The sequence below is a fragment of the Ixodes scapularis genome, unplaced genomic scaffold, assembly GCF_016920785.2.
Source record: "Ixodes scapularis isolate PalLabHiFi unplaced genomic scaffold, ASM1692078v2 PGA_scaffold1__304_contigs__length_218370807, whole genome shotgun sequence".
NCBI classification, from domain to species: domain Eukaryota; kingdom Metazoa; phylum Arthropoda; class Arachnida; order Ixodida; family Ixodidae; genus Ixodes; species Ixodes scapularis.
This window is the reverse complement of record NW_024609846.1, coordinates 65,503,226-65,575,314: the sequence shown is the minus strand read 5'-3', so window position 1 is coordinate 65,575,314 and position 72,089 is coordinate 65,503,226. Positions and strand designations below refer to the sequence as shown.

Here is a 72,089-nt window from a genome sequence, read left to right as displayed (position 1 = left end):
TAAACACTGTGTTAGTGTATATTACCCCCCCCCCCCCCTCCAAACGCACACATACCCACACCAACAATTCCCAGGCCGAGTTGATCAGCTGAGTTCCGATGGGCTGAGTACACCAAACTTTGTTAGAAGCCCGCAAACCGTTAATGTTCGAAGTCATTCACATTTCTTTTTTTATAGCGAAGCTGTTTATGGCGAGCTTCTGAAGATTTTTGCGTGCGAGGGCAGAGCGTGTAGATTGAGAATTCGCGGCGTCATAGTCCCCCCACCAATCGTAGGGCCTCGTTCTCTTCTGACGTAATCATCACCTTAGCGACGTTATCAACAGTTTCACTTTGGACTTCCTATGAACAGGACGCGCATAGTTCGCTCTGAGGAAGAAGAACGTGTCCTCAAAGAGCGACAAAGAGAGCAAAAGCGTGTCTGGGTGCGAAAGCGACGAGAAGCCGCTGCCGCCAACCGCGCAGTTGCCGACGGGTCGGGGTCATCGAGTAACTGCTATCTCATCGACGAAGAACGACAGCGTGCCTGTCTAGAGCATGGGCGGCAGCAGAAGCGTGAGTGTGATCGACGTTGTCGAGCGAAAACGACTGATGAGGAGAGGGCCGCCGACGCCAAGCGTACCGTGAGTTGTCAATATAGTCATCACAATACAGCTTCGCTCTAGTTATCCTTCTTCACAGGGTGGAAGGGCACTAAGTTTTTTAAATCCCCTCTTCGAGGTGTTTTGGGAAGAGAACGCGCGTGCACTAGAAGCGCTGGCTGGCATGGGCCTCTCGCTCGAAAATCTGCCATGATCTCCCATCAGTTAAGGGAAAGTGGACATGTGTTTTTATAGCAGAATCTGTGGAACTTGGATTTGTTTTTTATTTGTATTCAACACAACGCCAAAGACGTGAATGTTTTTTGTTTTTTTTAATTTACAGGTTGTTCTTGAGACAGTTCGGTCGTAAAAAAATCGTAAAAGTAAGCGAGTGAACAAAATGCCATGCAGCTTTTCACAAAGGTATTTTAGGTGCTGCATTCATCATACTCAAAATATGTGAATGTAAATGTCTCAAAAAATGCAAATGAAATAAAATAAACACTTCTTTATTTGTCGGTGCGCGACAGGAAGATAAAAGTAAACCTTCGGGTTAACGCTGCTACTTACATATGGTACCACACGATACAAAAACTTGAAAGATTCTTAGAGATTAACACTCTAAAGCAGATTCAGAAGATCTGAGAGTGCGTGGTACCACCATACACGAGTAGCAGCGTCAACCCGACGGTTTATTTATGTTTTCTCCCGTGCACAGGGGAAAAACAGTTTTTTGTTTTTCTTGAACTTTCTCCCCAAAACCAACATTCATAAAATTCTAGTAAGATAAGTGCACCACCTACAGGCACCTTTGTGAAAAATTTCATGGCACTCGTTCACTGGCCTATTTGTGATTTTTTTACAACACTCTGTAGAGCAAAAAAAAAAAAAAAAAAAAAAAGCTCCGCTATGTCGCTGTTTTTTTTTTTTTTTTTTCATTTATTTTAAGGTTCAGGCCTCACGGTGGCCATGAAAAAATGACGATATAAGCAGGTGTTTAAATCGCAGTTCTCATGCTTGATTGCTTCCTAAAAATATTTAATACGTACGAATATATAGAGTGGGAAATAGTCTTCATCTTGGTATAAACAACATATATGACTATGCTAGATATTCTTCTCGCTAGGAGCATGTCAAAAGGTACGTTTTTGGCCGTACAGGATTTGGTAGTACAAATAGGCAAAGTTTGATGTTGGACTCAATTGGTCTAAATATTTAAGAGGTGTAGATAAAAAGTGCTTGCTTTACACATCGTGGTTTTTTTACATTTTGATCTTTTATTGAGAGCTATTTTTCTTGCAAAATAGGTTTCATATGGGCGTAAATTCACGATCAATTTCCACAACAAGTGGATCGGTTTTTACGTCTGAAACTTCTAACGGGTTTTAATGGGTATAATTTCAAAATATGTGCCAAATGTCATTAAAATTCATGATCAATGTCTTTTGTAAGGCTCGCGTGAATATGAATGAAAATGGCAAAAATAGTCCAACATTCTTTCGTAGAACAAATGCACCACCCCTAGTTTTCAACACGCGTTATCCAAACTTATGGCAGACAAACATAAATATTCTCTCTTTGCATATCATGGCTCTCTTTTTTTTTTCTTCAAATTTTTCGTTTAGTGTTTCTAAAAAAAAAGTTTGAACTGCATAGAAATTTACATTTTCTTTAAACACAAAATGTAATTTTAATATATATGTTTCAGGGCTTGAAAAATAATGTAGTCAGATAGTTTATTATTGCGTATACAAATTAGCAGCTTATGATTTTAGTAAACGTTGTTCTGTTTTATCTAAAGTCAGTAAAAAACATAATAGCATGCTATCTTCGAGTTTTTATAGCCGAGTCCGTCATATGTTGAGTTTTGATCAAAATTGAAGAACTACTTGTTCAGGAAAATTTCTAGGGTGGCGCTGCTTGTGCCCTTGACATATAGACGCGTTTAAAGATATGCGCATGGGCGCAGCCATGACTATGACTGACCTTCACTCATTCTTTCTTGTATTTGGTACGTTTCTCTTCATTCCTGTGATCGCGACTCAGGTTCTCGAGTTCTATACACAAGAGCGTCATGTCCAAAAAGTTGTCTTTGGAATAATTTGTTATGAGAGACATTAGAAAACCGTTACCGTGTTCCGTGTAACGCACTACCGAAGCTTTTGTTTTTAAGCGCGTGCCCGGGTAATACCGTGAGCGTAAGGTGCGCGCTTAAAAGCATGCTTCAAACGCTTCGGCAGTGCGGTGCGCGGAACACGGTAACGGTTTGCTAAAAGTCCCTATTATCAATTTTAACGGTCAGGCACCTCAGTGAGGTAACAGAAAGCCAGTTGTAGCAACTAAAATCTAACGCTCAAAAAAAAAAAAAAAAAGGGTTTAAAAAACTGTTCCCGGCCGTGAAGTGCGCTACCAAAAACATTGCACTGGGGGCTCAGCCGTCCCTAGGTCGTCTTTCTCTTGAATAAGTTTTTTTTTTTTCAGTTATTGAAATAAGAGTGATGTCAGGCGATGAACTTTGACGGTGTTAGTTTAATAACGCGACGACTCCAATCTTCCACTGTGCGTTTCACACCAAGCATGACTTGTCCTTTGGAACTAATGATAAGCAGCCAGGGCCATAACTCGTGACGTTTTCTCGCGCTTCTCTTTTGGTCTTGCAAGTGCCCGCAATGAGCGTTAGAAATAAAATTAGGCGACATGATGAGTGCCGCCCTGTCATGTTCTTCTATGGCCGGGTTAAAGAGCGGCTTACTTTGCGGCTTTCTCTCTCGCCTTAGAGCAGTGGAATTTTTTTTTTTTTTTAGCTGCATGGGGTCCCGATTTCCAACCAGACTATCTTGCCCAACACTGCCTGAGCAATCTTGAACAACTGTTCCCCACTTAACCGCTCATTCACACTGGAAGCGGATCCGCGTTCGCAAAGCGGTTGCGAACGCGGTTGTAAAAAGATCCAGTACAATTGCACGCGCACTCCATGACATCAAGTGCGCGTGGAATTGTACTGGAACTTTACACAACCGCGTTCGCAACCGCTTTCCGAACGAGGATCCCTTTCCAGTGTGAATGAGCGGTTACTGCGATTGAGAATGTGTGTCAATATGTTTATCTAGAATACCTGTAGCCAGGCGATCGAATTACGTTTCGGCTTACGATAATTAAAAGCTTGTCTTAATTATAAAAAAAAAACTAATTTTTTGAGGAGACTACTAAAAATTGGTGTTCCGCAGAAGTCTCTGCAGGCAGGTGGCCTCATGACCTGTTTGCCTAATTACCCCAGAAACTTCTCCAACTAAACCCCGGAGCAAAGAGGTCAACACGGTGAGGTGGACGTTCCTCTCAACAGGAATTACACCGCTGTAGGGAGGGTGTGGTTACAGCGACCACTCCGAGCGGCGGCCGCAGGGAACAACAACTTCCGATGCAAAGGCCGTAAGAGATCGCACCTGTTCACTGTAGCCCGGCCATGGTTCTTATAACTGCTAAACGAGGCAAGCGTTTTATCGTCAGAACACTTGGATTCAAACATAAGGGGAAGAATGTGGAGGGAAAAATTGCACTGCAGAACCGAGGAATCGTCGACTCGAACCGCACCGCCGCCCGTTTCGATCTGGAAGAGCATCGTACAGGCATGCTAAATTTCTCGCCCTCGTCGGAGACACCAGGCGCTCCTCAAGGTAGTTTAACTTTCCACTGCCTAAGAATCTAACAAGAAATTACGTACACTTACAACAAATTCGCACAAAGGTTTTCTACACAGAAAGGAGGAGAGGTCATCGCGTTTCGAGGTCACGTGCGCCGCCTCACGAATGCTCGCTGATCCCTTCATTACACCACTCCGCCGAGAGTTGGTGATTGTCCCACCCTTACGGCGAGAAAATAATACGGCATCGAACGACGAATTTGATGTTGTGTGTAAAAAGCACGGTGGATTGTTTGAAGTCATCGCCTTCTTGCACCGATGGCGCCAAGCTTGACAGTGGGATTCATTTTTCTTACATCGACAGAAATAGGAGCATCGTCGGACTGCCAACTTTGACGTTGTTGGTTTAAGAATGCGGCGACTTCAAAGTATCTACCATATTTTTCACACACACCATCAAACTAATCGTACTATCGTTCGACGCCATAGTTCTTTCTCACCGGAGCGATGGGGCAATCTGTAGGAAGGTAACAGCTTGCCCTCGGCTCCCTTCAGTGTATGCTAATTGCTAATTCCCTATAGGGAATTAGCATGCGTCCGTCTCCTGACCCACAAAACCTCAAAACACGGTGACGTATATTCTTCTACTTCGAGAAAATCTTGTGAGTACGCCACAAGAGCAATGTCAGGCAGTCAACTTTGACGCTGTTGGTGCGGGGATGCGACGATTTCAAGCTTCCCCACGCATTGGGCACACGCCGTCGAAGTTGTCGTTTGACACCGTCTTCTTTTCTCGCGGGAACGATGGTGAAGTCCTCGGCTCTCGGCGGAGTACGGGGATCAGCAAGCTTCCGTGATGTGGCGCATGTGACGTGGAAGCGCAAGAACGTTTGCCTCTCTCCGTGAAAAATATCTCTTTCGTGTGAACACACTGTTAGGAGTTTCACAATGAGAGATTCCTGGCGACGTGGGAAAGCCGGATCTTGCATGCATTGCTGCGCAAAACTAGCTTCAATCTTGCAAAGATTTAGCGTGATATTCCCCCAAACGTACCGTATTTTATTTCGGATATTGTTCAGAAAAAAGTTGGCTTTCATTTGGGGAAGTTAGGTAGATATCTCGCCAACGATCGGGGAGTCAAAGTTTCACCAGGCAATTCGACCAGTAGGCCAACGAATAGTAAAAAAAGTTAAAAAAAAAACAACAAACCATCCCGTGGCGGCGTTAAATAAGGGAACAGTGTACTTACCCAGGGTGTATGCAAGTTTACATTTACAAAAAGGTGAAACAAATATAAGATGTCTTAAACGAGTCATTCGGCTTAGCGTGCGCCTAGAAGGGGCAGTTAGAAAAGTGAGAAATTCCGAGCTAGGCTTCTCGGCGCATCGATAATTACTTGTTTGCCCGTATTTTCCTGGTATACCACATAAGACTTTCAGATTGTAATATTTATAAGCTTTGTATTGTCATAAGACAATTTAGTACATGAAATTTTTATCTCAATTCAAGCCCGGGTTCAAAGTCGGATTTTTACTTTTTACAAAAGAAAGCACAAAAAACAAAAACAAAAAACACTGGGGGAATTTTTGAAATGAACGACCGCGCAAACGGCAGGCTTGGCGGAATTTATTGATCATTGATCATTGTTATTGATCATTGAAGTGGACAAGGCGAAATCTGATGTTTCTTCCACCTGTCGAAGATCGCACGTTCGATCGCTTGCTATTTTTTTCCACCTCTCACACTACTGCACTTTCAAAATAGATTTTCTGGCGCTTAATACTTTAAAGAAATTTCTTCAAAAAAATTATGAAAAGGTAAAACTTTCTCATTTTAATGACTTGTGGCAAAGTTTGGCAAGCTGTTATATGTGAACTAGTAAGGTATTTTAAGAAACTTGATATCACCAAAAAGTTCGAACTTAGCTCGCTTAGTGCATATAAAGTCAATAATATGTCAAGAAAATAAATCACGTTATATGCATACCTGGGTGTCACAAAAAAAAATCCGCAAAAATAGTACTGGGTATTTGTTTACCCTAGAAATTTACTAAGCATTCTCGAACGGTCGTTATGCATCCAAATGTTGCGCTACCGGTCCCAACCAGAGACCAAGGTTTAATTACTAACAGTCACTTTACTCAACAGTTACCCGGGAGTTTCTTATATTTTTAATTGGACAATGGCAACCGACAGAGATCTAAAATACAGAGCTCTATGGCACCAGTTTCCAAAAAACGGGCAAAGGTAGACCTCATTTTTTCACTTAAAAAAATAAAAAAAGAACTTCATTTTTGAATAAAATAACGGCTAGTGCTTGAACTTTCATATATGGAGCTTTCACACATATGGAACTATCACATTGGGGCAGAAAGACAATGTTTGTCGATACTTCGTTTATTTTTGCTGTGGAGATAACTAAATATATTAAGGGACAGTATTGCATATTTGAATAAGCAAATATTTCGAAGAATTTGAAATCTATTTTTACAACCATTTTTATATACGCTTCTTTTTTTACTAGTAACACAGTATGATTGTGTTCTATCGAAAGATATAAGTACGAAATATAGTGTTTCCTTTGTATGACTGCAATTGGAAACTTGAAACTTATCATTAGTGCGTTGTGACAGCGTTCTCGCATAGGTGATATTCTGGAAAACATTTCGGCATAAATATGACTAATTATCTCAAATTAACACTTAACACGTATGCTTAAAAATACCTAAAATTGTGCGCAGTGCGAAGGGAAAGGTATTTTACTCCACAACAAAGCTTTCCGTTTCCCAGCGCGAATATAACAATATTCATTTTTCATTTCCGGTTATGTACAGAAAGTACAAGGTGTTATATATATATATATTTATGATAGATCACAGTCATATCTTGGTATTCATAAAAAAACGTAGCAAATGTATATTACAAAATTTAATTTTAACGTATAATTTTGAAATTATATGAATAAAATGAGCTACATCTGAGCATTCTGGTAATATCAAGGTCATTAAAATATCTTAAATTTGCCTGGCGTAAGAGCTTAGAAAACTATGCCGAAAATCATCAACGGAATATTGTCAGAGATTTTGTTTTATTTTCAATTAAAAAAATTATTTTTATTTCACTTTAGCACAATGAAATCTCATTTGAAATATTCAGAGAAAAGTCCTAGTGCAACTGCTTGAGACGTGACAAAATAGCGGGCGGTCAAACTTGCCATCCTAACGAGGGAAGAAACGGTAGTTCTGGCCTCGGCCGCCTTCCATAATAAATACAATTTAAAAAGAAACGCCATGCGTACCATTTGCGTTTTTTTTTTCATTTCAATAATGGTATTAGTCGGCACCTCAAGAAATACGGCTCTCTGAAGGCACAGCTCATTTCTAGTCACTTAGATTTAACAAATATGCAGCGCCTTCCTACGAAGCAGTATTTTAAAACAAAACATCAAAACTAAAAAAAAGAAACGAATGACGACATAGCAAAAGCATTTGTTTTTCCTCCAATATCGGGGTTTCGTCTTAAAATATGTTTAACCATCACCAGCTAGACTGAGCCCTCACCTTTTGTTAATTGAAGTATTCTGTATACCGTCAAGTCGCTTTTCAATTTTTATCCTACTGATCAGACAAATGAATCACCAAGCGTTGCTGCTTCTCTACCAGACATCGTCGTCAACCTGTGTCTTTAAAGAGGTGGCCTGCTAAACGTTTATGAAAAAAAAATGTATATATATATATTTCTTTAACTCCCCCCCCCCAAAAAAAAAAAAAAAGAAAAAAAAAGTGAACCCGCAAGATTTTTTTTTCACTATGTGTGATGACTTGCACAAAGGCATGAAGACATTAAGGCACCGCGGATCGGAAGCCCACATGAGAGACTACCCATCTTGGTATCCTTCGATAGATGAGCTGGCTGGGCTAGCGGAGCAAACTGAGCAGCGCTGGCACCTTGCGGTGCGGGCGACATCCCGTGGTGAACGTGCACAGGGTACTGGCCGGAACTTCGGTGCCACGAGCCATAATACCACCGTTTCTCGGCCACAGGGATCGGGTTCAAATTTTTCGCTTCATCAGGATGGCCGCCGTGGGGCCTCAGCTTTAAGGAATGCTTTTAGTGTAGTCGTCGTTCCTCCGGTGAATTCCGGGAGAGGAACACGAAGTGTCTCTAAGAAGGTTGCACTTTTCTAGCCTCGTTCGGTTGAAACCAAATATTTATTGTTATCAGCTACCTTAATAGACAGAAATTGAATCAACATTGAAGAACGCTGATCCGGTCATCAACTGGCGGGTGTCCCCGCACTGGGTCTTTCCCAGTGCAAGTGAATCGACCTAGCCATGTCCCTCAAGTCATCTTCACTGCATTCGAATCCCAAGGCCACCACCGAAAGGTACAGTCTGCCTTCCTCCGTATGCGGTGACTCAATATCCGCGTCAGAAGATGATAACAACAGCCTGACTGGAAATCCTGCTGTGGGACCCACTCTAGAGGATCAGGGTGCTACCACATCCCAGCGGCGGGTGATAATTCCCCCTAATGACATGGAAATGTCCGACATCGATGACGAAGGCTGGACCCCAGCTAAGACATCAAAAAAGCGGAAAAAACCTAGCTCGCATTCAAGCAACAGCACGGGCACAATCCGCACAGCACCCTAATGACAGAAGGTCTTACGGTTATCTTTGTACCAGCTGCCGAAGACACTCTAATTACGTCATTGAGCAGTCTAAAAGTATCCGATGCTCTGAACTTACTCTGCCCAGAGTGCATCATAGAAATAAGGTACAACAGACGCCTGAACCTCATAGCAGTCGATACAAGGAATGGACAGACGACGTGTGCCCTTCTAGACTGCAAGAAGCTATGTGGGATTCCAGTAAGAGCTTACGAACCGCTTCCTCGGCATTACGCTGTAGGCGTAATCACAGAAGTGGACACCGCGCTGTCCGAAGCAGATGTCTGGGAGTATTTAAGATCTCCGGAAAATAGGGTAGCAAGACTTCGTCGACTTGGACAGAGCTCAGCGATGAAGATCTCCTTCTGCGGTACAACACTAACAAATTTTGTCTACCTTGGCCTTGTGCGTCATCCCGTGACCCTGTTCAAAGAACGCCCTATACAGTGCCGCAAATGCTGTCGCTACGGTCATCGCTGGGCATCCTGCAAAAACGCTCCTGTCTGCAACCGTTGCAGTGGCACTCATCCAGATACAGAATCCTGTACTGCACAAGAGAAGTGTGTAAACTGCGGTGAAGCCCATTCTGCCAAATCTCCATCTTGCCCAAAATGGAGGAAAGAAAGGAAAACTCGCAACTATGCTAGACATCACGCGGTCGACTTTCGCACCGCCAAAGTCGCCTTACAAGAGGCGAACGCTCCGAACCCAACAAAGGGCAGCGATGAGTTTCCTCCACTTCCCCAGATGTCTGCGGCCGGGGAAACCGGGAAGCAGGGACAGAACCAAGACACATACGCTTCTATTTCAAAGGGACAGGGAAAAGGCAAACCAAGAGCAGGCATTACCAACAATGGGCAGAATTCAGACGAAAGACCACAAGAAACCACTACTGAGGCCACAGTGTCTAAAGGTGCCAACCACCAACGTTCTTCGGAGAGGTACCGTCCACCACCACCAAGAACAACACCACCAAGCCAGGGTTGCCAGGGATTCCTCTTCTTAAGCCAGGGATTCCTCTTCTTAAGGCAGCAACTAACATGGCTTGCACGCTGCTAGCAACAGTGAATTCGGAATGGTCACGTTGCATACTTACATTTTTTCAAATGATACTTCCACTTGTGAGATCACTGTGAAACCGGGAGGGAACCAGTGCAGCAAGCAACTTACGCGCGTTCGTCACCAAAAACATTCATTCATACCTGAGAGGAATATAAATAACTTTCAAACTCGTTTCCCTGAGCTCTTACAGCCAAGACGGACTGCAGTGATACAAAAATCTAACATTTTTCCTCTAGAGGTACAGATATTTTCTTCTTTTTTCTACTACAACAATGAAGCCCGGCCTAAAGTGCAATCTCGGGTATCAATCCTTCTAAGAAAAGGCTTTAACTACCAATCCACAGACATCCACGATTGGGGACACTCGTAGAAGACCTACAGCCCGCCCCCAGCCTCTCACCTGTTCCGCTCTCCAGTGGAACTGTAACGGCTTGAGAACGAGACTCCCAGAGCTACGCGACCACCTTTTACACTACGCCTACGATGCTGTGGCCCTCCAGGAGCCCAGAATGCCAGCCGGCAGCATACGCATTGCGGGTCACGTAGTTTACTGCAGCAGGCCTCTGGTGGCGGGCGTGACACCGCGAGCAGCCCTCCTAGTTCGACGAAACCTACGACAGATGGAGATAGACCTCAGCGATCTTTGCAGTGAAGGAGCAGATTTTGTGGCAGTAAAATTGGAATTCGGAGACCGTTACCTGACCATCGTCTCGGCATACGTGGCCCCTAATGTACCTTGGGACGTCCATGTACTCGCGGACATTCGCGCACGGGCCAAGGGAAAGGTTATAATTGCCGGCGACTTCAATGCCCATTCACAGTCCTGGGGGGACAGAAAGGACTCTCGGCGAGGTCGAGAGCTACAGGCAATGCTAGATAGGCTCGACCTCAGAAATATTACAAGTGGGAACCCGACATTTGTACGGCTTGGAGTGACGGGAAGCGTAATTGATCTGACTTTCACGACTTGGGCCCTACGTCTCAATGCAACTCCTCAGGCAGACAGCTGGGGAAGTGATCATCTACCCATTGTCATCGGAAGGCCGCCAAAAGCTCCTCTGAAGACTTGCCGCGTCGTCGACTGGGATCGCTTCCGTACCATGCTCGAAGAAGCGCTGAAAGAAGGACGATCCTTCACCCCGGAAACGCTCTCCCGCGTCCTCCAAAAGGTCACCCGCGAAGTCAGAGTACCAACAACACGTCCCGACCCCGACCTCAAATGGCTAGAACTGCGGGCAAAAAGACGTCGCGCCCAGCGACGGTCATGGGCCACTGGAGATCCGGCAGATGTACTGGCATACCGGCGACTGGATGCCAAGTTCAGGAGGCACGGTAAAAAAAGTGAAAGCCGCTTACAACTCCCAGTAACGCCGAATTAGAGCGCAGCTCTTGAGGAGGAGGAGGGAGGGGCACTGGGGGGTGAAACTAACCAGGGGGGGGGGGGGTCACGTGACCTTGGGGGTCAGGTGACCCCCAATGCCGATGATGTCATCACTGACGTCACTGATGACGTCATCAGTGACGATGACGATGCGGGTACCGATGACGTCATTAGTGACGTCACTGATGACTTCACCAGTGATGATGACGATGACGATGCGAATGTCGGTGACGTCATCAGTGACGTCGCTGATGACGTCATCAGTGATGATGACGATGACGATGCGGATGCCGGTGACATCAGTGACGTCACTGATGACGTCATCAGTGATGATGACGATGACGATGCGGATGTCGGTAACGTCATCAGTGATGATGACGATGACGATGCGGATGCCGGTGACGTCATCAGTGATGATGACGATGACAATGTGGATGCCGGTGACGTCATCAGTGATGATGACGATGACGATGTGGATGCCGGTGACGTCAGCAGTGATGATGACGATGACGATGTGGATGCCGGTGACGTCATCAGTGATGATAACGATGACGATGTGGATGCCGGTGACGTCATCAGTGATACTGACGTCATCAGTGATGACGATGACGATGTGGATGCCGGTGACGACTTCAGTGACGTCACTGATGACGTCATCAGTGATGATTACGTCATCCGTGATGATGACGATGACAATGTGGATGCCGGTGACGTCATCAGTGATGATGACGATGACGATGTGGATGCCGGTGACGTCATCAGTGATGATGACGTCAACAGTGATGATGACGATGTGGATGCCGGTGACGTCATCAGTGACGATGACGTCATCGGAGGGTCACGCGACCGGCGGGGGTCACGTGACCTCGGGGGGTCACGTGACCTCGAGGAGGGGGTCACGTGACCTCAGGGGAGTCACGTGACCCCCCGAAGTCACGTGACTCCCCTGAGGTCACGTGACCCCCTCCTCAAAGTCACGTGGGGGGTCACGTGACCTCGGGGGGTCACGTGCCCCCCATGAGGTCACGTGACCCCGGTGGGGGGCTCGCGCGGTGCATTATGGGACATTTCCCATGATGCACCGCGCGGTTACGCCGACGGCGACGGCGACGGCGACGGCGGCGCCGCTCAAGCCGGAAACGGGCCCCTAAGAGCTGCGCTCTAAAACTAGCACGCCGACAATGGCGCCTCAAATGCACCACCTCAGACAAACCAGCCGGAGGAAGCCGGGCCTGGCGGATGGCGAGAACACTAGCAGGTCGCCCAATCCCCCAAAACCCTGTCCTTGGAATGGCCGTGGCAATGAACCTTCAATCAACAGAGATGGCCGAACTAGTCGCGGATGCATTTACTGAGGTTCCACCACTGCCGGCTGCCAGCCCGCCCCCCCCCCCCCCCAGGGTTGGAGCAAGTTCCGTCACCCAACAGCGACCCCCATGCAGCAGCCAGACGAAGACTTCACCCTGCACGAACTGCAACACGTTCTCGATGCTCTCCCGAGACACCGTGCGGCCCCAGGCCCAGACGGAATCACCAACCAAGAATTGAGAAACGTTAACGAGTCGGCTGTCCCAGCGATGCTGACTCTAATCAATCATGTGTGGAGGACCTCTAAAATACCAGAAGCGTGGAGAGAAGCAACCACGGTACCACTACTGAAACCCGGAAAACCCCAAGACCAACTAAGCTCCTATAGGCCCATCTCATTGACATCATGCCTCGGCAAAGTGATGGAACGAATGGTGCTACGTCGCCTAGTCTACTACCTTGAGGCGGCCGGGGCTCTGCCAGACTGCTTCTCGGGGTTCCGCCACCACAGGAGCACCGCGGACGCAATTGGTGACATCACCAGCTCGCTGGAGGAGGCCAAAGCACAAGGTTGGTCGGCGATGGCCGTATTCCTAGACGTCCGCAAAGCCTTCGACGCCCTCCCGCAGCGAATCATCATGTCAGCCCTGCGTCGTTTCGGGGTATGTGGACGACCTCTTAACTATATTTGCGCATTCCTCACTGAACGCACCATGTGCGTAAAGGTCGGCGGAGCGCTGAGCAAGCCCCGACGAGTCGACCATGGCGTTCTCCAAGGGAGCGTAGTCAGTCCGCTCCTGTTTGCGCTGGCGATTGCACCACTCCCAGCCGCAGCAAGGGTAGGCGAGGAACCAGCACTCCCGATAAGCATGGCTGTCTATGCGGACGACGTGGCGCTCTGGTCCACGGCCCCAGGCTACCGTAGGCAACGGATGGCACGCGGCCTCCAGAGAGCACTTACAAACACTGTGTACCACTTGCATCCACTGGGTCTGACAACATCGGCAGAAAAGACTCTTGCTCTATGTTACGCACCAAGGAGACCCTCAAAGTTCCAACCGACCCTGTTCATTGGAGATGTCCCGGTGAGAGTGGAAAAGACAGTCACGTACCTAGGACTCACCTTGGACTGGAGGCTATCCTGGGGCCCAGCAACGCAGGTGGTGCTCCAGAGGATGCGAACGCACACAAATATCCTCCGCGTGCTTGGTGGAACTACCTGGGGCAAATCACAACAAATGCTACTACAGCTATACAAGGGTCTCATTCTGGCTCGCCCACTCTACGCCTTACCGCTCATTCGACTGAGCGGCAATCAGATCGAGAACCTAGAGAGAGCGCAACGCGTAGCTCTAAGAATTTGCATCGGAGGTCCCCGTTCGGCATAGTCACAACACACTCTTACCGAAGCAGGTATGAATACCGTTGACAACCTTCTGCAAGAACGAGCGCTCGGACATCTCATCCGAATGAGCAACTGCGACTCTACCATCACGCTCTTGATAGGCATCGCCGAACGTACAAATTCGGAACTGGGAGCGCAACTCTGCACTTTAGGCGACATCGCGGGTACACCAGGACCGCTAGCTCCACTTCCAGCTCTACACACAGATCCTCACCCTCTGAGGGTTAGTATCTGCATACCAGGGCTGCGGACCAAGAAGAGTGCAGCAGTGGTAACCGCTCCGCAGCTGACGGAAAGTCACTTGGATGCGGAGTACGATGGGCGGACACGCGTTTTTACCGACGGGTCGGTAGACCCATTTGGAGGCACAGCAACAGCAGCGGCCTTCTTTGAGGCTGCAGCCGTAGGTATACACGAGCGCCTGTCCCATCAGGCGTCCTCTACTACCGCAGAGCTGGCGGCCATACGACTTGCCCTCTGGGGAATTCGGACAGGCTGCGCACGGGGGCTCAGCTGGGTAGTCCTGAGCGACTCAAGAGCGGCTCTCGGGCTACTATCGGGGCTAGAAAGGGCTACGCCTCTGGCGCGGTCAGTCGCACAAGATGCAGCCGAGCTCCAGGAGAAAGGCCACGAGATTATCTTCCAGTGGACCCCCATCATTGTGGTATCAGGGGAAACGAAGTCGCCGATTCTCTAGCAGTGCAGGCTCACAAAAACCCCGGATGTCCGCTTTCTACAGTTCCCCGTTTCTCCGACGCCAAGCTTCTGGTGAGAAGAAGCATCACACGACAGAATCCGGACCCGAGAGTGGCGGACGGCACGTTCTCAGCCCGTCTCCCACGAGGGTTAGATCGTCACACTGCCGCGGTGCTCCACCGTCTGCGGACCGGAAGCGCTTTCACACCAGCGTGGATAGGCTGCTTCAGGCCTGATTTCAACTCCAATTGCCAAACCTGCCAGGAAACTGCCGACGCCGAGCACCTTCTCCTACACTGCACCGACTACAATGACGAGCGTACTGCCCTCCATAACGCCAATTCCCGCCTCGGACTTTCCAGTGCTAGCCTGGACGACCTTCTGCATCCGCGGGCAACGCGAGCTGTGATAGACATGGCACTAAAAAAACTAATAACTTACATGAAGGACACGGAACTCCTAGAAATTCTTTTGGAGACCACCTACAGTTCAACACACCAAAAGAAGGCATTACTCAATCTACCGTTCCAGCTCATGATTACGACATCTGCATTTCAGACACAGCTTGTTCTGCCAAGACAAGAAACGTCATTCCTTCAACCGAACGTTCGTGTCGACATTACCTTGAGGCACAGTTACCAGCCAACGCAGCTTTAAGATATTTAGCTATTCGCCCTAAGACGGCTCCACATCAAACTTCGACAGGCTTTGCGTGCTGAGGCTTGGGTCGTCCAATGACTCGACATGCCGTCGACGGCCAGGACATCCCCCTGCACCTCGCTCCCCCCCCCCCCCCCCCCCCAAACCTAATCCTCTCTCTTTCTATCCTTTCTTTTTCACCCAATCCCCTTCCCTATCGACAGTGACATGTGCACACTAAGTGCACAAGCAACAGTCGATTTTTCCAAAAAAAAAAAGAAAGATATAATAAACATCGGTTTCACTCACTCACTCACTTGGTGAATTCCTGTAAAAATAATGAGGTGAAAACAAACCATTCATAAACAATTTGCAACCACGCCGCGCGTACAAGCCCGTCACCTTGAACATTTCCTGCTTGGGGTAATGGGCTTCAAACGAAATTCAAGCGCCGTAGACCTGAACGTCACAATCTGTAGCAGTCGTTAGGGGCACCACACTTTTCCGGAAAGGTCTATTGGATGAGTCAAAAGCTGAAAATGTGCGCCTTTTTATTTTCCTTCCTCTAGACGCGTCTGTAGCTGCGTGTAAAATATTTAACTGCTATATTTGACTAACATTTAAATATAAAGTCGACATATATATGTCAAGTTCAGAACCGGCACCACTGGTTCAAAAACGCAATATTACTGAGAAGTAAAAAGTGTGCTGGAAAACTAAACACACTGAGTTATAGTAATAAAAAAAAGAGAAAAAATACGATTATTAAAGCGAAAAAAACACGATGCTTAAAAAAAAACACGTAAAATTAAGCCTTAAAAAAAGCTAAATCACGCTTAAAACAATGGCCGTGACGTACAAGCGTTTATCCGGTAACTAATTCGCAACTATCAGCGATGGTCGTACTGCGGTCTGAGAATTCGCGCTCCGTATACAGGGCCCGTTTTCTCGAACGCGAACCGTGGGTTAAAGTTAACTATTGTCCCTAGAAGAGGGAATTCTAGGTCACGTGACTGGGAGAGCAGGGGCGCCGAGGGAGGAGCAGTACCTACAAGCAAAATGGCCGCGACGTCGCCTAATGAGGGCTAATAGTTCTTCTTGGTTCCGCTAAACATTCATTTCGATCCGGCTGTTATATTAATGACGCACCATCAACCTATTAGCATGTCAAGCAAAGCGTAGTTCAGAGGGACTACTAAGCTGACCGACGGCAGCATTCCGCGAACGCATCACTCTTTAGCAGTCCGGGATCCAAGACATATGACGGTACATAAGCCTTGCAAGTGTTTTTATGGTGAGTAAAAAAAAACGTTTTGCGAACGAGTGTTGGTATATATTTATACTAACACGTTTAACTTGTTACACTATGCACGCCAACTCTAGAGCAGCGATTACTTTGCGAAGAAAGGGGGTTATCCTCGTTAAAGTCTTCGTACCGGGTGAACTGCTGGGACATTGTACTGTTTTTTTTTTTGTTGTTCGCAGTGCGCCGACAGTATGCCGACAGCATCGAAGTTCCTACATATCCCCGGTGGCCAGCAATTCAACGGTGACGAGAAGCTCAGCTCCCCGTCACAGGTGGATCGGTTGGGCAAAAGGAAAAGGGGGCAAACAGTTGAGATCAGCAGGAATCGCAGAAACGTCCATCGCAAGGAACAAAAACGAGACTACAGCACCGGCGTTGCCAGGCTGGAAGGCACACGGGAAAGTTATGCATTGTTTATGGCGAAACATATTGAAGGAAATGTTTGTTATATTTTCGAATATTCGTTGACAAACTCTAGCATAGTAGCTAAAATTTCTTCGTACCATCTGAAGCAAATAAATTGGTCTTCAAGTACAACATTACTATATTTTGACTTAAAATACCATACTAGATCGATAACAACCAGAAGAAAAAGAGGATAAACAAATGACTGCCTTGCTTCACCGATAGATGGCGCATCTTACTGCCCAATCAAAACTAATTGTTGTCATATATCCAGCTGTTTATTAGTTACCTAGGTACGTTTTCCTTCCTAGGCACCGTGGTTTACCAAAATGGGTTTACCATCGCTTCGAGAAAACTGGCCCGATGATCAGCTTCAAAATAAACGTGCTTATTTAAGACTTCCTGATTTGGAAGTATGAGGTACGTCTCTTGTATCGCTTGTATTTCACAAAATTATTATTACTGATATGTCGCAAAACCAACCTCGTACTGCTGTTCTACAACGATCCTCCAGTTGACAGCCATTTTGATAGAAACTGGCACGCCTACTGTAAGCTGTGAAAGTTGCGAATATGAACAAAATGGCGTATCCGCTAAAAAGTCTAAACTCATGGTTTTCTGTTGCGCACAACATTATCAATTTAATTTCACAATGATTATAATTTCACGGCAAGCAAGCATACCAGAAGTGGCTGATGGCAGTGTCTTTTTTGCGTTGATTCATTAACTCATATGCGACCATTTACTGCTTCCAGGCATTGGGAATTGTGGTGGGCTCCAGACGCTGGGTAGATTGTATGCACTTCAAAGACACTCTCGTTCTGGAGTAAATTAAGATTAAACGCTTCAAGAGGAGGCAGTAGCTTTCAACTTTATGATGAGTAGATTATTTCGAAGTAAATTGTAGCAACATTCAGATTGTGGTTTTTATCGTTTTTTTTTTTTAATTTAGCAGGTAATTGAACAATGCTTAGTTCTGCCCGCCGCGATACGGCGCATGACAGTGAGAGCACGGAGTGCTCGCTGCTCCATCGGTAAATTGCAAAGCAGTGATGAGCGAAAATCAGATAAAAAAAAAAAAAAACGTTCCGGTTAGTAAAACAAGATTAGAAAGAAAGTGATATGTGACTGGATGTCTAAGAGTGATTATGTTTAACCACAGAACCTCATTCACACCGGCGTCAACCTCGCATAATACGAGAAAGTGATCTTGTTTCTACTTCCCCTCTCAACGCCTACAAACCGAGTGCATTGGCCGCCACGCGCGGAAAATATCGTGATGCAAATACAAGAGCCAATGAAGGCAAAATCCCTCTCTCCCTGGATTACGTCATATTTCCGACCCTCGGCACCGTTTGCTTATCCGGGGACGCGGATAAACTCTCCGACATTATGCAGAGTGCACGAGTGGTCGGTATACGAGCACGCCTGGTGCCGCTCCTAGCCGCTGGTGGGCGACGGACGCAGCCCGTCCCTACCGCCGGGAGAAACCCTACAGCCCACGGAAAGAAAAACGATCCCTTGTTGACGCCGCCGACGGCCGTAGAAAACAGCGCACACCAGAAAGATTCGCGGAGGGACCGACCCTGATTCGATTTGCGCGTTGATTAAGTTGGCCACCGTGTTGATGTTCCCAACTGAGCGAGTGTTCCATCATTGCCACACCCATCCGACTTCATTTGGCTTCGTCCAGGGGGTCGGCGGGTCCAAGGCCACCATTTGGTTTGGAGCACGTGCCGATGACGTCATCGTTTCGAGAAGACGAAATCGATTGCTTAAACAAACAATGACGCCTTGGTGACAGCGTACACACCATTCTGGGATGCCGATCGTCTTCTTGAGTGTGCTTATTTGTTGGTTCTGTCCCGAATCAAAGCGGTTCTGATTCCCGTAATAAAACCGGGATTTCGTCACGCCACGCGGTCTGGAACAATGTTCATGACCTTTATCCACGCCGAGTTAGCTGGGACTAAAGATACTTGACACTGGGAAAGCAGCGCCAAGCTACCCGCATGCTCGCCATTTTAATCTACGGAATGAATAGTTTCTTTTTTTTTTTACTTATTCAGTATTGCAGGCAAAGCTACAAGCTCGAGCTGGCCCGCGCTCCTGGCTTTCAGACGTGCCTTTCTAGCGCGAGCGCTCGTTGTGCGAAAGAATGTTTTAAAGCCCTGACCTTGCGCTTTCGTGGTTGTTGCATATGCTGCAGTCTCAGAGAGACTATACGGGAGGAAAGTCGTCTGCTTCATGCGCACGAGTTGCGGTGACTTCAGAAAGACGCCGAGCTTTGATTGCTTTTGAATTAAAGGACAATGGGTAGTCCTCAACGCTAGATGTCTTTAGGTCTACCCACTATTTTTTTTTCAATGAGCCAATAAGAGCTCGGCGTTTTGACGTCACCACAACTCCTGCAAAAGAAGCAGACGAACTTGCGCTCCGCAGAGACGCTTGTCAGGAGCTGTTCTTGGGCGCCGCCATAACCGACCTTACATTTTTGTCCCTCGTATTACGTTTACTTAACTTCATAATGACAAGACCAGGGCAGGTCATGCCATTTTAGATTATACTGTGTCCATCTCCATAGCGTTGGCCTTTGTTGAAGCTCGTCAACACCCGCTTCACTGGCTCGGTATCTGGGCGAGACAGGTAAGAGAAGAGAAGGTCAGCGAATTCGGCAGTAATCTGGTGCGTGTGCAAAGCATCTATACATGTTTTCACTGTTTATAAAAAAGCACAGTCCACACGTGCTACAGCACAGTCCAGCCAGCGCTCGCTCGCAACTGCGGCCAACCAGAAATATCCCGTGCACAACTCACATACACAACAATGAACGCGCCCTCTTGCGCTAGCAAGGATTATTAGCGGCGAGATGTTTCGGTGCCGCCCTCGTCCGGTTACCTTTCGTGACGTCATTACCTTGTGCACAACATGTTCGATGGTGTTTATAATGGGCATGGTGGAAGCCTGAAATCATAGCGTTCTCAAAGCAACACTGCAAACACCGTCAAAATTTAAGTTCCTACATTCCTCTTATTTCCATTCTTTGCTGACGTCATAGTCAGCATTCCGCCAATTGTGGCGGGCCGACCACAGCGACGCTTTAGATCCCTCACGTCGCCAATAGATCTATAGGGAGTATTCACTAGACGCCATATTTGTGGGTGCCGTTTAGGGCGCATGCTCAGAACGAGCTCACATCAATAGGCTGCTAAGACCGGCACTCTTGATGGTGCGGAATGCACGTTGCAAATGAACTGTGGAAGCTCGCCATCAGCACGCGCTCAGCATTCGCGCACACAGCTATGGTCGCCAGTGAATACTTCCTATTGCTAGATTACCCAAGCATCAAGTAGAATGCAGGGACTGGTGTTCCACGCGCTGCGCGTGCTGGCCTCAGCACTAGTAACCTTTTTAAAGAAAATACCTAAAACAAATGGCATCTTGCACGCGCGTTCTTCAACGCTTTATTTTGGTTATTTACTTAGAATCCTATATACGGGGAACGCGTGTGCTTCTGGCGCGTGGCACACCAATCCCTGCATTCTCCTTGATGCTTAGGTAATATAGCAAATGGTCTATTGGCTGCGAGATGTTTTGGTGGCATCCTCCTATGGTTACCTTTCGTGACGTCATTACCTTGAGAACAAGAAGTTCGAAGGTGTTTGTAAAGAGCATGGTGGAAACTTGAAAGCATAGCACTCTTAAACCAACGCTGCCAACACCGTCCAAATTGAAGTTCTTCCATTCCTCTTAATTCCGTCGATGAGAAATCCTTTGCTGACGCCATAGTCAGCATTCGGCCTATCGTGGAAGACCGATCACAGCGACGCTTACCCAAACATCAAGCATAATGCGATTGGTGTTCCACACGCCGCACGTGCTGGCCTTAGCAGTAGTAATTTTTCTAATGCAAATGCCTAAAACAAATTGCGTCTTGCACGCGCGTTCGTCAACGCTTTAGTTTGGTTATTTACTTTGAATCTTTTATAGACCTTTTCCGCTCACTCTCGCCTCCGACCGCCAAGTAGGCATATCCGGTATGGGCGACGAAAAAATATCAGAACGTTTCAACCTGCAAATTGTAAAAAAATAGAGGGGAGGCAAAACGAGAATGTGTGACGGTTACGTTTATATCCTAAATGCCTTCTATTGGCGCGGCGACGGCAAAACAGTGTTTTCGACCATACTGGAATTGACAACAATTCAAGATGGCGGCGCCCTTGCGAAAAGGTCTATGCGGTGAAGGCGTGCGCGTATGGCGCGTGGAACATCATTCCCTGCATTCTTATCGATGCTTGGGTAATTTAGAAATAAGTCTATTGCTAGCCGCGCACGCTAAAAGCGCGAGCTAAAGTTGCTTTGGATGAAGCCTTGGTGGGGCTGCATAGCGCTCTTGCAGCGAGTGCTCCAGTCAAGGCAGTCAAGGCTAGCCACTCGCGCTTGCACAGCCTTTGCAGTTAGTCCATGCTAAGGTTTGGGTTCAATTCCCACCCCTGCCCGTTTCGATCTGGATGAGAATCGTACCGACGTGCTGTAGTTTATCACTACTGCGTGGTGCATGTTAAAGACCCCATGCTAGCGGTTGTACTGCACTGGCTAAATTTCTCATCTAGAGCTGAGAGATTTGTCGCCCGTTCAGGGAGACCAAGTTCTAGGCTGTATAAACATACACACAACCCAATTTCTCCATGCTAAAATTGAAATTCGCGGTGACAGTTACTTCATGAAGGCCTTTCTTGTATGGCCAGATTTTGTTATCCACACACCGGCGAAGCAAGTGCGCATCTTGCTAGGCGGCATTGAAAAATAATTGTTCTGTCTCTAAATATGAAAGAACAACAGTGTTGGGTAAAATACATCTAAAAGGTACTATCGGAAACAATATGAGCGTGAACGTGCCTCCGCGTGTCGCTGCTACCTGAGGCGCCGCCCTGTGGCGCCGTTGTGAAGTTTTGCGCATGCGTGTAGAAATCCTGTCGCTGTTCTCGCTTTGACTGTCAGCCCCCGTCTGTCGTCTGCTATGCGCGCGCTGGCGGCCGCTCGTGCTGTCGTCTGCTAGGCGACTCCTGTGAGCGCTGGCGGCCGCTCACGCTGTCGTCTCCTATGCGACTCGTGTTCGCGCTGGCGTCCGCTCGTGCTGGCGTCTGCTATGCGACTCCTGTGTGCGCTGGCGGCAGCTCACGCTGTCGTCCCCTATGCGACTCGTGTTCGTGCTGGCGTCCGCTCGTGCTGGCGTCTGCTATGCGACTCCTGTGTGCGCTGGCGGCCGCTCACGCTATCGTCTCCTATGCGACTCGTGTTCGCGCTGGCGACCGCTCGTGTTGTCGTCTGCCGCACAACATTGCGTGCTCCGGCGGACACACGCGCTTTCTACGCGAGTTGTGTTTGCCCTGGACAGCTCGTCCCTATATGCTTGTATTATCCGGTTCACCGTTTTCAGCGGTCTTCCAGCCATGCTGGATATAGCCCTCTGAGAGTAGCCTCGGAGGGACAGCTCAACTATGTTGATCGTTCGTCGTCAGGAACTCCAGCCATTTTTCACTCAACTGAATGTTTTCCGGGCTCACCGTGGTTGAACGCTAAGCTTTGCAGATTTTATTTCATTTGTCTGTTGTCGCTGTATCTCGACCCAATGAAAGAAGCCAGCTACTTATCACGTATCAAATGTGGGCATTGCGTTATCGCACAGGAAACTCGTGAATCATGTTAAGTCGTTTGTCTGAGTTGTGACGGAAATACACGAGTCGCCTAGCAGACGACAGCACGAGCGGCCGCCAGCGCGCGCATAGCAGACGACAGACGGGGGTTGACAGTCAAAGCGAGAACAGCGACAGGATTTCTACACGCATGCGCAAAACTTCACAACGGCGCCGCAGGGCGGCGCCTCAGGCAGCGGCGACACGCGGAGGCGCGTTCACGCTCATAATGTTTCCGATAGTACTTCAAGTAAAGTACAAAGTAAAGGAGACGTGATGTACTTTAATTAAAGTATTAAGTACACTGGGAGCAACGTACTTGAAGTCAAGTACTATAAATACAATGTACTTTCAAAGTAAACTACAAGCATTTTAACAAAATCTTTCATGATGCCCTTTCATTCCCCTATATAGTGATTTTTTAACTGGTATGCATTGCCCAGGGCCCAGAGGTAATCAGGGGTGCATGGCCAATTTTCAAAAACAGCGGCGAATGTTTGATAAAGTCAAGTGGCCACAGAGTAGAGATTTTCAGGAATGGAGCCAAATTCAGAAGTTTCTCTTCTGAATTTGGCGCCCCTTGCACAGGATTGTTGCACCCAAGGGGGCAAAATGCACTAGGGAGAGCATAACGTCAGCCCCGTTGCGTCCGCAAGCAACCCTGACAAAGAGGAGTGTCCTCTCCTTAATGCAAAAAAACAGTGAGTGTGCAAGCGCGCTGGTGATAATTAATCATAATGTGGCACCTGAGATTGGAGTTCGAAAAAATTAAGGAACTTTCAAATAGAAGGAAAAGACAAAAGTTAATGTCTCAAAAATTTTGACGTTCTCCTCTGTTGTCTTTTACTTCGACTTGAAAATTTAATTGTTCCGCACCACAGTGTCAGGTGTTACATTTTGATTAATTTCGCTCTCCTAATATTTTAAACCTCCTCGCTTGCACTGACCGACCGAGATGTAGCGAGAGTTCAAAAAGCTACGGGAAATCCACTACCAGAACAAATGGAGCGATGCGTCGTCTGATCACGTTTCTGGCAAGAGTAGAATGTCCCTCCCAGTTTTTCTTCGAAATTGAAAAAGCAACATTTCGTGATACAAATTTAACAAACCAAATTTGGGGAAAAATACCAGAAAAAAAATACTTTAAGTAAAGTACAAGTACATACTCGGAGAATGTACTTCAAGTAAAGTACAAGTTTCCTAAACCTACTTAAAGTAATACTTTAAGTAGAATGTACTTGAAGTACTTCCCAACACTGGAGAACAAGAATACCATTGAAAGAGCTGTGCGAAAATCAGCATAATTGAGGTTGGGCAGAGATCCTCTGAAATGTACTTGAGAGTACAAATGCTGGGATAGCAAGAATACCGCTACTGCAATATATTCGTACAAAAGTATCGCGATACGTATCATAAATGCATTTGAAAAAAGAAAATGATTGGAAATACAAATACAGGAATACGTTTTGCCGCGGCAGTAATACTCGCATACATTTTTCTTAAAAAGCTTTTTGTGATGTGAACTCTTGCATAACCAGAAAACGATTATTACTATTTATAAAGCAGAAATAAAACTTTTCATATGAGAGCAATACAAAACAAAAGTAAACTTGCGACTTTGCTGCTACTCTACTACATTTTATGAGAAGAAGCTTTTTATATAGCGCGTCGGTCAGCTGCTGCCGATCTGAGCAAACCGCTATGTTGCAAACGAGATCAAGCGTTCCACAAGTTTCAGCAAACACGGGATTATATTAAAACCAACGAAGACCGATTTCACAGTGAGAAAGGTTTAAACCATGCAAATATCGTTTTTTCGCTGTCCATGTATATGAAGTCCTTGATTTGAGTTGGGCGCTAATAGGTAGGCTTCGTTGAAAGGCAAAACACGAGACCTTCAGTGAAAACAACAACTTATATTTTATACTAAGGTAAAGAATGAAGTTGAACTAGGACGTTCTAGAGTTTAAAATTATTTTCGCGTAGAATTGCCATTTTCCTTTTTTAACATAAAACCGTGGGAACTGCCGGTTTTATGTTAAAACTTCAGTCGGTTGGAAATACTTTTCATCAAAAATTGCAATTGCATTCTTCTTTAGATATATTTCACGGTTCCAAAGCAATATCACATGGACCTCAAAACTAATTTAATATCTACCCAAATATCTCCGAAAGTTCAGCACGGTCTAGTTCCATGTCGGTACCTTTTCTCCAGTCACTTACAGACGTCGCCTTGTATTAAAATAATCTTCTTTTTTCTGATGGTCCTAAGTAAGAAACTTCCCGCTCACTCTAGTAAATGGGTCTGGGAGTGCAATGTACAGTTGAAAAGCTTGTACTCGTACACACAGTGCCTTAAACGTCTTAATTGATTCTGAAAAAAAAAATATATTTGCCCCACTGAAGCACCCCAGAAGATATATGTTATCTCTGGAAAATAGGGAAGGTAGTCACATATGCCGGGGTCATAATACTCAAAACAAACTTTCGTCTGCTTGACAACAAAGCCTAGAGTCCCATAAATTGAACATTCTACCACTTTCAAATAGAGAAGAAGACAGCAAACAGTCCCTTGAGCTTTCGCTTCGGTGTCACTGGTTTATCGACCATTATAACGAGATTAATTGATCTGAGATTGTATCGCGATACGAGGAATACCGAAAATGTTTTCCGATACTGAAATACAGATACGTATTGAAAAGTTGTATTTCGATACAGAAATATAAATACTAAAAGGTATTTCTCAAATACTATCGCGTTATATTTGTATCCCCATGCTGCCCAATTTTGAAAAAGTTGATGGTATGGTATATACGCAGTGCCAAATACGCTTATATTGGCGATGAACACTTTCGGTACGCTGACGCCTTATAGCAATCTCGGCGGGTAGACTGGTTCAAAAAGACACTTTCTAAGTTTCGAAGATCTGAAAAGAGAGAAATGGCTATTTCCAGGGCAACAGACATCAGTCAGCCAGTCGCCCTGCGATGTTTTGGTCATCTGTGTGTTATAGTACTATATTTTCGTGTCCTGCTAGCAGGCAAGGGAGGCAATGGCGCTACTTCCCAATAATTAGGTGACTTTGGACGGCAGAAAGAAAGCAGACATAGATCCACTAGAAGCGTCTTGTCTGCTTTACCTTGAACACACCCAGTGCAAAGGTCTGGCTTGGTGGCGAGTTTAGAGCCACCGATAGCTACAGAAACGCAGCGAGTGGCCAATCTATCCTATCATCGCTTCGTAGCCAATGAGACTCAGCAGATAACAACGCCTAATAATCAATCACGCAGCGCGATCATAATAGGCCACGCCCTGCGTTTCTTAAGTTGTCGGTGACTATGCGGAGCCCAAGTTCGTCTGCTTTTTGCGCAGGGGTTGCAGCGACGTCAGAATGCCGAGCCCTTGTAGCGCAGAAAACACGTAGACGTCCATGCTACTTAAATAAAAACATATTTACTCAACATTTCTGATTCGGAGCTAGCTAGCTGACCGAGCGCCAAGATCGGTTGGAATGGAAATGGCGGTTGGTCAGAACGCCAGCCTCGGGACGCGCGTGTTCACGCCCCAGTGGCCTTTCTCGCGTGAAAAGGCGCACTGATGCTTGTCGGCGATGTTTCTGCTTTCTGTTGTGTCTTTATACCGCCACACCCTCATTGGAAGGATAAAGGGCAGACCCCTATGCTCTGGCTGCCTTGAGGTCTACCCACGATCCTTCCAACCGGAACCAATCAGAGCTCGGCGTGGTTCTGACGTCACCGCAATCCCTGCGCAAGAAGCAGACGAACTTGCCCTCCGCATAGCCATTTTTTTTGTGCGTTTGATATATTCGTGGTATCTCATTTGTCGATCGGTTTTAGCGAGGCATAATTTTGTTTGTTGGGATAATTACTATTCTCGTCTTCACGTTTTTACGTAATAAACCTGCTCCGTCTCAGACAGAGTTTTCTGGATATCTGTTTCATTTTTAATCTACCTCATAAATTTTTTTACATTTTCTTTTTATACAACGGCTCGTGAGAGACTCCCCGGAAAAATCACCGCGGCCGGGCCCATGCCAGACTTCAGAAAGCGAGACGAGGCTAGCTCATATAGAATAAAATTCTAGCGCTGGCTCGCCAAAGAGCGCGGCATATATTAAATTTTTTTAGCCCAGGCATTCCCCGCTCCTCTCTTGTAAAGTGCTTTACGGACAGAGCGCCGTTAAAAAAAGCGCGCTAAGTGATCATCGCTCGTCATACAGCGGAGTTTGTGCGGCGCACAGACAACCCCAACGTCGTACGACTTGCGATTCTCAGCCTTGAAGACGCGGAGATGTGGGGCTTGAACTTTCCGAGCGCAATCTCGCAGATCGCAGATAATAAATTACAAGACACACGGAAGTCATTGCGAGAATAGCATACTCCGGTATTGTCCGGCTTTGTAAATGTGTGTTAAATACAGCAAGCTCGTTGCTGCGGGCAAAAACGTCTCCGGCCAGACGCCTAGATTGGGTTGTATGTTTGCTTAGACAACGGGAAATTATAGTCAGCCCAATGGGTGTCAGGTGTCTGCGCTGGGTACGTGAAATTTAGCCAGTGCAGTACCACTGATCGCCCGGGATCTTTAAAGGGGCCTGAGGAGGTTTCTGATTTCGCCTAAATAGGGCGATAACTCACTCTGTTGGATCTAAGCATGCTAGAAATCCATAAGTCATAACGATGCGCGGCCGATTTCTTTTTAAAAAAAAAATTTGTCAAAGATCGAACACACTTCGCTTGCTATTGGCTGACAGTGTGGTCTTGAATTCGGAGCATGCTCTTCCCGTCGCAAGGGATTACCTCGGTGTGTTGCGATCTTTGACTGATTTTTTAATAGGGAAATCGGCCGCGTATCGTCACGATCTAAAAATTTCAAGGATGCTTAGTGCCAGCAGGGTGAGTTATTGCTATCTTTAGGCGATCTCAAAAACCTCCTTAGGGCACCTTTAACGTAAATCACGCAGCAGTGATACACGAACGCACGCCGGTACGATGCCTATCCATATCGAAACGGACAGGGGTGGGGATTACTCTAAGAAAAAGCCCGTGCGTCTACTTTCCCGCAAAAGACTCGCAGAGCCAGTCTGAGTTGTGACATTAAGCAATGCAAAACTTCACGCCTGCAATGCAAAACTTCACGCCTGCAATGCTTAATATCACAACTCAGACAGCGTTTTTTGGTCTAAACAGATGTTTCGGCATCGTCCTTCGCTGAGCTGCCTCCGTAAATTGCGCTGATTGGCTGTCCGAGTGTTGTACGAGAAAGCAGACGCACGGGCTTTTTTTTTTTAGAGTGTAGCCTCTACAGCGAGAGCTTTCACTCCACGCTCTACGTCATCCGAGCTGCGGTGCGCTAACACATTCGGCCACCAATCCCCCCGTGCGCTCACTGCGAACTGGGGAACAGCTTAAAAACTTCAATCTTAACATTATAAGTACAGTTGTATGCTACAGGAACTCTAGCAGGGCGTTTAGGCGACCGAGGGAGTTGGCGCACCGCGCCTTAGAGCATGTGGAGCGAAAGCTTGCACTGCAGACCACAGGGATACCGCCTCGATCTCACCAGCCAGCTTTGCTACGCCACCGCTGCCGCGATGCATGAGGGGAACTTTAGTCTTTCCGCACGTGCGAAAACCTCGCTGGAGCTCTGCGCGTGCAGACCACGATACGGAACATAGCCTCCTCTATACTCACAAAGCCTGGCAGTTCGGCGACGAAGCCATGGAGTGCCCAGTCGCAGACTTGGGGCACGAGGATCTGGTAGCACAGAACATCAAAGAGCCATTTCTTGGGGAACCAAGAGTTCCTGTATAGACGATTGCAAGCTGGGCGACTGGCCGCCGCCATGTCTCTGCTCGATGAGGTGCACGCCCGTGCGATTACGAGCTTGCCAATGCTACGTTCACCCGCGCGTTGCACGCGCTTGCACGCATGGGGCACCACTTGTGGCGTTATGCTACGGGAGCCAGAGTTGCGCGTGTTTTCCATGTCCCGCGGCGCCGCTATTCGCCGAGATTCGATTACGTGACGAGCCGGATCAAGTGCCGTGCAGGAAAGTGGACGTTGCACGCGCTCCGGTGTACGTTCCCCTAAAGCCCCTTGATAACGGCGTTTTTTACAAGTACCGCCAACCATTGTTGTGAAACCGCGCGAGACACGTGCCACGAGCGGGTACTCCGCCGCCATTCGCTTCCTGGGGCCGCTCACTTTAGTGCAGCGCCGCCATTTGCTTCCAAGGGCCCCTCGAGACGCGGGTCTCGTGCACTCGCGCATTTGACGCTACTTGCACGGCAAACGCAAACACATCGAGGGGCTTTACGTTCCCCTGCTTTCGAGCGCGCCGCGCGTTCGAGGCGCGCGGTGCCACTATTCACCGAATTCAGTCACGTGACGAGCGGGATCAACATGCCGTGCAGCAAAGACGGCGCTACGAAGATGAACGCGCAACTCTCGCTCCCGTAGGGAGCCTATACAGGAACTCTAGGGGAACCCGGAAGTCAGCGCACAGCTTTTGCAGCGGCGAGGACCCGAAACACACTTGTTCGCTCGGGAGAAGTGTGTTTCGGCGTCTCGCCGCAGCGGGGCGCCATTCCCGTGGCTGCCCTCTTATCCGTAAAGCCCCTTCATGTTCTAAAAGTAGCTCAAAGTGCTTCGATGCACGAGGCACGTGCAACGAGCAGCCCTTGGAAAGATCATGGCGGCACAGCGCAGCATTGAGCTAGATTTCAGACGCCATGTTCTTCCCAGAAGTGGAGCGCGGCACGTGTCTCGAGCATTTCCACAACAATGAATGTCGCCACTTTTCCCAGGATAGAGGGGCTTTACTCATCCGTTGTCTAACGCTCCACCTTTTTCATTTCGGCGGCCGCTTCTCGAGGCGATCTGCCAGGCTTTGTCAGTATATATATAGGAGGCTATGCACGGAACTAGCCGTCTCGTGCACTGCCGCCTGCCTTCTGTCAACTCCGTCGTCGTCCCGATTGTCGTCCCGATTGAGTGGAACGTCGTCCCGATTGAGTGGAATGCTAAGTGAGTTCGGTCTATTTCCACCCCTTCCCCTTTCGATCTTGGGCTCTAAGTTGGTCACTCGGAGAGAAAGTCGGCGACCTCACCGATTTTCTTGCCGAGTGTCCAACTGAGAGCCTCCGTTGGGTACCCCGGGGCAGTGAACAGGAGGCGCTTCGATCGGCTGCGAATTATAGGTGCCTACATGTCTGTCTGTCTCAGGGCGAAGAGATCCATTGTTGCCCTGAATGTGCCAGCGCGTGACGCTCTTACGCACTCGGTGCGTGATTTGGGAGGTGAAATTGCGTCTATGCATTAGCCCAAGCTACGCGCTCGAGCTGAGTGACACCAGATTGCGCGCACTTCAAAATGCTTGAAAAGACGATCGGGCGGAAAAATGGCTAAAGCCTAGTTCACATGCAGCGGTTTTGGCCCTAGAGCGGCGCGATTTCTGCCGTCGCGGCGCTCGTGCCGCTTAATTGCTGGTGCTGGCCAGAGCGCCGCGACGGCAGAAATCGCGCCGCTCTGGGGCCAAAACCGCTGTATGTGAACTAGGCTTTAGGGCCAAAATCGCTGCATGTGAAACAGGCTTACGATGTCTCTACTCAAGCAAAAAAGCGCGCGTGTGTATGAAGGCACTCTACTGCGACACTCGAGTCATCGCCGCTGGTGGCCAAAATGGGCAACTTTGAGAAGGCCTAACCACCTAACGAATGAACTCAAACTCCGCGTCATAGTTTGGTAGGGCACCCTGATACTCAAATTCAAGATCGGGTCCAGTGATTGCGGCCGCGGGACGCTTCAGAGTTACAAAATTGCAAAACGTCCGCAGATAATGGGCCACCTGTGGAACCAAACTTAATAGCCCGGTAGGTATGGGCACCGTACCGGCGTGCAGTCTTGTACCATTACTGCGAGATGCACGTTAAAGACCCTATAGGTCAGAAAAATTTATCATCTACAGCGCAAACAAATGTCGCCGTACCCCAAAGGCAAACCAACCTTACGTTTTCTAAACACGAACGTCTAATTTGCTTTTCTTTGTGTTGGCATTTCTGTGATACGAGCTTACTATCCACAGTGCCGTAACCCCCGCGCAGCCACAGCGCTACAGCTCGTCCAAGTAACGTCGAAAGTACGATAGCCTTTACAACGCAACATAAAAAAACAAAAAACAAAACAAAAAACGTTGACGCCGGTTATTTATAGTTTGCAAGTGTTACTATCGCTGGGTACTGACAGTTATATATGATATCTTCTTACTGTTTACTTCAAACTACATCCTCTGGGTTGTGAAACTAACACCGCAAATTAAAGGCTCGCGCGCATAAAATACTGATATGGCCTCGAATGACGTCACATACAAGCTATGTATAGGTAGAACCCTTGTTCACAAGCTCTAGTATCGCAAATTCCCCCAGTGCACGGGGCGAAGAGTCGAAGCTCCCAGCCCACCGGACATATACGACAGAAACACGGAGAACGTTGCCAGGTTTACATCCGACTACACTTCCGACAAACCACGAACATAGACGCGGGCACGGTGACGCGCGGTAGCGCGGCGCACGTGGGTATTGCCTGACTGCGCATGTATACCTGCTACACGCCTCGTATAGCTGTCTCTGTTGACACACCGCGGCTCCACTTCGTCGCGTGTGTTGCGTCTCTGTTTTTGCGGGCAGCGAAGCGTGGACTGATGGCGCCCTTGGTGTTCTCAGAAGCCGACGCGCTACACGTGTCCGCGATTAAGCATTATGGTCTTGTTGCGCTCTTCTTTCTAACGGCAGGTTCACACATTTGTGTTTGACTGTGCCATATAGACCCGTAACTCTATAAATATTTATGGCCCGCGTTTCGAACGTGCGTCATTACGCTTCCCCACTACAGTTGATTATACTCCGTTCCATTATAAGTGTCGGCGTAGCAAAGACTATACAAGAGCCAGCTCCGAGCTCCCAGCGTCCCTGCCAATCACTCGCGTTCGCGCGGTGCGAATATCGTTCGGGAGAACATGCATTTGAAAGTATATTCGGCTTCGCTATAACGTAAGGTGAAGCATACGTGCTCATGGAGGCTATAAAAGAGAGCAGAAGAAATAATAAAGCTGAAAGGAATGTTTGATGGGATGCTAAAACCGCGAGTTGCCCACTTTTTTTTTAGCTTTTAATTATCGCGCATCTAGATATGGTGACAGATGCTCGTATTCAAACGTGTCACTTGCGTAATAGTAGGACATTAGAGCGCCGCTTTTACTGTCGTATCGCGTGAATCAATACAACCTAGAAGAGAAGGCGTGCGCGTTTCCTCCTCTAAACGTCACCACTAGTAGATCCCCTTAGCACCCCCTAGCTAGCCCGGATGAACACCATCGTCTGCTACATCGTCTGCGACATTCTCTGCTCCCTCGCCTGCTTCAGTGGTTTGTGTAGCAGATAATCCCTTAGTCACCCAACCTTTATCACTATGACACAACGGTCCGCTGTAGCTTTTCCTTTATCGTGAATGCATACCTACGTCCTAGCCGAGCTTTGTTTTCGGGTCTCTCGAGGTGTGGGCCGAAGCCGAACACCAGCGCGAGCTTCTTGACATTCAGTCAAAATCGCGCACGTCCGCCGAGAGCGATGTCTTGGCGCGAACCGAGGGTTTCCCTGGTAGAGAGCGTTGTCGTAAACAGGCCCTTGTATTTCCCTGTCTTGTGCGGCGCTCGCAAGCGCGCCCTCGCATAGCGAGGCGAAACCTACGATGTTGGGTTTTTTATCGCCCCTGCCGACAATGTCACGTTGGCTGCGGGGCGCCTCGGAACCCGCGGGGTATTAGTTGTGTCTGCTAACACGCTGAGACCTGTGTAGTGTCACGTACGATCTTGCGAAATTTTGAGCTGGGCGTTTCGGCGGTACGTTAAGCATTACCAAATGAAGTTGAAGGCCACCTGTGACTCGGTATAGAATCCCGATAGCCGCACTACGATCACGGAAGTCTATACTAAATTAGGATGTGAATATAATTTGATTTAAAGTTTGAATATAACTAGAATGTGTGCTTAGAAAGGGTAAGAAGAAGTTCAGTGCGGTTTGTTATTGTGAGCTTTAGTTTGGCTAAACAGGCTGCCCAACCATGACCTAGAGCTTCTGACTAATCGTTCGGCAGCACGCAGTGCTCAAACGTGCCCCTTCTTATGCACGAGGCAAGCTCACGACAAAACAACCGACGCGGTGTACAGCTCGTCGAGTGTTTGATCGACCATGTGCCCCAAGAACCCCGAGACTGCACTGCTCCCGCGAAGTCGGACCAGTGTATCAGACTGCTCCTCATTTGGAGGCGGTGTTCTTCGTTTCGTGCTTTATTTCACTTTAGAATCGCGCGATTGCGAGGCGATATTGTCAGACGAAAAAACATGACCATAATGATCTCCGCCGGCCAGATTTCCGAAGTTGTTCGTTGGTCATAGTCTGCCAATGTTGAATGTCGCATCAAGACTATCATGTTTCGATAGGTCTTTTTTAGACATGAGTGGCACCCGCTTGGGCGTTCATCCCCATTCTTTAAAAAGGTAGGGCCTTATTGGCCGACCCACGCCTTCATTCACATTCCGAAGGCCTCAGCATTCTCGCATTGCCAAAAGAGCTACACATACAGCCTGTCTTAAATGGATGGTCTTCATCGAGATGGCTGGATAGCTTCCTACGAAAGGAAACAAGTGAGGAGTATTTTAGGGCAAAATGAGCTGATACCGCGACGAAGATGGCTGGATAATTTATACCGTGATCCAGATCTTGGCAATCATTAAATATAGCACCGCATAATAAACCGTGTTGGTGTGAGGATTGAAAATGATTTCCGTGAAGGAGAACGCACCTCCTACATAAGCCAACTGTGTATTTCTCTGCAAGCTCATGAGTCAACAAAATGGAGATATCGTGAATATGTAAACCGAAATGGGGGGCAATACACCCTGCACGCGGGGAGTGTAGCGTTCGTTGCTGGAGCAGCGATTTGAGAAATTAATCCGAAACCCGGAATTTATTTTCTATCATCGGAAATAAATGATTTTAGCTTTATTTTTTTGCGAGCCGACTTCGTAGTCCGGCTGTATCACTGGAAACCTTCTGTATATTATCGGTGACCGTCATTAAATGATTGGACACTTTTAGATAAAAGCTGTGGTTGGGTGTCGGGGCGCTTCATTACGAAGACCATCATCTGTAGCTGCTCTCAACGCTATTAGAGTTTACGAGTTCTGCGGACTGAGTATAAGCCTATACGAGACTAGTCTGAGCTCATATTCGTAAAAAACACGAAAGGCTTTATAACTTAAACTCCTACTCCCAGAAATATGTCCGTCGGTCCGTCCATCCAAGTATTCACGCGTCCGAGCATACACCATGGCTGGGCATGTCAGCACAACCGATTTGGTTACCATAGCATCATAAGCAAGACCATGTACACAGGCAGTTATTCAAAATTAAACAAATGTATACTTATTGCCAACCTGGAATCAAACGCAGAACCTCTCTCGGTTCGTGGCCCGATGCTCTATATCTGTGTCGGCTGAGCGGCTTGCTACGTGCACCGGCAACGGTGTCAGCTATCGACGCTTTGCAGCAGCTGTGCATGGACGCCGCCATAACTGACCTTCAGTTTTTGTTTCTTCTTATTCCGTTTATTTCACTTCATCATTACCATAGCAGGCCAGGTTATTGCCATATTAGATTCAACTGTGTCCTTTTCTAAAGCATCGGCCTTTGTAGGGGATCGTCAACTACCGTTTCAGTTGCTCGGCATCTCGGTAAGACTGGAGAAGGTCAGCAATGGCTGCTGTAATTTGGCGCGTGTGTAAAGCGTCTATACTCCGTTTCACTTTATGTTGTACCGCAGCGAAGGCTAGAAGCGCGAGCTCATAGCGTCGGCAGCTGCCTTTAATGCACGAGAGCTTGTGCCGCCGAGATGCGCCCTAGACTAAGGAGCTCGCGCTTGTAGCCTTTCCTGCGGTACATGATAAGGTGAAATAGCGTATAAAAGCAACCAGACTCCTACATGACTATACTGTCCGTGTTGCATGGCGATATAGAGTAGCGCCATATCAATTAATAAATCATGTTTTCTCCACTCCTCCAAACAAACTTCAATGCCTTCTAAAAAAAAAAAAAAAAATCCAATCTATTAAACACTGCGTTCTATGCATTAGAGGACTTGAAGATAAAGATCGCTGGCAGTTCTTGCATTGCATTCCACGCTTGCTTCAATGCAGTCTGTTTAGGCACCATGGCTGAAGCAAAACCCACAAAATTGTCGTGAATCATGACATTAAGTTGAATTTCAAGGTGTTATAAGAATATCGTATGTATTTATGTTTATGTGTGTACATTCCCATTCTTCAGTGGAACAAACACCGAAAGTTAATCATGCACGATGGCTGTAATGTTTTGTCCTACATCTTTTGCTTCACGAATCGTTCTTGAACTACCTACGATGGGGTTTGAATGCACTAAAAAGTTACTCATTAAGAATCCCATTAAAATATTCCCGTGGAATCGTAGGATTCCGTCGCTTTCTCACTGACAAACCAGCGTATCTACTGCGTGACAAAAAAAATCTAATATAGCGAATAACAGCAACAGTGGCATGTCGTTCATGTGTCGTTTTGGAGCGAGGAATAATGCAAGCTCGGAGCGCCGCTCTCATTCGCGGCCTAGAATATTTAGAGACGGCGGGTCACTCCTCGCTTGGATCAAGACTTTGCTCATTTGCGAGGCAATCCAGTTGCTGCGTTAGGAATTTAAAATGAGTTGGAGAGAAGGATGACCTGTTGGGGATTGAGGTCCTGTAGCTGCCGCAGCCACCCTGAAAGGCCTTCATTTATTTACGAATTCATCTATACAGCATGCTAAATTATTCGCAAGCAAGGATTAATGCTAAATCTAGAAAACGCGGAGACAATAAAGTTTATAAATTCAGGTGATCTTTTTCTCTTTTTTTTTTAAGTTTGATTTTAAACATATGTAATAGCAGATGACGTGACAAGGGCATAACGTCCGCGAACTCTGTCAACGCATAATGCATTAGTGAGATATCTTAAAATGTTAAGATAAGTATAATTTGGAAGTATTTAGTTATTATCTTTTTTTTTGTTTTGAAACTCAGACATTTTAAGACATATTGGCAGAAATACCACTAAAATCACCATTATTCTGAGGATAATTCAAATGGGTAACTCATTCAGTTGCTTAAACTGACTGAAATATCTGCGTTATAAATGAATACACTCACAGTTCGAGAAAAAAAAAATCACAAATGCCATTCACGTTTGGAAACGTGTGAGAACACTGCAAAACAAATGGTTAACTTTATAGACGAACTAAAGAATTCCTGGAGTCGGTAGAGTTTCAACGCCCCCAGTACGAGCATCGGTTCCTAGGCGCCATCTTTTTTCCCGGTCTGCACCGGAAGGCCTTCTGAAACCTGGCGTAGTTGGCCAGAGCACTGTTCACGCGCAACCTCGCAGGCAGGGCATGTCTGTACTTGAGCTGCACCTTCTCGATTCCTGGTCTCTCGCAATGGGCCATCGCGTAGGCATAGAAAAAAACCTTGTCGTTCTTCAGCATGTCGTCTTTTTGTCCCAGACCATCCGGATAGCGCCTGAGAACATTTTTTCTATAAATATTGTATACGTGCTCCACGATAGCGTTTTCTGCTATGAACTGGTTCAGGAAGTCCCGACCATTACCTTCCGAAGAAATGTCCCTCACCGCTCTTTCCAGTTGCTGCTTGAAGCAGGCGGATTTGTTCTTGAACGTCATCCGGTCGTAGCTGCTCCACCATGACTTGGGCTCACCGTTGTCAGACGACAACACCGAACCACGAGCGTCGATGGCCGCCATCATACCAAGCATCATTTTTGCCCCGATGATGGCCAGAAAGATTGGATGCAAAGTCTCTGACATAAGTACGGGCAAGGTGACAAGAGCGTGTGGCACGTAGATGGAATTGGTGTCACGGTTGTAGTCAACCGACGTCGAAAATACAGACGCCCTATTCACAAAATCGGAGTTGTTCGTTTGATTAAACTCTCGGCTGACAGCGTCTTTGACCAGGAGCTTGAAATCACGCAGGTTTAGAAACTCGGGTGTGTCTTGGGCGTACGAGGAAGGAGACGACGCCTTGGCTCCCAGGTAGACAAGCTTCATGGTTCGCAGCTTGCGTAATGCGCTGTTTACGGTCTCGCTACTAAACCATTTGCGTGCGGCGTGTAAAAGGGCCAGTTTGAGGTCTTCAAAAAGTGTGGCGATCTCGTACTCAAAAGGTATTCTCCAGACGCCCAAGTTTCCACCGAGCGCTTCGGTGCTCAAAATACGCATGCCGTGCTTGTACATGTTTTCTACCATGTGTAAGCAACCCTGAACCCTTGGTGGTACCTCGCTCACATGCCTATCGTAACTGAGTGGAATGAGTGTGGATATGTTGAGAAACGGCGAGTATTCCACAAGAGCCCTAAAGTAAAAGTAATCGGCAACATCTTCGGGTGTGCACAAGTGCTTGAGGATGTCCAACAGCTGGGAGACGTATTTTTTGTCAAGAATGCGCACGTTCAACCTGCTCTCAAAAGAAGCTGGAAACAACTGGGTTAACCAGCGTATCGTCGCGTTTCCCAGATGAGCCATGCGAGCGGGAGTCAAGGTCCACTCCGCTGTCCATGGAGATGTCCCGGACACGATGTTGCACAGCCTCCGCTCGATGTGCACGATCTTACTTGCGACCAGTGCCGGATCGTCCAAGTCGGTCAGTACGTCCTCTACGAGCCTCTGATAATCGCGTTCGGTACGTTCAGGGTGGCGCAAAAAGAACCTTTTCAGTAGAAGCTGGGGCGAATCGACGCAGGGGACGTACCCATTCGCACCGCTAGAAGGTGCCATGTACACGTTCGCGAGCGGATGCATCTTGACGCCCTCGAGATACTCGCTCTGAAGGCGCTGAAGTTGCGGCATCATTTCTTGCAACACAACCCGGAAGACGACTTCCGGCGGTTTGGTCGTCGACGGCTTCCGAAGTCTCACCAGCAGTTTGTCCCTCACAGCCTTTGAACCGTTCGAGGACCGGCAAGCGTCGTAAAGAAAAGCAGAGTTGCGAATCCAGCGTAACACACTTTGCCTACCCATGCGCAAGTTCAAGTTCAGAGAGCTCATGAGTTTTTCCAGGCTCTCCATCTCAAACGTTGGATTAAGATGGCGGGAGAACCACTTGGCGCTGCATACGTGATTGTAGAAATCGTCACATGGCTCCACGTTTGTGTCAATTTTTGTCTCCATGTGGTGCACGTACCAGAGGCACTCCGGCTCCTTGCAGCCCTTATCGGAGCCCTGGTGAGAGGATCGTTGGTGGTTTCCAAGCAAGTTTGCTTTCGCGGCAGGCCCGGTGGTTGAATTTTCGGCTTGGTCGCTCTCGTACTCCCAGACTCGTGTCGGAGACACTCTCAGGTAAGGAGGGTTGCCGGCTGCGTTCAGCCTCTCACTAATTTCCTGAGGGTACGGCTCAGCACTGTCACTCGAGCTGGGCCTCGGTTCCATGTGATGCGCGTCCCGGTGTAGGTATGAGTTGATGAGACCGCCGTTGATCATGGCGAGTGCGATTACAGCGACTCCCAAGACGCCCTGAATGATGGGGCGGACGTAACGGCAGCCTCGGTCCATGGACGCCGCCAGCTCCGGGTCACCTGGCCCGCCTGGCGCCGCCTTCGCCGCGTCGATGGGGACGCCGAATTGATGGAAAGGACCCGGAGGCCATGACAGTAAGTGCGCCTCCTTCTTCTTCTTCTTCTTTGGCCATTGATTCCTGCGTTCGGGACAATCTTCATAGAGAGAGAGAGAGAAAGAGAAGGCCCGGGGGGGGGGGGGGGGGTCGGTGCAGAGTGCAGTAGCAAATACTTTACTACACTCCGTTCGTTCTTAGACTGCAGTTTATACCACAGGGACGAGATCACGAGGTCGCTGCTTTGAAACGTTCTCCTGCAGACCGAGAACTCGAGCTAAAAATACCATAGAGTGTGGAAATACCACAGGCACGAGATCACGAAGGCGATGCTTTAAAACGTTCTCCTGCAGACCAAGCACTCGCGCTAGCGCAGCTTGAAGCTTTGGCTGCAGTCTCAGCATAAAGCTGCATTAAAGACGTCTCTGAGATCGTCTGTTCTTGGTTATAACTCATTCTACGGGATCTTAGCATCCCAGAAATTGAAGAAGTTTGTGCCACGCCCCTTTCTGAGCGGAAAAATCTGGGACACAGAATTCAGCGGAGGCTTCGGCGGCGGGACGACGGGCGCGCTTCAGCCAATCGCAAGCTGAGGCGCCGGCAGCGGAGGCGCCGGCGGCGCTTCCGCTGGATTCTGTGCTTCAGGTTTTTTCGCTCAGAGAGGGCCGTGGCACGAATTTTTAGCACAGTTTTAGTAAGGATAAAGACGTCGCACAAGCATATTTTTGGATTTCTAGGATGCTTGAAGCCGTTAAGATAAGTTATCGCCAAGAACAGACGATCTCAGAAACGTCTCTAGTGCACCTTTATTGGTGATATAGTAGCGACTCTAGCGAACTATACGCTCCGTGCGGGAACTATAGGGGGCGCTTTGAAAAACGCGCGTAGCGCCGCTAGCGGAGGAGCCGACGTTCGACCGTGAGGCGCGTTCAGCAGCCTGCGGAGCCTTCTCGCATGCGAAGCTGTGGCGGCGGAAGCGCGCACGGACAGAACTTTTGCTTTTTGATCCGATGCGTTGAGGGTGACGTTGCATGAGGGCTGGGAAGACCTGTTCTCCGCTTCATATATTGAGTTTGACTCGTAATAGGGGTCTTTTCTCTAGTTGCGGTCAAAAAGGGGGTTGGAGAAAATTTCCGAAAAGCAAGATTGCCGCCATTATAACTGCTCTCAGTGAAAAATTTGTTTGGCTCGTCGCTGTAAACAGAGGACTACTGGGAAGATGATATTTGGAGGCCAGTGAGATGTTCACAAAAGGAAAGTGTTGGGTCCTTACAGGTAGGAAGGGCCAGCGGACTGTACTTCCAATTGGAACAACTTTATGAAAGGTGGTTAAAGAGTCGAGAAAACAAAGTTGTCGGCCAACACACGGTTTGGCCGTCAAAGGCTTTTGCGGTCAGCTGTTGAATAATAACCTGGTTGTGCGAGTTGCCGATTTCCGGCATACAGGTACTTGAACATGACCGTAACTTGACACAACACTTATTATACCAAGAGAGGTAGCATAGGGAAATCAGGTGGAAATTTATTTTGGGCGGCGTAACTGAATGAGAACCGCTTCTGACCGTCAAAGGCTGTCAAGAGAATACCACTCAGGCACGTAGCCAGGGGGGGGGCATGGGGCCCTGCCTTCCCTTCCCCCCCCCCCCCCCCCCCCCGGGAATTTTCCAGGTTGCTGAGACCTCCTCTCCCTCCTTCCCCTCATACAGCATTTTGTCTAAAAGCTAGCTCAGTGCTGCGCCAAATACGTTGCTGCGCTGTGCCGCCATGATCTTCCCAAGGGTCGCACGTTCCACGTGCCTCGTGCGTCGACGCACTTTGCGCTACTTTTGAAACATGAAGGGGCTCTATTTAGGTGGAATCGGAGACGACACCGCTGCGGCCGCCGCGAACATCCACGTGCACATGCGCGTGGACTGATGCGGACCTCTACTCCGTCAGGGCTGGATTCTGCGCAGTAGGCGTTCTGTCAAATGCAAGTGAGCGGAGTGGAATGTATTCCCCCTAGTAAAGTATTTGCTAAAATTTTCATTCGCAGGGTGCAAAGATGTCGCCATGTCGTGGCAGTCTAAACAACTAACGACTCTTTTTTCCTTTTTTTTTTTGTTGCGCTGTGAAGGCTAGGGTAGTTTCCACGGTGTTCCAGCCCCTCACCGCTGCGAAGGCATGTGGCTTCGTCTCGCCATCACCCAATCCAACCTGCCAAGCAAAAAAAAAAAAAATAAGGCTTTGTTCCTTTCTTTTTTTCTTCACTATATGCATGGGTTTCTGCTGACGTTCGATCAAAATCCAAATGGAGACAGAGTTTTTGTTGCCATCGAAGGGGCGTTCTGGAAGAACTGCTACGGAACCCTTATTTATTTTCGCTTACTTTGAAAAAATTCGCGACGCAGCGACATAAACTGCTGACGACGAATACGTTCTCATTCTTGATACGTATCTCAATTGTTGTTGTTGTTGTTTTTCTTCCACCGCTTTTATGCTCGAGAGAAAACAGATTTCGGGTCGGTAACCGGACATGCCTCGGTCCTATTACGATGTTGACGTCGAGTTTGAATTGACTCAACAATGACCGTTTATATCCTAGATGTTTCTTTGTTGCCCCTGAAACGCTTCTCTAACAGCAACAATGAAAAATACTTACGGCGAAAAGACGGCACAGGCATCGCAAATCGATTCTGACGAAAATCTACTGGGAATCAATATACGACAAACCAGAAAAATGTAGACGAGTCAAGCTAGCGTGATGCAGCGACAAGATCGGTGACGAAAGACGGCGAGCGAGCGAGTCAATGTTACTCATGCTGAAACCCGAAACGAGTGGTGGCCCTCTTGTGTGTTGTGTGACGATATCTTGTCAAATTTAATCAGCAAAGAGGGGCACCGTGACCGTGACCATCTAAAGTTAGTAAGAACCAAGTCATATAAGGACCGACGAGAAGCAGCTTAATTAGTTCAGTTTATGAAGTGCTTTATTTATAGAAGGGGCAGTGTCCGTAATCCTTGAAGCTGAAGTCAGTAACAGCGCACGAATCGCAGGGCGCGTATTTAGTATATACACGTTCCTTAGTTCATGACGCGTCCTTTGACATTCTCATCGGTTAAAGCCGTACTCTCATTGGCTGCTGAACGAGAATAAGTGGCTCAGATTTCTCCACATCCTCCCTGCGTTGCTTAACTCTTTGTCAAAAAATTTGAAATCATTATTTTAAAAGAAAGATTATTGGGGTGGCTTTTTTTAAACTCCTGGACATTATCTCTAATTTTAGCCGGGCCGCGGGCGTCTGCGTATGAAAGGTTTTTCGTAAAACTCTGTCTAATGACCAGACTTCTAAAAAAAATTTAGTAAAGAAACAAAGAACGGTCTGGGAAGTTTGCCTAGTACTTTTTAAGGATTTTCACTCTAAATAGAGCAGGACGATCGAAGAGCAAAGGGACGGGTTAAGAGACGGGAGTTCTGGTTTTAATGAAGGTTGAAACAGTCCTTGCTTTAGGCGCTATTTAGAGACGGTAAAAAAAGTGACAGGCTTATCTCACCCTGACCTAGCCCAATATTATTCTCACATTTGAGTTTGTACCTCATAAAAGCATACTTGTACACCTGCTCTAGAAAAAAAAAAAAATACTTCGAGCAGATTAGTTTTTTTTTTATCTTCTAGTCAAATATTTTTAACCCTTAACAAAGTATGTAATTTTTTTTTTAATTTTCATAAAATACAATAAAAAACTTCTAACCCACTCAGGCGGCCTGATTTAGTGCATTTCAACAAAGTGCACTTCGCCTTTCGTGTCATTTCTGTAGTGTGTCACACGGCTTCTTTTTGAGGAACACACCTTTCTTCAAGTGAGTTTGACGAACTCACTTCACTCGATCGAGTGCGTGGCCTTGATAGTAGTTTTTCAACAGTAAAGCATAACACAAAAACCAAGAACGTGGCGTAAATTTTATGCTAAAAAGAATTGGAATTTCGTAAAAGGACAGAAAGAAGTGTCATTGCAAAAAAAAAAAATAATAATGGGGCGGACTTAGCCTTATAGTTTAGGCCAACATTTCTAGAGGGGGTCAGTTTGGAAACTCGTTTACTGGCGTGACACTATTTCGTAGAGCGCGCGAGAGGTGGCGCTGTAGTCGCCCTAAGATCGATTCTCGGGGCTGTCTCGTGCTTGCTGTTGTTCCTCGTGTTTTCGCTCGTGTCATCGTGTGCTCGTCATAGGCTCGCAAGTGTTCTTTTCCCCTCGAGCTTTGAGCCGTTGGCCAATCAATGAACAAGCTTGCATGCCGACATGCTCCGCTACCTGCTGTCGCGCGAATGCGCCTGACAACTGTCGAAACGTAAAAAGAAACGCCACTTCTTTATTGCTCTGAAGGATGCTGTGCACCTAAAAATATATAAAAAAAAAAAACTCGATCCCTCAAAAAAAAAAAAAAAATCACGTTTACATAAAAAAGTAAAAAAATAAAAATTATGTGCGCTTCACATTTTAGCTTGATGATATTTATCGTCATTATTCACACGTCATCGACGGGCAGACGGTTCTGATGGCCATAGTCGAATAGTAATTAAAAAAGGTGCTGTGCCACGTATCTTTCCGAATGTCTATTTTTTTTAAATCATATTTTTTAAATCATATCTTTAAAATCATATTTCGCTTTTTTTTTTTTTTTGAATCAGCCACGAAGAACAGCAAAGGAAAGCCCCCACCGATCGAGGCGTTGCTGAGGTTGCAGTGTATTGCCAACCCCTGATGCGGCAATTACATACGAACCCGAAGCAGACGACGATGACAGCAAACGAACAGACGAGCGCACCAACGTCTCCAATATCAGTTCCAGTATTTCAGGAACAGTCGCCAGTGAAAAAATTATAGCCTCAAAGGACACCCGAGGACCATATGATTTTCTACAAGCTTGTGGAGAAGCAATGCGCTGTTTCTGTCACATTCAAAACGGACCTCCCTCTGATTGTCAGCATAGGAGTAAAGTTGGTGCCAGAGGCAAGCTGTAGCAGTCAAAGTACTACTCAGCCACGACTATCAACCCTCAAAGAATTGAGAGTTCTCTTGGGCTATGTTAACTCGCTCAAAGTGTCTGTCACAACCACAACAACAGCCGTCTCGAATCGGCCGTTTCTAAAAAAGGGGATTTACAGCTCGATATCAGTTGATCATTCAAAAACCGGTGCACGCTAGCGGAGGACTCGCAGGGGTTCTGGTTTGAGACGCTCAAGTCTGTACTGCCCAAAACAAGTCCTAACAAGTCCCCTTTCCCAGTGCCTCCTGGGCAACGCAGGAGGCCGATATATATAGTATAGTCCACCTCACTTTGAATGTGACCGTAGCAGAAGCTACAAGAGCGAGCTCCGGTCTTTCGGTGTTCCTGACAAGCAGACGCGCTCGTGCAGTGCAAGCAGCTGTTCAGGGCCACATGCTCGCGCTTGTAGCATCGGCGTCACCTAGGTGGGAACAGTGAGTGATTCGCCACCATTCTAATGTTTACAAATCCACAGCCGAGCGTGGGATGTCCGCAGTCCATATGTTAGTCGCTTCGGAAGGCGAGCAAAGCAAGCTAGCTTCCTTTGTCTCTGCATGATCGGAGTTCGAGCGCAATCGAAAGCAAACGGCAAGCTCAAGCTGCCGGCGTTCGGCGTCCAAACGCGTCCGGAGATTCAGCAGAGACAAAGGCAGCTGGCTTTGTGTCTACTTACTAACCATTCCAACCAGAGCTCGATGGTCCGATGTCCCCGCTCGCTCTCATATCCTCCTCTTCCTTAATTTCCATCTGTATACCGACGGCACGTGTCAAGATGTCCGCAATTATTAATGAACGACTCTAGCCCGTTGCAACTTAAGAAGGTAGGCCGAGGGTAAGACGGGCCGGGGAGGGGGAAGCAGACGAAACGCTAAAGGGAGAAGGAGGTTTCCCCCTTCCTGCCCCTTTCCTGCCCGTCTTACCCTCGCCCTACCTTCTTGAATTGCAACAAGGACTAAAAAACTAAAACTTCGCCATAAAAAAAAAAAAGATTAGTTACACATAAACAAAACAAATACGCAAACCTAAAAAAAAAAAAACGAATGAATTAGGTCGTTTCAGGGTTAACTTTAATTAGTGAAACGAGGCCTTATAAGGCCCTCAATAACCGAAGAACTGGCCGTCACTGCTCGCTTCGGGCGCTCCACTGCCTCGACTCACACTATCGTCCCCGATCAATTCTATCATCCGATCGATCACTAGAAAACGGCCGCCCTCTCCCTGGCCAAGTCAAGTAGACAATGGCAGTGCGACCGGCCTCGCCTCCAGCCGACAAGGCCCCGCACACCGGGCAGCGCGACCGCGGCGATACACTGCACTATTAATAAGAGCGCCGTTTCCTTTCCCTGCCATAAACCGCGTCCGAGGGAGGCCTGCGATGTGTCCGCTCAAGGTTGCCTCCTTGGGCCCTTTCTCTATTTCTGCGAACGTGGCTGTGCTCCGTTCACCGCTAAGCCGACAGTGCGGTGGAAGCGACGTGCTCGTAGGACCAGCCATGTACAGGGGGATGCCGTAAAGACCAGCACTTTGGGCCTGCCTCGCGAAATTCGAATTCCAAACGTACATACCTGAAACTGGGCGCGTGAACGTCGAGTCGCGAACAGTTTTATGTCTAACTTTTTGCAGAACTCAACTCTGAAATAATAAAATAAAAAATAAAACACGGCGGGCGTGTACTTTTATGTCCTATACTAGCCTGTTTGTCGTCTGCCCATTGGATTGCGAGCTCTGTCTCGGGTGACTTTCTGAAGGCAAAAACGCCGAAAACACATAGCAGAGGTTGTCGACATGCGGAACAATCGCGTCCATGAATGCTTTAACCCTTAATATGAACGACGACAACCTGTGAGCAAGCTCACGAACCAGTGTGCGGACCACAAACATACGTTATAGGACACGAAACATGCACGGTCGCCGTTTTTGCACTATTTTTTAATATTTTACCACCTCCGAGTTGAGCTCTAAAAAAATATATATATATATATATATATAACGTTTTTGCTAAACGGCGTTCCCGTGCTCAGTTTCAGGTATGCACGATTAGAATTGGAATTTCACGAGGAGGGCGAAACGTGCCGATCCTAACGACCTCACCCCGTGCATCTATCCCTGCCCACGTGATCCCGTTCCTGGCCATACCTACGCGAAGAGAGCCGCGGGTCGGGCGATGAAAGGGAGATAGATGATTGGTCGGGCGAGCGCAAACTACCATCTGCACTGTCAGCTCGTGGGACGAACGGAGCATGGCGGTTCACGAATGCCCTTATCGCTAATGTTCCCGTCTGGACCCTTTCGGGACCTCCGTCGGCGGGGGATATATGAAGTGCGCCGAGATATGACGGCCTTTTGGAACCGAAGGACCCTTCTTCGGTGATACAGACCCGAACACTCGGAAAATAATGAGCGGCATTGTAGTGAAAGGAGACGCGCTTGTCGAGAGTGTGCCAAATCCCAGACGAGAAGATAGAGGGCAACAAAATAGGCATCATCCAGCGTTTCTTTTTCGAACGCCCGCGGTGTCCAGCACGCGCGCGTGGACTTCCACCGTGCTTTGGCTGCGCGTGCACGCTGGAGGCTCGCGAGACGTCGAAGCGTAACTGAAGGTACGATCCTCGCGCTGGAGGCGAGACAAGCGCAAACGAAAACTGCTATACTGCGCACGACACTGCTAAGCCGAAACAATAATCGCGCTGTGGCTCTGAAAGCGGCTTAGTACACGCTACACAAAAAAGTAATTGATTACAATTACAGTTACCCTGAGTTAAGGGCGAAACACATGTACAACGAAACCGTCCGATCCGACGTGCGGACTGAAGGAATGGCCTTCGGGGGCGAGGGTGTTCGTAGCACCGGAGAGCGTTGAAAACCCTCGCCTCCGACCATTGTATTGCCTGATCGGACGTCGGATCGGACGGTTTCGTCGTACACATGTTTCGCGCTTTAAAAAGTACTAATTTAGATTACTCGATAACCAGACAGAAAAGTAAATCGACCGTTATTTGAAGAAATAAGCGTATACGTTTTCCGATTACTTTAGATTCCTAACGTGACAGATTTTATTTCTACGAGTTTGAAAATGTGCCTTTCGTACTGCTCGTTATTGAATTAGAATCACGAAATTAACTGCAGCAAGTCATCGTGCACCCACATAACTAATAAAAAGAACGTATCAACTTTTCAGTATCAAATTTGGCGTATAGAACTGACCAAAGTAGAAACCTCTTAGTATATAGGAGTAACAATTAGTCAAAATGTGAAATGGCAATCTCACATTCTAAATATCTGTGCAACAGCGTACCGCAAATTATGCGTGTTGAGACGGAAACGTAAGGATATCAATACTGAAGTAAGACTCACAGTGTACAAAACTCTGAAACGGCCATTGCTCGAGTGTGCCCCCGTTGTCTAAGACCCCGTTACTAAGACCGATATTAACAAATTTGCGAGAGTGCAAAAACAGGCTGCACGCCTTTTAAAAACTGACTAGACATCGACTTTCTCATTTACAAAAAGTGTTAAACGAGTGCGGGCTTGAGACATTGGGGGTTAGAAGAAAAGAAGCGCGCCTAAATGTTTTTGTTGGGGATTTTTCACGCTTAGCTAAAAATAGATCCTGATGTTTACCTATAAAATTAAGCACAGGGTCATGTTTAGGAACAATTTTCTTGGTGACTAATAGGGGATTCCCCGCAACATGATATATGTCATTTTGTTCCAAATTGTCTGCTCTTTCCATTGAACTAGACTTAATAAAACCAGTTTAACATTGTTTTAGATCAAATCTTTTCCTATTGCACTGAATTGCAACATAAGAACTCTTAGGTTCGAGTTATTAATTCTTGTTCAGTACTTGTCAGCTCCAATATAGGTGCCAGGAAAAAAAATCAACCCTCTATCATCTAAGGTTAAAAAAATAATAGTACCTATGTAAAAAAAAAAAAAAAAAAAAAAAAAGACATTGTTTTGAGATAATCGAGTTTAGAGTAAAAAGACAGGTGAATAACAATTTTTTTATTGGCACCAACATCATCATAGGTTTCTATTCAATAGCCGCCAGCTTGGTAGTCACTGTCACAGCCATTCTTCCACTTTTCGGCCTGTCTCCTTGCTTGCCGGGCCTCTTTTGTGAGCTGTCGTGCTGCTCGGTCCGCAATGTAGATTCCAGTGCGGTCAACTTCTCTCATCCACTTGTTGGTGTTGCGCCCAGGATTCAGGACACAGGACTTCAAAACGGTGGCTCGTGCGGTGCTACTATCATTGAATGAAATAACAGCATCAAATTTTGCCATCCTTAGAGTCTGTAGCCCAATCACGACTTTTTTTGGCGCGCGTTCCCAAACATGGTTAAAGGACTCATTCGCGTTTTGGGTTCGCTCGTATAGGCATTTCTTCAAGAGCTCAGCCTGCGAAAGTTGCCCATACACGGGTTTGATTGGCTCCAGAACATGTGCAGGCAAATTCTCATTGTGGACGAACGGCTGCTGCCCTCTGACAGACTTCTGTTGAAGGCATACCAGGTATCGGGGCCCTTATGGGCAAAGTCCATGGCATGGGTCGTTGTTTGTGGACGGTAAATGGGAGTAGGTTACCCAGAGAGCCTTTCGCATGTCTTTTAGGTTTCCTACATTCCTTCTGATGGCCAACTCAAAGTATGTCTGCAGTTTGTCTATCACTACATCACTCAGTCGTCCTCGGCCAGAAAGGCCCTTTTCATCGGACAGCTTTCCTACTTTCTTTTCTTTTTTTAGCCTTCGTAATCTCGTGCCCATTCTTTTCTGGACATGCCCTGTGCACTCCAGCTTCGAGATTTCGACAGAATCACCGTACGGCTTTTTTGCTTTTACAGCCAAAAAGGCCTTACTGTCACCGTCCCTAAGCCAAGATACTTGACGTATCATGGAGCTCCTCACTCCTGCAGAAAATGTGCAGTGCTCCTGTGACTTCCATTCTACCACTGGTGCCTTGGTATGTGCCTTGGTAGGTGTCTTGGCACACCTTTTTGTGCCGAGGGTCACTGGATACATTCTTGCTGCCATATTTTGCACAGCGCTTTGACATCGTTTCCACATCCAATACTTTACCGTAGTCTACACTAGTCACAGAAACTATACCATTGTTAGAAGTGTGGCCACGCTTTTGCCAGCCTCTATCAAGGGCAACTGCGATGTCCTTTTCTCCCTCATTCAGCCGCACAGCCTCTTCAGCAGTCCGCTTCATCGACTCCATGGCAGCAGCCTCAGTGTGACTTAGGAGCTCTTTCTTGTACTTCGCAAATATTGTTGGCAGTTTAGGAAGGTTTAGCGTGGCGCAAAGTACACTTCTTGCAGCCGCTCCTTTACCAATACACATCAAGGCGTGAAGCAGCCTAAGGTTGGCATCATAGAAGCCAGAACTCGTTTTCTTTGAGGTCTGAAACCGTTGTAAGGCGCTGCGTGCTTCACAGTTCAAACTGTAAGTACTGGCAAGACCTATTCGCTGCGACAATATTTCGACGAGCTGAAGGATTCCACCGCACAGTCTGCACACACAGCTCTGTGCAGTTACGCCACAGAAAACATTCATGTCAATTAGGACATACTCACTGTCACGCTGTGGCACATTCTCTTCTTGGAAGGACACAGAAAAACTGGAAAGCTTTGACGATGAAGAGCTGGCAGGTTCTGCTTTTGGAGTCTCAATGCGTCGCCGGAATCCATTTGCTTTTGCGAGAGGAGTGTACCGGTTTCCACGGAATTGACGCTTGTTGAACAGTTTCTTTGCCCTGGGGACCCCAACTTATCAACATCGAACGCACACGGGCAGAAAGTATAATAACAACTCCTAGAAACGAGCAGCGCTCGTACACAAACGCTTAAAATCACACAAAAGCATCAGAATTGTCCTGGCTAAAAAAAAAAAAAAGCTGTGGAATAGTTGTTAGACAATTTCTTAGATGTAACTTATTTCAAACAAGGTTTTAGATCTTGCGTTGAAATTGTTTGTAGGAAAAATTAACGATAAACAAGGAGCGGATCCGAAAAGGGGGCGTGGTCACCCGCGACTTGCTTTTGGGAAGACTGTTTTTTAGTCACAAATAGGACTTTCTAAAAGAAGCGTGACAATGTAAAATGTGCAGAAAAAAATAAACTTCTCAAATTGCAAAAAAAAAAAAAATACAATATCATTTTTTTAAAGTTTTCTTCTAACCTGTGCCTTTAACCTGTTCCCAACAGGTAGGCTCGTTGAAATCATTCTAAAGCATTACAATCAAAATGCTTTCGAGTTTATGCGTTTGAATACTTTTTTTTTATTAGAACGATAAATGTCCGGAAAGACAAATTGCTAGCTTTATTAACTGTGCGCATATGAATATGCGCTTCGACTTTTTTTATTTAGATCTAAACACACAAAGCTTCCGTGTTCTTTGCTCTGACCCATGTAAATGTACAGGATTGCATTCCTTTATAGTTGTAATGTTTTGTGTGGTTGTGTTTTTAATTTATTTCTGAAATTATTTTTTTTTTACATTCTTGATTTGTGAAACACCGAGGATGCCTTCAAAAAGATCTTATTCTTCTTCCCTTTGAATGTGTATCTTCAGTCTTCAATCTGCGACGCATCAGACTTCAAGTAGGTACTAACATTTATGTTAACGGAGATGCAACTATTATGTATTCTATATCTACTGTATCTCCCTGTGATGGCCTATCGGCCGACAATATCTAAAAATAAATAAATGAAATAAATAAACTTGTTTCGATGATTTGGTCTTGGCGAGACACTTGTAAAAACAAAGGGCGTCGTTAGGAAGGGAAGGGAGAAGAATAACGGTTCCAACTAATTTTATTACATACTTCCACAAGTAGTGAGATTACTCTTATGATTACTTCCTAATTAAAGTTATCCAATGATTACAAAATTACCCATAAAAGCAATCGATTACGAGTAATTTGATTGCTCGTAATGGCGTACAGTGTAGAAATCTGCTTTAAAGACAGGGTTTATCTTGTTTACATTGCGCTGCGTACCAGAGCGCAGATTGATTGTCTTCTTTTATGTCTGAACATAGTTTCCGCGTCGCCGCCGTGCACCGAGTTCTCTCCGTAGAGCGCAGTAATTAGTAAGCGTTTTACGAAAATAAAAAAAAAAATATATATGGACTGCATTTTTTAGAAGGCTGGAAAAGATGTAAAGAAACAGTGCGGCGTTGTACACGTTCCTCCAAAACAAAAACGAAAGCTCTTTCCTCGTTTCTCACTTAGTCTTGGAACGAGTTCTCGTCACAACTACCGGTAATTCGGGAAAAAAACGCGTTCTTGTAACATTTTTAAGATTGATGGGCGACGTTACCTGAACGTCACAATGGCGTAATTACTTAAATATTTTGCTGAATAATCCGTACATGAGTATAAAGCGAGCCAGTGAAAATACCACATCGAACCATAAGTGTCGAGTCGCCACAATCACATTTGTTCCAGCTCTAATTATTGAACTGTCTTTCGAACGTATACTTCCCCATCGCTTGAAGTGGGAGGTTAAAATAGTCGCTAATGAAAATCCTAAATGCTTACGAAACTTGGATAAAACGGCAGTTAATTAAGAAGAAATGGACCGCCGTTCCTATTGCCGTTTTCTCAAAAACTCGGGGAGTTCCTACAAGCAAAAAAAAAAAAAAAAAAAAAAATGGCGTTTTTTGCGTTATTTATTTATTGTAAGACACGAGGAAAGCAATTAAAAGTAGGGAATGTAAAAAAAAAAAAAAAGAACACGCTAAAACTTTGTGTAGCAAACTGCAAAAATTGTTGTGTGTATGTTTATACAGCCGGACGTTAGTCTGCCTCAGTGGGCGTCTGGTGTCTCAGTTGTAGATTAGAAATTTAGCCAGTGCGGTACAACCGCTAGCCTGGGGTCTTTAACGTGCACCACGCAGTAGTGATACACAACCGCACGCCGGGACGATGCTCATCCTGATCGAGACGGGCAGGGGCGGGGATTGAACCCAGGATCCCTGGGTTCTGCAGCTCGAGCTTTCGCTCCACGTGCTCCGAGTTAGTGTGCGCTAGACCACCGCCCCTGGAAAACTGCCGGGCAATGGACCTTTTCTAAGAATCGTTTTGCGCACGCGCGAGCGCCCGATGCCAAGCGGCGGAAGTCGGCACGAAAAATCGAGGAAATTCGGAAGGAGGCTCTGGATCAGCGAGTAGAACACGTAATTGCAGCATATATATATAATTGTGTTACACAAAAAAAGAAAGTGGACGGAAAGAGAAACACGACGTTTGGGTGGACGTCACGGATGCCCTTTTTTAAAGTCGCGTTGGGCAGTGGGCACGCACCGCAGCTCAGAGAGCGGAGAAACTGGTAGCATAGCTCCCATTATCGGTTGGTAGCGCAGTAGGTCACATCCTCGAGTTTTTGTTCGTGCAGCCACCGCCTGCATGGTTCCGTCGGTATGTAGAAAAAGGTCCATTGTGTGACACGTTAAGCGTTCAGGTATTGCTCAGAAGGCTACCGAGCCGGCCGCCCACACTCATAGCGCTCTTCATCAGGACATTTAACACGTGGCGTATAAACTTGATAGCACACCCTGGAACGAAGATACCGGCGCGCTATAATCGGGTCTTAAAAAGCCTGACGGTTTTCCAGAACCTCCCAAGTTCACCAGGGTATCAGCCAATTAGCGTTCATTCCGTGACTCTTTCACCAGCCAATAGCGTCGAGCTTCGAGGTCAATTTTTTTTTTATCTTCACTAATCTAGGAACGACCCCCAACCCCCTCTTGATGACAAGTAAACGTTCTGAATTTGAACGTTTACGTTCAAATTCGGAAACTAACTCCTTCGTATTATTTCTGCCATTCTTTTACATAACTAAACCTATAGGCGTCCTCCGTTGCCCAGAAGGCGCTACGAAAAATTACTTGTTAGGACTTGTTTTGGGTAGAACAAACTTGAGCGACTCAAACTGCCACACATAGACGAGTGCCTGCTCTGGCGCGGAACACGATAACGAGAAAAATAGAAGAAAAAAAAAAACGAAAAATGTTAACGCCGTCGAAGCACAGGCCAAAGCTAGGATGATAAGAGCGTGAGCCAAGAAACGCCGCATCACGCGTCCCAAAGAAACATAAAGGGGAAGAAAAAACGAAAACGTCGCGAAACCAGATGTTCTAACGTCACCCCTTAGAGATACGAGACGCGTACCCTAGCGGTGGTGGCATGAATCAGGAACTTTCGATTGTCTTGCGGCGTCGAATGTAGCCGATTTCGGACGTCCAAAGGTATTTTTCCGTTCTTCTGCACTACACAGAAGGAAAAAAATCACGGCAAAGGCGCCACAGTAGTGGGAGTCCAAACCAGGTGAACTTGTACTACCCAAAACGAGGGCGCCACAGTTTGTTCAAAGCTTCAGCGCAGGAGGCCCATACCAGGCAGAGGAGACGCTTCTCCCATCGTCTCCACGTTTCAATATAAATATGGGTCTTCCTTCGTCAAGTCACGCAGCTGGTCCAAGTTTCTTTACGAACAGACACCATGCGTCTGCTGTGTGGAAGCTTAGTAATTCGTTCGCGTAAAGAACAGCGACTCCCGAGACGCCGGCAGGCTTCTTAGACACCGTTTCACTTTTTAAGTCCAAACACAGCCGACACTTCGACTCGACAGAGACAATCAGGCGGCGCCAAAAGTGCATCGTCATGGCGCCCATTGCTTTTTTGTGTTTGCTTTTAACGACTGAACCAATTACGCACATTGAATGCGCCGCCATCGGGTGTGTGTGTCTGTTATTGTCTTTGTGTGATCGGTTTAACCGGAAATAGTAAACCCACAAAGATAAAGGGTGCCATGACGATGCTCTTTTTTCGCTCTGCTCGACTGGCTCCACCGATCGAAAATGTGATTTGCCCGGCAGTTTAGAATAACAGTGAACATATTAGGCTGGATGTCTCGACCCAGACGACTTTTTTCCAGAGAAATCGGCGGTGCTTCGTCATTCCCTAACCTTTTTTTTTTTTTTTTTTTTTCTAAACGCAGTGCTTGGTTTCTTACGGTCTTCGAGGTAAAATTAGATCGGGCGTCACTCGTCCATTCAAAATCTTGCGGTATATCCCCGGTATTTTTCGGTAGCAGCGGTAAACAACATAAAAAAAGGTCGATTGAGTTATACGAGAAATTTGGAAACCGGTGAGTTATAAGCCATCGTTAAAACGCCATCTGTGGCGTCTAGGCTGTAGATGGTCAATTGGGCCCGCGGTCATTAGCGTTCATCACGCGCTGGTCATGGCGTGACCGCACGGCGGCAAATCATGTCCATTAATATTAAAACGGGCAGGGACCGTTATTCCACGTCATTTATCTCTAAGCGTATACGGGGGTGTAGAATAATTGGTATATATAGGGCTTTCTAGTGTACCACGAATATTTGAGCTTTCAGCATGCAACCGATTATTTGGTGTGAGGGAATGTCATTGCATGTATACTATTCAATGTGCCCTATATAAAATAAATACGCTTTTTGATGTTTTTTTTTTTATTTTACAATTACATTGGCTGTTTTTTTGGGACACTAGCACTGGCCACACGTACGTTTTCCCACTAACTCAAAGAGGTGGCAGTGAGAAAAAACTTGCCACGGTCCTTTCCTTTTGCTATCTCTTTTGTGAAACGGTTTATGCTGCTGCAGGACGGGCGACAAAATTTATTGGAGCGTCTATAGGATGTACAGGGCATACGCCCAAAAAGGTTACAGTGTTTTTACCGACAAAAAAAAAGTAACTACACATCACCGGAACGCTGTCTCTGCCCAGATGTAGAGCTAAGGGTCCGGACACAGATGCCGAAGTCTCAGAGCTGTCAGTTATTTGATTCAAAAGTTATAAGCGGTTCTTGAATAGTTTCAGCGGCAAAAAGGCGGTCAACAAAGTCCACGAATACATGAAGATGAATGGCATCAGCTACAGGAAACGAGCCCCATTTTCCCATAGAAAGATTCGAAAACAATCACTCGTAATTTTTGAAATAAGATAACGACAAGCCCTGAAATGTTGCGCTCTTGTCCGGACCGCTACCAGTATATTTGGGCAAAGACTAAGCGTGCGGCTAGGCGTAGTGGATTTTTGCGGTGACAAACAATTTCGAACGGTTTTTTTGTTTTTTTTTTGTGACACAATGTGTTTTTTTAACGATCCGTAGATCACGTCAGTTCACCTTTAAAAAAATATAAAATACCAGCGAGAACCTCCGATATTTTATATTTTGGATAATTTGGATGCTTAAAGAAGAAGAGAAAATGTCGGCGAAAAATTAATTGAACCTGGTCCTGCTTTCTCTGAATGTCGACGGGACTGCAACTTCGTCGTTGTGGTTCTTTCTCCTGTTGTAGCGTTGTTTCCTTTCCGTGGTGCGGTTATCGTCTATGCTATCGGGAGTATTTACTCTAATCCAGTTGCTATCTTATCTCAAATAAAACTGGTCTGTACCTAGAGCCCTCAAACGTGATACGGCATGTGCGGCTAAACTTCTCGCAATAACGCGTCGTTCTACGCTGCAGACCTGGCAACACGCCCCGATTCCTTTATCGAACCCACCGCACCGCACTACATGGGTAGGAAAGCAGACTGGCTTGGGATCCAAAAACAGTGTGAATTCCACCTAGAAATAAGAAAAAAAAATATTACCAGAAAAGAAATAAAAGCAGAGAAAGGTTTTTTTCTTGCTGTGATTGTTGTCTTCATATTCATTTTCTTTTTCTGGAGTTTCCTATACGTTCTTTCAAAGACCGATTTACAGTGACCAATAGATCGATAAGGGCGCTTCTTTCTAGTTCTATGACTTTTTTTTTTTTTTGCTTAAGGCAGACAGAGTTTCGATCCCGATCAGATATTTCCAGAGAGGCACGTGCGTTTTTCCCAAATTCAATTACGGTCCCGAATAAATGTTACCTGCCTCGTTCAATAAGTTACAGCTGCTGTGAGTATAATGTAGCGCTCTCCCCCCCCCCCCCCCCCCCCCCCTTTCTTCCCGGCCAAAGCAGAAGGGCACAGATCATAGAACTTACTAAAACCGGGGTTCACACCGCGTATACAGAGCTTGCATGTGACGTCATTCGCGGCCATGCAAGTATTTTATGCGCCGCGCGAGCGTTCGGTTCGCCGAGTTAGTTTCACGCCGCAAAAGTTGTAGTTCGAAGAAGCCAGTAAGTAGAAATAACCTTCAGTACCCAGCAATGGCGAGGCTTGCAAGCTATATGTATACATCATACAGAAGTCAGTTTGCATACAGATTGGAACGCGAGTCACCGCGAGAGTTCGTGCTTCGAATGCCGCATGGCCATGAGAATTCAATGAGGAAACTTGGCAGGCGGCATTCGAACCACAGATATTGGGAGGACTTTTGTTTGCAGATGGTCGTTTTTGTGAGGTATGAGCAGTGTGACACTCACTTAAGGCGTTTCAATGAACGAGTTCTTTTTAAACGAGATTGCCGAACGTATTTTATTGGCGAAGAAGACATGACCTAAAACGGCGTGCATGCTCAAGCGAGATTCCGCGCTTGTGCAATAAAAGTAGTGCCCAGAGTAACATGCTTGCGTTTGTAGCTTTTTGGCGGCCAGAATAACGCAAGAACGCTTGAATGATCTTCATTTGTGTCGCAGTGATTGTAACAGCAGCATGACTATTAAAAGGCGAACCCTTACAGCTTTTAACACCGATTGTGTTTTATAAGCCAGATTCTATGAAAAGACCGTCACGAAGGACTGCTACGTCATACTGTCATCATGACATCACTGTGACATTGCGACTTCACACGACGCCTGGAAGGCGTCTTGATGACGTCATGACGTCATCATGAAGCCTTGGGACGTCGTCATGACGTCCCAATGACATCATTATAACGCCATTATGACATAGACGACATCATGTTTACGTCATCATGTCGTCCTGTCGTTACGACACAATCATGACGTCAGGTAGTAATCATGACATCATCATGACGACACACCATGACGTTGCCATGTCGTGATCATGACAGCGTCACGTGACATCATAAGTAACAGTCATGCCACGATACTCTGTGATGTCACGTAAAGTCGTGACGTCATGTGACATCATGACGGCGCGTGACGTCACAGTCATGTTACCTCATAACGTCAGATGGACATAGTCTGTGACCAGCTCATTCACAACGCATTTTGTGCTCTTGGGTCATTTTTTTACACTATAGTCGTTTTCACCTTAATAAAGAAGGAAGTTTTGCGCATTGTTCATACTCTGCGCGAAGTAGTTCCTACAAGATTTGGTTGTCGGAGGAAGAAGCGATGCTTTTAGCGTTTGAAACGTGTACGTCATGACGACATAACATAGACCTAATCTAAAATTCACCTACATATACCCTAATTATCCAGTTAAACGGGGGAAATTAGTAATGCTCCGCGAGGAGCCGGACTTTTTTTACTACGGTTCTTGAGGCGGAAACGAGTGCCTGTTGATATAGACGCTTTACACACGCGCCAAATTACAGCCGCCATTGCTGACCTTCTCTCGTCTTACCGAGATGCCGAGCAACTGAAACGGTCGTTGACAATTCTCTACAAAGGCCGATGTTTTAGAAAATGACACAGTTGAATCTAATATGGCAATAGCCTGGCCTGCTATGGTGATGATGAAGTGAAATAAACGAAATAAGAGGAAGCAAAAACTGAAGGTCAGTTATGGCGGCCTCCATGCACAGCTGCTGCAAAGCGTCTATAAAATACACTGGTGTGGTGGAGTAAACCGCGCCGGATTAAGAAGTTTCAGATGTATGCGTTCATCTATCAATCCATCTATCCATCCATGCAACCTTTATGTGAGTCTCGCTGCTACGCGTGCTCCTCAAACGCTGACGTTTTCCTTTTACGGCAGGTTGCGGGCTTGTAGTTCCGATTCCCTCAGACCCTGTTCCCGGATGAATATGACACAGCAATACTTCGCTCTCTGCAAAAGGGTTTATTCGCACGCTTATTGCCTAAGGGGTTTCGGGATGGGGGACCGGTGATCAGCGAGGCCGGGAGAAAGTCCGCTGCCGCTGCAGCCGCTCCATGTTCCATCGGTAGTCATCCATACCGCGTCGGGGGGCAGTCGTCATCCAGGGTCGCTGTCTGGTCCATTCGTCGAGTCCGCCACTCGACATCGCTCCTGCACTCCCCGCGTCAGCGCCCGTGTCCCGTCGAATCCCGCGCCAGCGTCCGATCCTCTCCAGTCACCGCTGCACGCTTCCCATGCTGTCCGCCGTTCGAGAGCCGCCGTCCGAGAGAGACTCCTCTTTGTCCTGGGAAGCCAGTCGCGTGATGTCAGTTGGCTTAGGGGGTGTCCAAACAGGACACTACAAAACGCGCGACTCTGACAAATCGTGAAAATTGAAGCGGGCTTGAAGCGGGCGCGTCCGCTTCAATTTTCACGATTTGTCGGAGTCGTGCGTTTTGTAGAGTCCTGTTTGGACAACCTTTGAGGGGAGCGGTGTAGCCGAATGTTCCGGTACGCGAGGCATCGTCGCTTCCGCGAGGCATGACGCATTATGCTTCGGCCGGGATTTGGGGCCCGAAGGGTCGGCGCGGGGGAGGGCAGCCCGACCTCCGCAAGGTTTAAGAGGGAAAGGACGAGAGCGACGATAATGTTTGGTTTTGTAAGATAAAATTTAACGGTGGGTCAGAAGTTTCACCCCCGTGCGAGCTCCAGACGCCCGGCAAAAGAACGATAGATGGCAAAGGCGCGTGCTGATAGGGGGGCTCCCGGCACATTCTTAACTTGTTCTCATCATAGTAAATCTGGCAAAACACGTGTCTCGTTGCCGCTTCCAAAAGTTTAAAAAAAAAAAAAAAAACTAATTGAAAGATATTTTTGTACACTTTGAGTTGAGAGAAAATTTTATCGTATTCAGCCTCCTGAAATATCTCGGCGCACGGCCAAACAGCTGAAGTCGAACGCTTCTACATTTTGTCTCTTTATGCAACTTTAACGACAGTTTTCGGTTGGTTCTTGAAATCGCGGTCGGAAGCACCGTGGTCCCGCTTTGAACTATTTCCACGATGCAAAATATTCAATAACTCCATTTTTGCTCTTCTCTACATACTGCCGTTTATCTGCGTTTATTTTGTGATAAAAACGAAAGAACAAAAATTAAAATATGGCGCTAGCCTCATTTTCAAAGAAAGAGAGAGGGAGAAAATTTATGGCAGCCATTCTAACTCTTCGACATAAAAGAATGTGCGCATAGTTACGTCAAGGTATTAAGATTCCCGACATTCATTCACGAGAAATGTGGAGGAGATTCCAACTCCTCTTTGCAGCATACCACGGTGCACGGGACTTCAAATCCAGGCGCCTTAACCTATTACATTTCCCAAGGCACCCTAAATGCGAAGCTTTTGTATCTCCTTCGTAAAGTCATTATGCCACGTGACTCACACTGTCACATGACGTCACGGCGTCCCATTATGTCACACGACACCGTAACGTTTAGTCGAGGCAGCATACCAGACGCACATACAAGCGCTAAGAGCTTGCCATATCAATGTCACATATTTAAAGCAAACACTTACATTAATAAGCGACATAGTGCGTGCCTGTATTTTTTCTTTCTGTCTATCCCCCGAGTGCAACTGCGCTTGCCACGGCGTTCACTTACCGGCCTGACGTTTTGTAAGCCGACATCTTAACCCGATTACAGACCCCGGCTCACCGTCGCGCGGTGTACGTCGGTGCGCTGCGCCTGTGTCCTCGTTCCGAGCTTGTTCCGTTTCTACTATCGAAGGCTTAAAGGGGCCCTGCAAGGACTTTTTACTGTTTTTTAATTTGCACCGAACCTGAGCGCACTGAACGTAGTAACTTAGTGAAACTTTTCTTTTCGCGAAATTCGCTTTATTTTAAAAGTTATAGGCAATTTAGAATTACAAAAACAAGCAAAAAATAACCTCCTTCATGACGTCGTAGGTCCTGGCTTGAGTGGCCGTGAATTAGAGGAGGAATAGTGAGCTCATCGAGCGCTCACGGCCGCCGCACTCCGTGTCAACGGCGCCAGAGGGCGCCACTAAAGCATATTCTGGATAGGCTGTATGCAGCGGGCTGCCAAAGCGGCTTTCATTGCGTTTGCTGCGCGATAAAACACTAATTCGGCATGACACTTCATTGGCCATAAACGATAGCAAACACGGGGTAAAGATCAGTTCAGAATGGGAGCCCACTTCGCGCTGCCATACCGCGAAACGGCCAAACCGCAAAACAAAGCCTCTCGCGGAAGGCCTTCGGAACGCTCGGAGCCGGTCGGATCCTCCTGTCCATACGACTGCGGCGCCACCGCGTACATCCGGGATTTCTCCGTGTCGGCGCCTTATCCCACTACTCTTTTCTAGTATGCGCCGCCTTTTCCACCGCTTGGCGGCGGGTATGTTGACGGGTCATTTCTTGTTTCCGTACTTTATAAACTGCATTTCTTTCTTTTTTTCATCTATAATAGTGAACAAAAACTACTTATATAAATAATTGAAACGGTTCGCACCACTTCTATTTTGTATCTCGACCAAAAAGAAGTTTTTGTGGCTCTGACCAGTAGTAAGCCCAGGACCAAAGACGTCACATTTTGCGCGCTTTCGGTACCGTGGGTCGCCCTCGTCGGTGGGGGAGGTTTCCGTGTCGTCCGGTTAAAATATGGCGCACTGATATTTAGCTACTCTTTCCGTGCCCGCTGGCTTGCCCGAACCCCAAGAGACGTGGAAACCGCATAAAAGGTAGACGCTTAAATATGATTGCAGGGCCCCTTTAACATAGAGCGGGTGTGTATGGCTGCACCCCAAATCGATGTGGGTAAGCGGTACGAACGTGACTCCGCGTTTGAAATTTTCCAGTTACAAAATTCGTCCCAAAGAAAGAATCATATTTTTTTTTTATTTTATTTTTCAAGGTATATATATTTATATTTACTTTTTCATTTTATTTTCTGCTCGAGAACCGATCGACTAGGGAATGAACCCGATCGAACGAGTGCATCAAACTGGCGATAGAGAGGGAGATCCCCTTTACGGTGCCTTGCGCAAGATTACGTCCTGGCGAGCTGCTATTTGTGGTAGTGGTGCTCTACTCGAAGCGCTGCAACCCGGTGCTTGCAGTTTGGATATGGGTCTTTTTCCTCTTTTTTTTCTTCTTTTTCTTTGCCCCGCAAGCCCCAGGGCATATATACGACACAAAACTAAAATTCGACGCACGAAGTGACCTTGGAACAATGGCGGGTCGGTAAAAGGAGCGAACTACTGCAGCTCGGAATTGCCGTATTTTACGGATTATAAGTCGCACCTTTGTATAAGTCCAACAGTTTTATAAACGACTGTCTTAAAGGGGGGGGGGGATTTATTTAGGAGTCCAATTTTTGTGCAAGCAGCGCTTGTACAATGCGTGTACGGTCGGCGCAGAAAAACTGCATTAAAAAACCTGCATATGCGTATTTTGGCCGGAATATGTGCCGAGAAACTGAGGGAGAAGAGGAGACCAGAGCTCGCACCGCGTCAGATCGCAGAGCTCTGATTGGAAGGATTAGTGGGTAGACCTAAGGCTATGGCTGTCTTTGTCTCCACTGCACTCGTCGAACGCGTTACAACGCGGAACGCCGGCGTCCGGCGTTTGTCTCTCGGATTCGAGCGCATTCCACGTGTGTATTGGAGACTATTGCAGGGTAATTGATCGATCAACCTACCGATTAATCCATTAATGCTTTAATCGCGATTAATTGTTTAAACCGGTTAATCGGTAAGATTTTGAGTAACGAAAATATAGCAAAAGTTCAACGCTTTCACTACGCAAACGTGGACGAGTGCACCTGTACGAAGGGCAAACTGGGGTGAAATTTGATCCTCAAGTAAACTGTAAGGGTGAGATTTGTAACTCCAGGCAATTGCCGAAGGTTACACGTGTCTCGGCCAGTTCAACGCGGTTCAAGTGTCTGCTTAACGCAGCAGAGACTATTGTGAAAAATTAAGGGAGGTCGGTTTCACCGGAAAATATCAACGAACCTTTTCGCCTCATGCAGGTGAAGCAGGAATCTGTGAGTGTGAGCGTCTTTGAACTGTTCTAAACTACACATCGAGGTTGATTCGAAATCAAAATTGTACAATGTCACGAACGACGATTGATGAGGCGACGAGCGACTAACGGTAACTAAACGTTGAATGGGGCGAACTTGAGCTCAAAACAAAGGTAGGAAAAAAAAAAGAAGGCTAGCGTCGCAATCCTCGTTAGCGGCGTCACAGCAGGAGCGGGCGCTCGGGCGAGACTGCACCACTCCTCGCCACGCGGACTTCCTTATGCACACGATTGGGCTTCTGGAACGATCGGTGTAGAAGGTTCGGTGCATAGATCATTCGGACCTTGAATAAACAACAGGGTTCACCAGAACACGACATTTACAGAAAGAATAAAAAAGTGCGTCCGCTCCCAGGCATGGAATCTGGGCCCTTGGCGTGGAGAGCCAGCACGATAACCATTCTCGGCCATGGGCGCTCTTGCTCGAAGACGCGCGTTGCTATATTGTCACGGGTGGTGACCAATGAACAAGAAATAAACAGGAATAAATAAACGTTTAATGTGGCGAACTTGTGTCAAAAATAAAAGGGTACAAAAGATATTAACAGAGCGTCGCGGGCGTCGAAGTCGGCGTAGCAGCAGAGTCGAACGTTGGAGCGAAACTGACTCCGCTCGCCTTGCGGAATCCCTTATGTACCCTCGTGGCTTTCTGGATCGTTCTGCGCAGAAGGTTCGGCGCGTGGAACATCCTAACCTCGAATCAGCAAGACGGTTCTCGAATTCACCAGAACATCACATTACAGTGTCAACAGAAATGCGCCGCCGCGGCCAGGAATCGAACCCTGGCTTTCAGCCTGGAAAGCCAGCGCGATAACCGTTCGGCCACGCGCGCACTGCCTACTTGGCCAGCTGCGCGCGCGGCATTACTCCCCCCTTTCAAAAGTGCATCGTCCCGATGCAACCCAAAAACGAAGCAAATAAAAATAACGGTAAACTAAAGAGTCATTTGGAACACATAAGGTCCACAGTCCTATCGAGCGTAGTACGGCTTCAGTCGCACGACGTGGACGACTTCCGGTCGTGGAGGGCGGCGTGACGAAGTCCGTGTTCCGTCGGGCGTCACCTCGTAGTTCAGATCCCCGAGTCGACGAAGCACTTTGTAGGGTCCGAAGTAACGTTTCAGGAGTTTCTCGCTGAGACCGCGGCGGCGAATCGGTGTCCACACCCACACCCTGTCTCCGGGCTGAAAGTGGACGTCCCGACGACGAAGGTTTGTAGCGGCCAGAGTCGACGTGTTGTTGAGCCTTAATACGGAGTCTGGCGAGCTGACGGACTTCTTCTGCCCTTTGGGCAACCACCTGGGCGTCGTCGCTTGCGTCGACAGCCGGTTCGTCGGGTAACATAGCGTCCAGCATTGTCGTTACCTTGCGGCCATGCACCAGTTGAAAGGGTGTCACTCCGGTGTTCTCTTGTACGGCCGTGTTGTAGGCAAATGTGACGTACGGAAACACCTCGTCCCATGCCTTGTGCTCCACGTCGACGTAATGGAGATCATGTCGGCGATGGGTTTGTTGAGTCTCTCCGTCAGCCCGTTGGTCTGCGGGTGGTACGCCGTGGTGCGACGATGGCTGGTGTGGCTGAGACGAAGGACTTCTTGCGTCAGCTAAGCCATGAATGATGATCCTCGGTCTGTGATCAGTACTTCGGGGGCGCCATGCCGGAGGACGATGGACTCGATGAATAACTTGGCGACTTCGACAGCAGTCCCCGACGGAACGGCTTTCGTCTCGGCGTAACGAGTAAGATAATCGGTGGAGACGATAATACAGCTGTTCCCCATCGTCGACGGTGGAAAAGGACCCAGCAAATCCATTCCAATTTGCCGGAAGGGCTTGGTTGGCGGGGTAATCGGATGGAAGAGACCTGCTGGCTTTGACGGCGGTTTCTTGCGTCGCTGGCACTCATGGCACAATTGTGTGTAGAGATGGACGGTCTTCGGAAGCTTTGGCCAGTAGTACTTGTCGCGAATCCGGGCAAGGGTCCTGCTATAGCCGAGATGTCCGGCCGTTGGGTCGTCGTGGCACGCTTGAAAAATTTCTTCTCGGAGGCTGGCGGGGACAACCAGTAGCCAGGGAGTTTCGCTGGTTCCGAAATTCTTTCTGAAGAGCACGCCTCCCCGCAGGACAAAGCTCGGTAGGTCCCGAGAAAAGACCCATGGGACAGAGCCTCCTCGGCTTTCGAGGTGGTCGATCACGGAGCTAAGTTCCGCGTCGTCGCGTTGCAGTGCCCTCATGTCGGTAGCGTTAACTGCGCCTAGAAAACGGGAGTCGTCATCGTCGTCGGCGCCAGAGATTGGAGGTTCGACTGGAGCCCTAGACAAACAGTCAGCGTCATTATGCTTGCGGCCGGACTTTGCAGAATGGTTACGTCGAATTCCTGCAGTCGAAGGCTCTAGCGGGCGAGGCGTCTTGACGGATCCTTGTGTTTTGCGAGCCAGCAGAGGGCGTGGTGGTCTGTGACCACGTGAAACGGGATCCCATACAAGTACGGGCGGAACTTGGTTATCGCCCAGACGACAGCAAGACATTCTCTGTCGGTCGTTGAATAATTTTGTTCTGCCTTAGACAGCGCCCGGCTTGCGTAAGCGATTACTCTCTCTGCCCCTTCTTGTCGCTGAACGAGTACCGCACCGAGACCGGTATTGCTGGCGTCCGTGTTGATTTCAGTCTCCGCCGACTGGTCAAAATGTCCGAGGATAGGGGGCGACTGGAGCCTTCGCTTGAGTTCGCCGAACACTTGCTCTTGCTCCTCTCCCCACTGGAACTGCACGTCGTCTTTCGTCAGATGCGTCAGTGTTCGAACGGTCTTCTTGTCTGATGGTTTCGGGAACTCGGCGACAGCAGACGTCTTTGCGGGACCAGGGCTTACACCCTGAGCACTCACGACGTGGCCCAAGAATTTCAGCTCACCATAGGCGAACCGACACTTGGAAGGCTTGAGGGTCAGCCCAGCAGCCTTGAAAGCCTGTAGGACGGCTCGCAGTCGCCTCAGGTGCTCGTCGAATTCGCTTGCGAACACCACAACTTCGTCGAGGTAGACGGGACAGCTTTGCCATTTCAAGCCGGCAAGGACGGTGTCCATAACGCGCTGGAAGGTTGCCGGCGCTGTGCACAGCCCGAACGGCATTACTTTAAACTCATACAATCCATCCGGCGTGACGAAGGCTGCCTTCTCACGATCCCGTTCGTCGACCTCAATCTGCCAGTACCCGCTCTTCCAGTCCATCGACGAAAAGTATCGGGCGTGGCACAGCCGGTCCAGGGTGTCGTCGATGCGTGGCAGCGGGTAGACGTCCTTTTTTGTTACGGCGTTCAGTCGGCGATAGTCCACGCAGAACCGAAGAGTCCCGTCTTTCTTTTTCACCAGTACTACCGGTGAAGCCCACGGACTGCTTGAGGGCTGGACAATGTCGTCGTCGAGCATTTCTTGTACCTGCTGCTGGATGGCTTCCCTTTCGTTCACGGAGACCTTGTACGGTGGCCGATGCACAGGGAGTGCGTCGTCATCAGTAATTATCCGATGTTTCGCAACCGTCGTTTGGCGCACCTTCGACGACGCGGAGAAGCACTCACTAAACTCGGCGAGAAGGTCACGAAGTTGTCGTCGTTGTGGAGCTGGGAGGGACGGGTCGATGTCGAGCTCTGAGGACGTGATTGTCTTGTTCTGCGTCGGAGAGGCGTCTTCTGAGATCACGGCGATCGCGGCTGAGTCTTGAATTTCCTCGACGTAGCCCACAGCTGTACCCTTTGTAAGGTGCTGCGACTCTTGCCGGAAGTTGGTGACAAGGGCTAGGGTACGCCCGTCCTGGAGCTCGGTTACGCCTCTTGCAATGCCAATCCCTCGTCCGAGGAGAAGTTGGACGCTTCCTTCCAGCAGTGCTACATCGCAGGTGGCTCCTTCGGTCCCGACGGGCACAAAGACACTCGACAGCGGCGGCAGGTTTACGTGGCTGGCGAGGACTCGCACTGCAGCTAACGTCGGTTTGGGATCTTCCACCGATGGGACAGGCTTCCGAAGCGTCAGCTTGTTCTCCGCAAGGTCGATGACGGCGCCGTATTTACACAGGAAGTCTATCCCGGAATGACGTCCCTCGAGCAGTCTTGCAGAACGACGAACTTCACAGGGCATGTTTCGCCGTGAATCTCGACGCGAGCGGTGCATCTCCCGACCGGTGTAATCAGGTGTACTCCGGCGGTTCTTATTTGTGGTCCATCCCACGGCGTCATGACTTTTCGAAGGCGGCGGGAGAGCATCCCACTCAAGACTGAGTAGTCTGCTCCGGTGTCCACGAGTGCCGATGAGTCGAGGCCGTCGATAACAACGTTTAGGTTATTGGACACCGAAGCAGAAGCGTCGTTGTGATGCGTAGCGTCGGGAGAGTGGGAGCGCTCCGTCGTTCTTGGAGGCTCTTTACGTCGGTCGTCTTCGGCAACTCCACCTCCAGGGGTTGCCGCACCTAGTTTCCCCGGCGAGGAGCGAGGGGCGACAGGCTTTCACGTCGGGGTCGGTGCATCGGCGAAGCTAGACGTCGCGGCGATGGCGACCGAAACTCTCGGCGGGACGCAGGCTCGGGGGACTGGGGCCGTCGCAGGTACTCGTCGATCTCCCGAGGGCGTTCACCATACCGGGGGCGCGGGTCGTTTGGGTGGAATCCGCGCAGCCCGAGTCGTCGGTATGGGCATCGGCGGTACACATGATCGGCCTCGCCGCAGTGATAACACAGCGGTCGTCGATCGGCCGTGCGCCACACATCCGTCTTCCTTGGCGCCGGTTGTTCAGTGCGGAAGAACTGGGGTTGCACTTCCACTCGTCGGAAGGTTTGTGGCTCTTGTAGTACACGTCGAGGTGGCGTCGAATGCTGCTGGGCAGCTGGTGCCGGTCTCCGAGCTACCGCGGCGTAGGTCAAAGAGGGCTCCTCGGGTGCTGGTACGCTGGCAGGCGCCTCAGGTTAAAATGCCCGCTGGACCTCCTCGCAAACAACTTCGGTTATTGACACCGAAGCAGGCTGGTGGGTAGCAGGCAGGAGCTTCTTGATTTCCTCCCGGACGACGTCCCGGATGATCTCGCGTATGTCCGGGGTGTTGCTGCTGTACGGCGAGGGGGCAGCGAAGCCAGGAAGTCTCTGATAGTGGGAGGCGCGTGCTTGAAGGGCACGTTCGATGTTAGTTGCCTCGGTGATGAAGTCTCGGACGGTGATAGGCGGGTTCCGCACAAGGCCTCCGAAGATGGTCTCCTTCACTCCTCGCATCAGGAACCGCAGCTTCTTCTCTTCAGGAGCGTTTGGGTCGGCGCGGTTCATGAGGCAGAGAACGTCCTCGACGAAACTTGTGACGCTCTCGTTTGGCCCTTGGCTTCTTGCTTGAAGAAGTTCTTTGGCCCGCTGATGTCGCTGCTGGCTTGCAAAAGTGCATCGAAGCTCCGCCTGGAAGTCTTGCCAGGACGAAATCGACGCTTCGTGGTTCTCGAACCAGGTGCGTGCCGTGCCTTCCAGAGCGAAGTAGACGTTCTGAAGGCACTGCTCCGGAGTCCATGCGTTATGGCGAGCAACTCGTTCGTAATGTTGCAGCCAATCTTCAACGTCCTCATGGACCTCCCCGTGGAATGGCGTCGGAGTCCGGGGTGCGACGGGAAGGTATATGAAGGCGGCGGCGGACGGGTTCTGCGACGACTGGTTGTCCATCGTCGGCCTCGTTGGCTGCCTGGTCCGGGGTGGCAGAAGTCCGTGTTCCGGGGGTAGACCTTGGGTGCGGCGACTGGTCCGAGTTTCAGGTTCCGCGTTGAGTGGTCTTCTCACCGGGCTTAGAATTGGGCTTGCACTGCGGGCCCTGGGAGGGGAACGCTGCACGGGCATGCGGTACCCAGCCCCTCCACCATAATGTCACGGGTGGTGACCAATAAACAAGAAATAAACAGGAATAAATAAACGTTTAATGTGGCGAACTTGTGCCAAAAATAAAAGGGTACAAAAGATAATAACAGAGCGTCGCGGGCGTCGAAGTCGGCGTAGCAGGAGAGTCGAACGCTGGGGCGAAACTGACCATAGAGTAATATAGTAAACGTAAAGAGAGGACACAGAAGCTGATTCGCGGACCAGATAGTGTTTAATACCCTCCGCTACGTGGCGCTTTTCTACAATTTGGATGAAATTAATTGAAACTCTTTCTGTGAAAAGTACTTATTTTTTAAATGGCAATGCTTTAAAATGTTTAAGGTACTTAAAACGACTAAATATTTTAAGTCAAATACGCCACAAAAACCACGTGATAAATGGCGCCTGCCATAGCCTGCCTGCCTGCACGCCTTCGCCTCTGCATCATTGTGCATGGCCTCTGCTCGTCCCTGCGTCGTTCGTCCGTGCCGTGCGTGCCGTCCATCTGTGCTTTCTGCTGCATCATGTTCGGTCGACTTTGCATCAATCAAGGTGACGCATGAGCGCCCGCGTGCTCGCATGCTCGGCGTGAGTTTGTAAAGCCGATCGGTTCGAGCTTCTCGCGCTGTTGTTTCTGCCGGGCTGTCTGGCTGCACTTGAACGTGTGTGCGTGTTGATTTTCGATGAGATTGTTAAAAAAAAAAGAATTTAACTTACTACCCTGCACACGACATTGTCCATGGGTTTATAGATGACGGTGTTGAACGAACGTCTAACATTGCAGATAGAGCCTTGGTTGTTATGCTGTCTGAAATTTCCAGGAGGTGCCTTTAGATCCTTGCATACACTGTTGTGCAAACTCCAACACCGTCTTCTGTTTAACGCAGCCTCCTCATTTCTCTCATTCGGGAGCTTAAAGGGGCGGTGCAACGATATTTAATTGGAATGTTTTTCACTTTACACAAGCTTACTGGCACTGGTGGGATTCAAGGGTACTCGCACGCAACGCCACTGACCAAGAAACTCCTTTGTTGCGCTGAAATTTCGAGGACAAAACCGAGTGCTTTCATTCAATCTCTCCTTCGAAAAACCTGATGACGTAGCTGGGCGGTAGCAGTACCGCCCAGCGACGATATTTGAATACGGCTTATAGATTGGACCCGAGCATGGCGTGGACACTCGATTTTGGCTCGTGATAATTGATAGCTCGAGAAACATTCCGGTAGTGTCCTGTGTCCAATCGCTGTAATGACGACAACAGCCGAACCATAAAAATGTCTGGAACTCAGCGCATGTCCTGTGCCTCGCCAACCCCAGCGCATGGCTATGATCAAGATTGGCGGCATATAATCGGCTCCAGATCACGGGGCCGCTTGTTCTGGCTGCGAGTTGAGGGGGTGAACTCTGCTCGTTTTTCTTAATTTTTTTTTCTGCGATTTCGATTCCGTGTGGTGAAAACGAACGGGTATTTCACAGATCATTAACGTTAGGCATTCGTTCTAAGCGGTATTTGCGCAAAATACAAATATCAGTGCATCGCCCCTTTATGACTGTTGGCTTCACAGTAAAGGCTGTGGTTAGGAGGCTTCAAACGTAAGCTTGGTGTGTGTGGTGATAAGCCATTTTTCCAAGTTGACAACGAACACGTTTACTTTGTCTTCGATGTTCCGCACCTTGCCAAAACAACCAAGAGCAATCTCCAAGCCCACAAACTTTGCTTTGGAAATGAGGTCATTGAGTGGCCTTCTATTGTTGACCTTTATTGTTCTATCCTTGAGATGAGCTTGCAATTGGCTCCGAAGCTTACTGAGAGACAGATTTTTTCAAGAACCTTTCTGTAACATGGAAGAAAATTGTGCCCCACAGGTACTGAGTACCTCACTCTTTCTTGCAATCGTATCCCTTGTTTATGCCAAGGACCTTCCTGAGGCAGCCATGGCTACAGCCTATTTCTGTGATAGGATGTGCTTACTTTTTGATTGTCTAAATAGCTAAAAAATTCAAGAGATTAGGGCAGAAGTTGCGTCATGCCATTCTGAAGCGAGTATCTGAAATACTTGATTTTCTCCACCAGTAACTCGGAGGGATTTCAGCATGGCAGTTCCAAAGTAGGTGGTAGCCATAAGCCATCATTGGGTGGCAAGTTACTATAAAAAGTGCCCTCATGCTCTGGGATGAGCTTTCAAGCAGCCATGTCTTTAAGTTATTACTTAAACGACGCCTCCAGCAAGACACACTTGAGAACGTTTTTGGATCTATATACGACAAATGCTGGTCTGCAACACAAACCCAAATGTGCATCAGTTCACTTCAGGACTAAAACATCTCTGGATAAAGAAACTGTTCAAACTGCCGGACAATGAAAACGTAGAGGATGACAAGGCTGACCTCCTCAAGGAGCAACCAATATCTTCACACAATGAAAGGTCAATTTCAGACAATGTGGAATGTCTTGCAATTGATAACTTCCCGCCACTAGAGGATATTTCTGAGCTGGCATCAGACATCAGGTCTAACATAATTGATGACTCGTCCACTTTTTTATAACGTTTGGGGCTATTTGATCAAGCTTTCGCTTGAACAGACAACTTACAGCTGTGGTTGTTCTCAGCTGCTATCGGATGAGTCTAATAACTTGACCAGGCCTCACCAGTACTGTCTTGTTCCTAAAGCATACCACCTGCCTGGAAAATTCTTCGGGAACTTAGTAGTACCATCACAGGCTGCCTTCCATTTCATTCAGCAACGAGAAAATCACTTTCTTCCCATAATAGAGAGTGTGACACATGTTTGAGGAGTGTCTGCCGCCTTGTATAGCACACTTTGAGGTCTGGATGGTTTTAGCCTTTGCCCAGAGGAGTACCACAAAGGGTTTTTAAAATTGTTTTGCAGAATACGCTTGCGTTGACATGTTTGATTTCTTAACCAGAATTTTGACAAAGTTCGGTTGCACTCTTCAGTGGCTAGTAAGAACGACACAGGTTTAACTTTTAATAGTGTATTAACAGAGGCGGTTGCCAAACCAAAAACAAAAAGTGCTTATTAAGTGGGCGGTGCAGCTTGCTATCCAATTACCTGTTTCCCCCTTTCCAGCGAATGTGTATCGCAGCTCCCTAACAAAAATATTTGTCCACTTTCTACAAAATTTTCATAGAAAATAGTGTATAGAGGCAAAAAATATTTCAAAGAAAATCACTTTTGTATCCACTGTCCATGGTTTTTAGCCGCTTTTTTCTAAAGCCATATTTCTTTTCTGAACAATTTCGGGGAATGTTTAGGGACGTTGAATCTCGTCAGATTTAGAATAGAGTTCTCATTGTTTGGTAATGGCTCTCCCACAGTGTGTTTCAGGCTATGCAAATTGGTGTTTTTTTATATTTTCCGGAAATCGGGAATTTGTACTATCCGGCGTGTTCTTCGCACTGTTATTATACTCTTATGACTGGTAATGATAGCGATCCCTTATTTATTTTTGCACTTACTTCCCGTACCCAAGTCGGCGTGAAAGTGAATGTATCATACAACATGTTCTCCGTGGAAATGTTTTGTTAACTTGGTTCCGCTAAGAATCTATTACGAAATGTACGATATGCCGAAGTCCTTAATATTCATTTATTTTTGTGAGTATCGATCTCTTTCGTATAAAACATACAGAGCTTCTGAAGTAAATAATGTATACATGAATGTGGTCCAATAAAATGTGTTCGAACCACTTACTCTTGTTGACCCCAAAATGCTCCACCAGCCAGGAGTCAATGCGGCGATTGTGTAACTTCAATGCTTTACAATAGAAAAAGAACAAGAAATATATATACTTCTGCGTTGTGAAGTAAGTTGAAATATTGTTTGACACATTTTGCACGGACTCTATCGTAAAAAAATAAAGCAAATGTGCGTCAGTATTAAAAAAAAACCCCAAAAACAGCGGCTTCGGGAGTCAAGGTGCTCCCGAGAGCCGAGCGAGGCGGCGAGGAAAGAGAGAGAGAAGGGTACCGGAGAACCGGAGCAGAAACGCCCAAAGCGAAACCGAAACTAACTTGACCGGAAACGGAACCAGTTTATACTTAGTACCGTCCGCTAGGAGCGCTGCCTGTCACTGGTCTATCTGGGCCGCTGAGGCCTATGGCAGTGTCCGCTCTTTACCTTGTGTATATTACTCTATGAACTGACTCCGCTCGCCTTGCGGAATCCCTTATGTACCCTCGTGGCTTTCTGGATCGTTCTGCGTAGAAGGTTCGGCGCGTGGAACATTCTAACCTCGAATCAGCAAGACGGTTCTCAAATTCACCAGAACATCACATTACAGTGTCAACAAAAAAAGCGCCTTGGCCAGGAATCGAACCCTGGCTTTCAGCGTGGAAAGCAAGCGCGTTAACCGTTGGGCCACGCGCGCACTGCCTACTTGGCCAGCTGCGCGCGCGGCAATATTGCACCGCTCGTCACATATTCGGCCAATGCAAACAACTTTTTACTCTTCCGTATATTATGCAGAGAAATGAACGAGACCGATCAATTGATTAATTAGTCGATTAAAAAACGGCGAATAACCCACAAAC

The 72,089-nt window shown here is 47.6% G+C and overlaps 1 protein-coding gene and 1 pseudogene across 1 annotated transcript; one reads left to right on the top strand and one right to left on the bottom strand.

The window, feature by feature from the left end:
• The first annotated feature begins 14,057 nt into the window (after positions 1-14,057).
• Positions 14,058-15,152, top strand: LOC120842360 (annotated as a pseudogene).
• Positions 15,153-36,194: 21,042 nt separating this feature from the next.
• Positions 36,195-59,246, bottom strand: LOC121047095 (neprilysin-2-like). Its single transcript, XM_040502079.1, has 2 exons — positions 59,221-59,246; positions 36,195-38,637 (listed from the first exon to the last, which is right to left on the bottom strand). The coding sequence occupies exons 1-2, from the start codon at positions 59,244-59,246 to the stop codon at positions 36,195-36,197; spliced, it is 2,469 nt and encodes an 822-aa protein (XP_040358013.1).
• Positions 59,247-72,089: the final 12,843 nt, after the last annotated feature.

Excerpts from the sequence above, each read along its gene's own strand:
- LOC121047095 (XM_040502079.1), bottom strand. The coding sequence starts at position 59,246 with ATGTCGGCTTACAAAACGTCAGGCCG. Across the intron at positions 38,638-59,220 it reads GCTTACAAAACGTCAGGCCG|GAATCAATGGCCAAAGAAGA; the intron begins GTAAGTGAACGC and ends TCCCGAACGCAG.